This window comes from Colias croceus, chromosome 8 (assembly GCF_905220415.1).
Source record: "Colias croceus chromosome 8, ilColCroc2.1".
In the NCBI taxonomy this organism is placed as follows: domain Eukaryota; kingdom Metazoa; phylum Arthropoda; class Insecta; order Lepidoptera; family Pieridae; genus Colias; species Colias croceus.
In genome coordinates, this window is record NC_059544.1 from 11,177,773 (window position 1) to 11,249,179 (window position 71,407).

Consider the following 71,407-nt stretch of genomic DNA (forward strand, 5'->3'; position numbering starts at 1 on the left):
AAAATATCTATCTGGGCGGAGTCGGGACGAGCTGCTGAGGGCGGTTACTCCGTAAATCTGTTTTAGACTAGTTGAAGGCTTTTTATAAACACACAGTTTTTAAGTTATTTATATCGAGTATTTTACGTTGAAGGTAAGAAAGATGGGATTAATATTTTTATTGCATTAACACTATTTTATCCTAGTTACATAACTTTTGATTACATAAATAAATTAATATATATTACGAATTATAATTGAAAGCTATAATCTGCGTGTTATAGAAGTCTAATAAGTACGATAAATTTATGTTGGTTTACTTTATAACACTTCATACTCGTAATCTTTTTATACAACCATAATTAACAACGCAAAGTTAAACTCTTCTATAAACTATTTCCAACACACAACACCCACAAGACACATATATCGCAAACGCAATAAACGCCGTAAGGTTGCGTTTTCACCAGAGATGTGCGATGATGTGTAGCGAGGGTTGTCTTCATTTACCTCGCCTAGCTCAGCACAGCTCTGGTTGAAACGGCTAGGTTTTTGCGCATAATATAAAGCAATCGAAAGATGCATGCGAGGAATGCGTGCGAGGTATGTTTATCCTACTAATATTATAAATGCAAAAGTTTGTGACGGTGGATGTGTGTGTGTATGTTTGTTACTCTTTCACGCAAATACTACTGAGCCGATTACAATGAAATTTAGCACACATATAGAAGGTAACTTGGATTAACACATAGAATAGACACATAGATTTTATCCCGGAAATCCCACGGGAACGGGAACTATGCGGGTTTTTCTTTGAAAAAGCGGCCCAAGCCGCGGGCGGAAAGCTAGTTCGATTTATAATTTTGATCAATAAAAGACATTTCACAGTTTCCCAACACATCCTCGCACGACACATTTTCCTCGCACATCTTTGGTGGAAAAGCACCCTTACATTTGAACCGTAATTGCATAGTTTGTTAACCGATTCCATCGTTCCAATACCAGACATTCAGCATCAAAGCATAACTCATAGTGCAGTTGTTTGCGAACTTCGATCATCAACTCATACTGCAATATTCAGTGTTTGAGAATGGAAGTCTGCTTCTTATTGTTACAGTCATTATATCCCAATTGATAAATTTATACTACAACTACAAAAAGATAACAAAATAAACACTGCTAAACCTATTTAATAATTTGAACTACAGATTTGGAACTATAAAGTAATATTTTTCATTTTTCTTCGCTTTAGAGCGTAGGTCTTCATATCAATATGCTCCGCACAATTAACAATAATATGACACCAAAATCGTTAATATTTTATGAAATGTTACTTATTTTCTTGAATAAAAAACACGCACGACGCTAAGTTTGAATGATTGCTACTGTTTGCTACTATATTTACATAACTGATAACATCATTTAGGTAAAATTATTGCCAGTAGCAACATAATATCTCATTTATTGTAATCAAATTGTAATCTAATTAGTTTAATGCTTAGCTTTACTTATCTAATGAATCTAAGTTAATTTTGATTAAGCTTATTTTCTTAATCGCCAACATTTATATTATACTAGCTTTCCACCCGCGGCATCGCCCTCGCAGTCAAAGAAAAACCCGCATAGTTCCCGTTCCCGTGGGATTTCCGGGATATAACCTATCCTATGTCCTTTCTCGGGTATCAAATTATCTCTATACCAAATTTCATGCAAATTGGTTCAGTAGTTAAGGCGTGATTGAGTAACAGACAGACAGACAGAGTTACTTTCGCATTTATAATATTAGTATGGATAATAACTACAATGAAAGCAGAAATAAAGTCTTAATAACTTCCTTTATTATTTACAACATTTTGCACAATTTAGAATTTTCAACGAAGCTCCAGTACAAACATTCTTCCCGGATTTCGTCTCAAAAATTCCACAAACAAGCGCTCGGCTCCGAGAAAACCTTATTAAGTCTGAATATATTTGAATACAGCCAATTTGAAATATTGAATATCTTTGAAAGTTTGACCATATTTCCTCATAACAAATAGTTCGGTCATTGCAATAAACGCAGATATGCATCGAAGCTATCCCTACGATATTTTACTCAAGAGCACAGCTCAAGAGTCAGCGGGCAAGCAATTTATAGCTACCAAGAGAACAAAGTTAGCTTCAAAACATATTGTACAGATATTATAGACTCCGGGCACGAGATGTCGCGGGAATTTAATAATATCACACGCTGCCTCTACGACGCCATCTTATTGTTTACATCGAAATATCGTGGAGAGATGCATTTAAAACATGAAACTTAGCTCCAAATTTTGTATTTTATTTTAAGCTATTGCATAGCTTCTATTGCGGGCCTTGAGCGCGGGGACCGAATCCAGAAATTGCGTAACGAAAAAACCTCACGCTCCCCACTCCGACGGGCGGAGGTGTGGCTTGAAGGCATAGCATGCAATAGCTTTACCGCGGCAGTCCCCGAGTGCCACATGTCGTTTTTTTTATTTATAACTAACTTAGACCTAGTACTGTGATATTTTAAGTAAAACTGTAATTTATTATACGGTTCTATTAGTAGAGTATTAATTCATACGTGTGCATTTATGAATCAGTGACATAAATCTTTGCAAAAGAAAAAGTTGCCTAAGTTGCGATTTACATAAATATTTTAAGATGTTCTATAATTAATTGTTAATCTTGTAATTTCTAAAAATCGTTTTAATTAAAACACTTATGCTACGTTCCAACGAAATAGGTTTAACTTATAATTCAAATTAGAAATGTGTTTTGATATCTATCATCAATGTTTAGTAAGTTCATTTCATTTTTAATTGGATTTCAAAAAATAAGTCTGTTTATTTTGAACATTGTTTAGTGTTTACCTTGCACAAAGATCTTCAGTACACAAGCGTAGGCTTCTTAATAATTAATACTTATTACCCCGCTAATTCCCTATCCCTTGGTCTCACCCAGAACGTGAGTAGCCAATAAATGTGGCCGTAGTAAATGGGCAGAGCCTTTGGATAAGACGTTATCAAACTTTAACGTTCGTCTGTGATCTGACAATCGGTCTGCAGTCACTGTAGTGGAACTTTCAGATTTAAATGCATAAATCGTAATATTTTGTATTGTTGTTCTTTGTGGGAATGATAGGATGATGCGTGACTTAAAAAACAGTTTATGACAGAATATGTTAGAGTATAAATTGGTTATATCCGCCAACCCGCACTTGGCCAGCGTGGTGGATTATGGCCTGTACCCTCATAGGAGGCCCGTGTCCCAGCAGTGGGAACGTATATGGGCTGATGATGATGATTTTAGAGTATAGCTGATGACTTTAAAATAGGCTTGATAGAAAATGTGTAGAAATAAAAGACAAGTAGGCAAAAATGACCATTCAAAATACTCGAACAAATAAATACTTAATATTATAAAGCTGAAGCATTTGTTTGTTTGAACGCACTGATCTCAGGAACTCCTGGTCCGATTTTAAAAATTCTTTCGGTGTTAGATATCCCATTTATCGAGAAAGGCTATATTATATCATCACGCTAAGACCAACAGGAACCGCACAAAGTAGAAAAATATATGTAGAGACCCATGGTAGAGACTTATGTAATGTTTCCTAGTTTATATAACAAGGGATGTTTAAGTGTTTTTAAATAGATCACGATATTACGTTTGCAGTAATAACGTAAGAATGGTAAACGTTTCCTACCATTTGCATTGATATCAGAAACAACATAGAGAAGCTAGACAAGTGGCATATACAGATACACACAGAAGCATAGCAGAAGATTATTATTACCGCTATACTAACCTTTTACTGTTAATAAAATTTAAAACGACTAGAATTATCGTTAATTTAAATACATTTGTTCTAGCGGTTGTGTTTATCATAAACTAGCTTACCGCCCGCGGCTTCGCCCGCTTTGTTTAAAACCTAATAAATTATATACTAAAACATTCCTCTTGAATCACTCTTATCTATTCAAAAAATTGGTTGTCTGTAAAGTCGGTTTACTGACGATAGTTGAACGTGACAACGTCTTAAGGCCGATTGTGCTTCTTTGTCGCTCGTTCCGCGCTCTCGCTTGCACTCCAAGCCTTACGTAACGCCTCAGAGCAAGGTAACGCCGCATGAGTCATGTTTTTTCGTGCGTGCAGCCGGCTCTATCGAATTATAAGACGTTGTCACGTCAAAAAACCGCATCAAAATCCGTTGCGTAGTTAAAGATTTAAGCATACAAAGGGACATAGGGACAGAGAAAACTTTAAACGTTTTATACTATGCAGCGATTTACATACAATTGAATATAAACATACAGATAAATAAACAAACAAAAACTGAAATAAACGATCCACCATTTCACATTCAATTTATAGTTAAAAATAAACGAACACATGAAAATTAAAAACACGTAGTGAAAGCCCTCAAATAAAAAGCGCGGAAAATTATAATAAAACAGATAATGATCCAATTTACATAAACAACGTCACACGTCACGTTTAAACATTTATCCGAGTTTATTTTGACACACAAATTGGCGGGAATTTCCCTCATATTTTCGTATGAAATTTAAATATTTCACCAAAGCCGTCAACAACGTAGGTAATTGAACGAACAAGTATTTTGCATTGACACGGGCTGGAAGCGCTCGCAATTATTCGACAGCATAACTCGCACTTGCTAAAGAGTTTATTCCATCGTTATATCGAATTGAATTAAAACTGATATTAGGTTGAGATTTTTTTTTTAATGAAAAAAATCGACTACAGTATACGCTATACCGTGGCAAAGCCTGCTAAAGCGTGCCAAAGCATGATCCCGACTTCGCAATCGATTTGCTTCTACTCTTTCGGTTATATGTGTCTACGGGACACTCCGCCCCACTTATTGAGATAATTAAACAAACATCTCTACCAAAATGACAATATTTGAATGATGACAATATTGTATCTGGAAAAAGTGTGTGTTACTCGTGTTTTATTTACATTTATTCAGCAGAACAAAGACGACCTGCGCAAATTCCAAGAAGGATAAATTTCCCGAGATTCGAGTTCTAACATGAATTTACGAATAACATAATAAATTATCTGTAAAAATTACTTGTCTTTTATTAAATTTTGCTAAAAGAATGTATAGGTATGCTGAGTGCCAATCCTCTCAATCCCTTTTATAAGGAAATTCAAAAGTAAAAGTAAAACTTAATTGAGCTGATTACCTTCTGCCCTTGTTGCCTGGAAGAGATCACTACTAAGTGATAAGGCCGCCCAATACACTAAACTGCTTCTTGCTTGTATTTTTGTATGTTTTAGTATGTAAGTCTATTTAGTTAAAATAAATCTTAATATATATTATATCCATACTATAATATTATAAATGCGAAAGTAACTCTGTCTGTCTGTCTGTCTGTCTGTTACTCAATCACGCCTAAACTACTGAACCAATTTGCATGAAATTTGGTATAGAGATATTTTGATACCCGAGAAAGGACATAGGATAGGTTTTATCCCGGAAATCCCACGGGGACGGGAACTATGCGGGTTTTACTTTGACTGCGCAGGCGATGTCGCGGGTGGAAAGCTAGTATCATATATTATATATTATAAAGGCGAAAGTTTGTAAGTATGGATGTATGGATGTTTGTTACTCTTTCACGTAAAAACTACTGAACCGATTACAATTTAGCACACATATAGAGGGTAACTTGGATTAACACATAGGATAGTTTTTATCCCGGAAATCCCACGGGAACGGGAACTATGCGGGTTTTCCTTTGAAAACGCGGGCGAAGCCGCGGGCGGAAATCTAGTAAATAAATAAAAGTCGATTGCAGACACATCTCACAAACTCTAAAGAATATAACAAACATATTTTATACATTAGACCTGCAGATAATCAATAAAACATGAGTATAAAATACGTTTAAAGTTTATTATGTTCGATATTCTCCAAAAAATGAATACTGTTATACCGATTGAATGTCCTTCAATATCAAGTTCACCACACAATTTTCCCGCCTAAAGATTCAAGGTTCCACCTCAACCATCGTTACTTTTTATTCTGCACCAACGACCCTTGCATATTGATGTGCGTTTGTTTGTCAAAGTCCTACTTTTGCGGAGTCGACGCGATCGGGGACAAAGGGAGTGACGTCACTTGCTTTGATCATGTCTACTGACGTCATGTTTACATTATTTAAGATTCCGATGTCGCTTAATGGAGATCTAAGTACTTGTACAGGAATGTCGGTGTGTGATTGATGATCGTTAATCGATGTTTTGAGTTGAGGTTATATAGATTTAACGCAATACCTAAATTTTGTAAGGATATGTTGTGGGAATGTGCAGATTTTAATATACTCGGCATAGATTCTAGTCATTTTACATATATTAGCGAAGCACATGGCTGTCAGAGATGGTTGGACCATTGTTTGACGACAAAAGCCGCATGGCAAACAATATCGAAGGTAAATATTCACTACGACGTTGGGTGGTCGGATCACTATCCATTAAGTATTACATGTCGAATATCTGACGAGATTATACCAACAATCATCTCTGACAGTAATGTGAATAGACTGAATAGCTTTAATAGAATTAAGTGGGGTGTAAGAACGGAGGAACAGATTAGTAGTTTTCAAAAGTATTGCTGTGATAAATTGGACAATTTCTGTGATATTTTTATTTGTAAATGTAGTAGTATGGCACCAATGTAAACATCTTGATGAGCATCATTTATATATTAATAGATTATACGATCATATTGTGAATATTTTACAAAAAGCTGCTATTTTTACTGGAAGCGTAGTAAACAAAACGAAAAATAGGAAACATGTAGTAGGCTGGAATTTCCATGTTAGAGAGAGCCATCAGGTAGCTCTAGATATTGCTTTAAGGAGTGGGTGGAATCGGGCAAACCTTTATATGATAATATGAGAAAGAGCCGTATAATATTTAAAAATAAAATTCAGTGGTGTCAGAAAAATGAAGATCGTATTAAGATGAATATATTAGCTACATGCAGTAAAAACAAAAACTTCGTAAAATTTTGGCAAACTACAAAAAAGCTTAATGGTAGAGAGAGTAGATCGGTTTCTGTAGATGGTGTGCAAATGTCAGATCAGATTGCAGAGATAATTGCTAATAAATTCAAAACTAAGCCTCTCCCTGTCAAGAGTGTGCCCGGTGTTGAGACCGTCAATCACAACGAGCCAGTAACTATAGATAAGGAATCATGCATAAAATTTACTCATAAAGATGTTAAAAAAGCCATAAAAAGCATACAAAGGGGGAAATCACCCGGCTATGACGGTCTCAGCATTGAGCATATAATTTGGGGAAGTGAGAAGTTGATCGAACATTTGTGCAACCTATACTTACAACAAGTGCATAAAATATTCTTATTTGCCCAAAAATTTGATAAGAACAATAGTTGTGCCTACTGCTAAAAATAAAAGCGGTAATCTAGGCGATTCGTCTAACTATAGGCCTATATCTTTAGGAACTATATTAAGTAAAGTGCTGGAGCGTCTTATTCATCCTGAAATACAGAGATCATTAAATATTAATGAAGCACAGTTTGGTTTTCGTCCTGGACTATCAACGGACGCCGCTATTTTTAGCCTAAAGAGTACCATAAATTATTATAAGCAACACAAAACATCGGTGTATGCTTGCTTTTTAGATCTTAGTAAAGCTTTTGATCTGGTAAATTATGGTATTCTTTGGGATAAACTGGAAGCAACAGGAGTTTCTTACAGTGTAGCGCGTCTGTTGAGATTCTGGTACGGAAATCAAACAAATTATGTCAGATGGGGCGACTCCATGTCTAGCGGGTATAGGTTAGAATGTGGAGTACGTCAAGGAGGGTTAAGTTGTAAATTTAAAAAAGATACTATTAAATTAGTGGTCCACTCCACTTAGGACTTGGACCTAGCCCAGGGGGGGGTCATGACCCCATGACCCCCCCCCCTGGATCCGCGCTTGTTGCTTGGATGGTAATCTTTCATTCACTGATTAACTTTTCTATATTTTAATATATTCTCTACCTAAGAACTCCACTTCTCTACATCTAGGTATTCAAAGAAGCATTTCCCTTAATACTGTTCAACATGATGTTTTTATTGACTTTTAGTATAAAAGTAATATAAAACAATTAGGTAAATCAATTACAAACGGAAGAGAATATAACAAAAATTAGAGGAAAAGTTAATTAGGGTCGACCTGTGGTCGTGATTCAAGGGCAAAAATCAGGTTTATCGATTTTTGAAAAAACCTATAACTGCGGAATAAAGTTATAGTAGGTTATTAATTTTTTTACTACAACTTTTGCTCACTTTCCACACAAAACCTCAAATATCGAAATATCCCAGTTCGTGGATAAGACATAAAATAGCAATTTTTTTTAACAAACAATAGAAAATTACGACAAAAAATCGGCCAGGTGTGAGTCGGACTCGCGCACCGAGGGCTCCGAGCAAACCTATTTTTTTAATAGGTTGTATCTTACAATTTTATTTAAGGATTTTTTTCTTTATCTTGTGCTATACCTAAGTCGTTGCTTTTATCCAAATTTCAAGACTGTGTTCACGGGAAGTACCTTGTAGGTTTTGATTCCCTTGCAAGTAGTTGCGAGTTACAGAATATGAGGCTCTATTTGCTTTTTCTTCAGATTGCGTTGACATAGAATTTGAATTAAATAACAGATTTAAGTTATTATAGACCTGAGTTCTGATGTGAATATCAATTTAATACATGTAGACGTTCATGAGTAAAGGGATTGTAAGTTTAAAATTATTAAAAAAAAATATATTTTTATTTAATTTAATTAAATAATTAGGGTTTTTGCAGTTATTCCTACATCTGTGCTATAAGACGATACTTTTTAACTCAATTTCAAGACTTTGTGTTTACGGGACAGGGTGCTCCCTGCAGGTATTGATTCCTTTGCTAATGTCGAAACCCTACGGTCTACGGTACCTTGATGCTGTGAAAAATTCAAACGTATAAGCCAATGCAATCAAAAGATGCAGCTGTAAATGCTGAAATTTTTCGCAAAATTCGACACTCCCTAGGAAATCAAAGCCTACAGGGTAGTTCCCGAGTACACAGAGTCATGAAATGTAGTACAATGTAACATCTTATAACGCAGACTAGCTAGCCCGCGGCTTCGCCCGCTTTGTCTAAACCCTTATAAATTATATACTATTCCTCTTGAATCACTCTATCTTTAAAAAAACCGCATAAAAATTCGTTGCGTAGTTTTAAAGATTTAATCATACAAAGGGACATATGAACAGAGAAAACGACTTTGTTTACTAATTGCGAAAAAAATGAATTTTTACTTAGATTATATTATAAAAAAAATGTTAAAAAAAATTTAAACTTACAACCCTGTTACTCATGAACGCTTACATGTATTAAATTGATATTCATGCCAAAAACTCAAGTCTATGATAGCTTTAAGCTATAATAAAATCAAACTTCTATGTCAACGAATCAGAAGATACAGCCGTAAATGCCGAAAAATTTCGCAAATTTCGACATTCGCAAGGGTATCAAAACTCAAAACCTTCAGGGTACTCTCCGTAAACTCAGAATCTTGAAATTCGGTACGAAGTAACATCTTATAGTACAGATACAGGAATAATAATTGCAAAAAATATATATTTTTTAATTAAATATATCTTGAACAATTTTCAAGTTTGTCTGCCTGTCAAGACCCTTTTTCTCAGGAACGCGTGGAGGTATCAATCTGAAATTTATACCGAATAATCAAATCTACGGTTCCTTAAAGCTGTGAAAAAATCAAACTTATAAGCCAACGCAATCAAAAGATGCAGCCGTTTATGCTGAAAATTATCGCAAATTTCGACATTATCGGCAAGGGAATCAAAACCTATATTGTACTACTTCCCGTGAACACGAGTCTTGAAATTTGGTTAAAAGCGCTGACATTGCTTTTAACAGATGGTTGAAAAATTGCTAAAACATACATTTCATGCTTATCAACATTCTCAAGTGTCGCCAGGAATCAAAACCTACAGGGTACTTCCCGTGAACACAGAATCTTGATATTTTGTAGAAAGTTACGACTTATAACACAGCTATAGGAAAATTTGCAAAAAGCATAAATTTAAAATTAAAAATGTTTGTACGGAACTCTTGGTTCGCGAATCCGACTCGCACTTGACCGTTTTTTTTTTAATCTACGTATCAATTATTAAATTATCAAAATATAGCTTTTGTAAATTGACCACGACTATGTGACCCCCCCCTGACACTAAAGCTGGATCCGCCCTTGCCAAGCAACATGCGACTAATAAAAATTGCACTAACATTTTTTTACATTCGAAGAAGTACATATTATGTAAATTAGAACATTCCCAGTATAATACATAGGCATATGTTTTCCGGTTACAATATTATTATGTTACATTCTCTTTTGAAGTCACCCAAAAACACCGACCTGTGCCACAACACAAGATAAAAGGCAACCTTCACTAAAACCCCATTTAACTAACAGTTAATAAAAAATAAAGTTAAGTAATCCTCACATTCGTGCACGCGGATGAGTTAATCCACAAATAATTTAATTAATCCCTTGTTAAAACCTTTAATTACTTTGAAAATTCAGACTCCACCCAAAACTTTGTTTATTATTACGTGTGTGAGCTTTATGGTGTTTTAAATACCTGCTTTGTGTGAATAGATGTCTGGATTGTGAAGTGAGTTGAAGTGAGATTTATTAAAGGGAAAAAGAAAAATATTTTTCAATACTACTATTTATTTATTCAACTAGGGTTCGTTTAAAAGCTTATAGTTTAAAAGTGTTTTCGAATCATAAAAATACAGAAAAAAATAATTACTTACCACGAGTTGGGAAATCAGTTTCTATACAGAAGAGCCAGTAAGATACTGATTAGCTGCTTTTCTAAAATCATATCAATGTAACATTTAAAATAATAATCAGACCACTCTCCACGCGAGAACAGTCCTGTAGCGCTTAAGCGACAACATCTGTACCTTATATCATGTAAAAATTGGGTCCTACTCAAAGCTCTACCACCCTTAACGATAAAACGATATTGTATTCTATATTGTATTTTGAACACAACAAAAGAGCCGTATAAAATTAATTGTTTGATCTTAACAAGTCGCGGATATTATTTCGAACGGTTTACTTTATGAGGCGTACAGAAGGGGAAAGAGAAAAAAATAACAGCTATATTATGTATGATTTATGTTTGTATCCGAATCGGTGGTAAATGTTAAAAATATGTATTGACGTGAAACACGTGATTGTGCTTCAAAGTGCTTCTCAAAGAAGTCTTATTGAATAAATAAATGTTTGAGTTTGATTTTGAGTTTGAGTATGCATTCACAAATTGAAAAAGATTTTCACTGATAGATAAATAACTTATTAACTACGTAAGTACAAAATTATTACATCACAGACGAAGTCGGATCTATCAACCAGTTAAACTATAAGGGATGAAATAACACTTATATTAACGGGGGTATTTTATTTCATAAAAATGATTCAAACCTGCAACTTTCACGTGTTCTTTCTTTTTCCTGAATATAGTTTCTGAATTTTTAGTTGCGAGAGAAACGAGCACCTGTCTGAATAAAAATATATTTTCGAAACGTGTGAAATTTGATTTTATTTCAAACTAAAGCAAGCCATTTTTACCGTTTGCTAACTGTACGCAACTAACTTTTATACTACCACTAAAAGAAGTGCTAATAATCAATTCAAACTAATATAATAAATGCGAAAGTCTGTCTGTTTGTTTGTTGAGCTTTCACAAAAAGAAAAGCACCTTATTTTGAAATGGATGAAGTTTGGCATGACTTCAAGGCATATACCTAATTACCTACTTCAAAAACCAAATTTTTAAAAGAAACCTGGTACTTATAAGATAGATGTATTACAATTTTTGACTAAAATACCGACTTTTTATTCTAGTCAGAGAAGCTGCGAGCTCTATTTAGAAATGCATTTAAAGCTTCAAAGAAGCGTAACAATATCATATTCAAACTTATATTTCACCAAGTTTTTATAAAACAACAAAGGTTTTAAAAACTTAACTTACGTTTTTTAAACTTATCAATGTTGTGCTGAATAAACAAGGCATAAATTGCATACTTTAAAAATCTCAAGGCGCTCGGAAGCCTGTGACACAGATAGCGAGGATCCTTCAAGTAACTCCAGGAGTCCTTATTTTTTCTTCCCTCCCATTATACATTATATATGACTATGAGTACAGTCCTCTGACATACATTTTTAAGAGTATTTTCAAACGCTCCGAAATACAATGAGGATTTTTGTGTCGTGTATTTTTAATTTTTAGTATGTTTGTGCAGGATTGTACGAAATATGCCTTAATAGCTTTTGAATAAGTCATTCATTTTTTCTAACATTTAATAAGTAATCCTTGATTGATATATTTCCATGTTAGTTTTACATAGGTTAACAAATTACATTTAATAATTCAAAAAATAAAGAATTGTTCTTAAAAAGGTTCAATAAATGTATTATTTTGTAAATACAACAGCGAGCTTTCGAGATTTTAGTTTACTGATGACCACGCTCGTAAACTTTTCGTCTGTCTGGTTAAGCAATAAAATGAATAAATCGTATTTTAAATTCGTTGTTATCCGTTGCACTCCCTGTTATTTATTTTATATAAGGACAAAAAAATCAACCCAGTAAAGATCTCGTGGTTAAAAACCTGTTGCCTTTAAGACGCATAAATCTGATATTCTAATCAATTCATTAAGAAATAAATGAGAAGTTTTAAAACACCTCCTAATAGACTACAAGCCCGCATAGGAAAAAAATATGGGTCAAATGAACCACCAGGGGACATATCTAGAACGATAGCAGAGCAAAAAATAATAAGATTCATCACTATGCCGTCACTTGTAAGCTGTCCAACTGAGTGCAGATGAGAATTGAAAAGTACAGGTAGACTCGGTAAATTTTGGTCATTTGACCATGTACGGCATTCTTAACCATCGATAGATCCATTAAAAATAATAAGAAACCGCTCAGTGCCGTACAAAAATGGTGGTCCACAAAGTCGGAATTTTTATTTAATTTCCGAGAGTTACCGGGGGTAAATTTGGTCATTTGACCATGTACGGCATCTGTGTCATACTATGCCTATACTGCTTTTAATCCATTATTCCGCAACGCCGTACAAAAATCATGGGGACAAGGGGAAAAAATCGAGAGTTGCAATCCCCTCTCTTTCCCCACTCCAGGGGGTCATTTGACTAAGTACGGCTTCGGTTCCAAAACATTATCTAGCACTCAAAAGTACTATTAAAAGCAATGCCGTCAAAAAATAATTGTTCTTTTAAATGTATACCAATAATCATCTTAATTTCATCGAATTCTTGATATAAAGAGCTGTAAGGTCATTTGACCCTGTACGGGAACTTTTTTTTTAACATGATATTGTAAAATTCAATTGTTGTATAGTATTGCCGTTCAAAAGAAACCGTTCTAAAAAAAGTTATAGAGAAATGCAAAAACAGAAATTTTGTAAAAGTTTAAACATCGTAGATTAATGAAATATAATAGTTTTCTACACTTTATTCGTTGTTTTAAATAGTATTAACATAGATAAATTAGGAAAAAACGATGCCGTACATTTTTGTGCAGACCACATCTTTTAGGCTGATGAAAGCGACGAAAGCTACAATTTTAAGGGTGGTTTATGGCCATTTGATACAGTACGGCATTAACATATTTTTACCCAACTACGGCAAAGCAAAAGGAGGGTTATGATTTTGACAGGTCATGTATGTATGTTCATCTATTCCCTCGTAACTTCTAAACTACTTATCAGAATTCGACAAATGACATATCATTAGAAGCGTCTGAATTGTTCACTGGATAACCAGCGACCAGCTAGCTAAAGGCTATATGGGGTTTCACAAAATCTAATGTGGCGCCCTCTAGCGGACAAAACATACAGAGTAAAAAAATAAAGTTAAGATAAATATGCCGTGTTTGGTATCATTTGAAAGCGCTTTACTTTTACATTTTGAATATGTATATATTACTAGCATTTGCTTGTGACTTTACCTGTATTCATGGGCTGATTGCATATAATTCACATCTTTTCGTTCATAGCTTCTTTATTAGTTCATCAATTTAACGGAGTCCATTCCACCTGACTCCGACTTTCCAAGGTGATAATTAACCACCTCGAGCTTCTTAATATTAATGTATATTTATATTTTATTATCAAAATATAAAGCTTTTTCCCCTTTGAACCAACGAAAATGTACGGCACATGAAAAAATATTATCTATGCATAAAATACTTTAAAAATAAATTTATTTCGTGTTGTGTCAAATGACCCCCTGGAGAGGGGAAAGAGAGGGGATTACAACTCTCGATTTTTTCCCCTTGTCCCCATGATTTTTGTACGGCGTTGCGGAATAATGGATTAAAAGCAGTATAGGCATAGTATGACACAGATGCCGTACATGGTCAAATGACCAAATTTACCCCCGGTAACTCTCGGAAATTAAATAAAAATTCCGACTTTGTGGACCACCATTTTTGTACGGCACTGAGCGGTTTCTTATTATTTTTAATGGATCTATCGATGGTTAAGAATGCCGTACATGGTCAAATGACCAAAATTTACCGAGTCTACCTGTACTTTTCAATTCTCATCTGCACTCAGTTGGACAGCTTACAAGTGACGGCATAGTGATGAATCTTATTATTTTTTGCTCTGCTATCGTTCTAGATATGTCCCCTGGTGGTTCATTTGACCCATATTTTTTTCCTATGCGGGCTTGTAGTCTATAACGAATAAAGAATGAATCAATGAAAGTATGAATGAAAGCTTTCATTGCAAGACAATTTACAGGTAACAATAATAGGTAAACTAAATCCTCCAAACTCTTCTGAAATACGTAACCTTAATAACCGTCAAATTGAAGATTGTGTTTGCGTTTGAACTATGAAAGTTTTTATTTCAATATACATTCAGCATTACGTCACAACAATATTACTAAACACTAGATTTCCGTCTGCGGCTTCGCCCGCGTTTACAAAGGAAAACCCGCATAGTTCCCATTCCCGTGGGATTTCCGGGATAAAACCTATCCTATGTGTTAATCCAAGTTACCCTCTATATGTGTGCTAAATTTCATTGTAATCGGTTCAGTAGTTTATGCGTGAAAACCATACATACATACATAATTACAAACCTTTCCTCTTTATAATATTAGTATAGATATTTTACTTAACTTACTAAACATATTATATTATACATAAAATATATTACGGGCTTTAAAATTGAAGTTAAAATACGTTTCAAATAAATAATTTGTAACATTCACGTGTTTTTTTATACTTTGGGCGTATAGTCAAATATAACCGTTGACCGAGGCACAGTTGCTTACGTTTTTATTTTAATGTCACTACAGTGTAATAAACTAGAGCACTTTCCTTAATTCAAAACTGCACCAACGTTTCACACAATAAACGATGTGTTAAATGAGATGAACTATATCGTATTCAGGAGCTTCTGTATGGTTAAATTATTTTTTCTCATTAAGTTTTCTGAAAAATCATAATTCAACATTTTATCTTTGTGAAATATTTACATTAATTGAAAACGAATGGTCATAAGCGGTTGAATCTACGTAGCTACTCAACTTTCAAGAAAATTATATAAAACACGTGACACATATAGGTACGTTTATCCACGCATGTGTATGTTCTATATTTACCAATCCAGTAGTAAAAAAAACCCTTGCTATTATATTATCAAGAGAGAAAGTTGTCCGTAAGCTACGGGAAATGAATATTTCCTTCAAAACGCAACCCATTACTACAAAGTGTTCTCAATCTGTTATGCTTTAAATACATAGGTACCTAGATTTAAACCAAAACAGCTGTTTACGAATTTATAAAGCGCGTTATTCACCTCAACGCTCGTCAACACAGGGAATAAATTGGGAACTCCATCAACGCATTTCTTTCCCCAAAATTATTATTATAATCCTGCTTTGAAGAAGACAAATTAGGTAAATGCGTCTTAAATTCATTTGCAATTAGACGAGAGAGTAATCCCAGTTTACATAGAAAGCGGGCTTGTTCAATGCATTGCAAATGTTAAATTCATGTTTTCTGAAGAATTATTTGATGTGAATTGTAATGCGGAAACGGGGAATTTGTTGGAACAAATTTTACTTGTATCTGTGCTTGTTTTAGATAAGCAAGAGGTGATATTGTTATGCGTTACTAAATGAAGCCTTGGGATTTTAGCCAAATGCACTAGAAGAAGGGATTTTAAGGTGTAACTTTATATATGTGTTTATAGATTTTTAAATGTCAGAAGAAATAATAATATGTCTGCATTTTTTCAACACCTATAAACTTGTTAAAGTTGATTAAAATAAAGCAGATAGCAATTGTATTTGTGTTTTCACCTTTACGTTACAATATCTTCACAGTTTCCTAATCTACATCAACATTAGCAACAATCAAACATTTATACTCAAAACACAATCACACTCGCGACAATAGCAACAAATCCCGTAGACACAAGCATATTTCGCATGCACAATTTAAAATATGATTTTTACGTGAATACACAATACAAAATGGGACGTCAATTTGAAAGAGCGAAAGCACTTGAAAGCGCTGAGAGGACGTGCAGAGCATCTGGTTGGATTGCTGAAGGATTTTGTGCACCTGTATTACTGTAAAGGAGCCGTGTATGGATAATAATGAGCTGAGAGGGGTAATAGCTAGTTGAAGGAAATTAGCTGTTTTGTTGGTTGTACGTGATATTTATTTGAATAAGTACTACTAAGCATTTTTATTGTAAAGACACTGGTAGGTATAGTATCATAAAATGATCTGTGCAATTCCAGAAAAAGAAAATATGAACGAAAGTAATTATTAACAGCAGCATTTTATTTAGCATTCAACTTAAAAAAAAAATAAAAAAAGACGTGTGGCACTCGGGGACTGCCGCGGTAAACCTATTGCATAGCATGTCTTCAAGCCACACCTCGGTACTCGTCGGAGTGGGGAGCGTGAGGTTTTTCGTTACGCAATTTCTGGATTCAGTCCCCGCGCTCAAGGCCCGCGATAGAAGCTATGCAATAGCTTAAAAATTAAAATGAAACATAAAAACATGATGAGCACGCCAATGAGCAAACGATGTTATACCATCAGTGCGTAGATAGAAATCCAAGGGATTCCACCAACTTTCTCCTTAGAAGCATTAAAGATGCCATCGCTGAGTAACTAAAACCATTAGGTATATTGTTTTACGCTCTACTTCCCTGCAATTTAATATATTTTTAATCATGTTATCCAAAAGGTTGGTTTTGCTCACGTGTTTATGTTCTGTTGATCGCGTGACACTAGATGGGAATTACTCACGCTAGTTGAGAACCAATCTCATCGGGGATTTTTATGATTAAACTTATTTATGTGTTTTTTGTTTAGATTTTATAGCACACAAAATATTCTGTGTTGTAGCATATATTTCAGGTGTTTTTTGTGTGCGTGTGATTATCTGTAAAGTATTCTAAAAGTCTTAGAAACATACGTTGTTCAACGTATCATAAATCATTGCAATGAAAAAGAATACCTAAATATTCTATACAAGAACATTACACATGCAAAAAAGTTGAAATTCTGTTGATTTATAACTTGCGAACGCTAAATCTTTCATCTAAAAATCCCAAATCCAGAACATGCAGATTGAAATCTAATATCAAATATCATTGGACAGCCCGGCTAAAACATAATCGTATTAAGATACAGTGGAACGGCACACAGAATGACGTTTTTGTCTTTTTAATGAATGTTGCTCTAAATTCGAGCTAACAATGCGTCGCAAATGTAAGCGCCGACTCTCTAGGACACGGGCTGGTTTATCTGTACTGATTTTATTTCTACTAAGTAACTGAATCTTTAGGTAAATGTATAAATAAATGTACTGGTAAATATATCTATTTACTACAGTCTAGTCTAGTAACTAGACGTCTATAATAGTAACTAGTAGTACTTCCATGCGTGGTGGAATCACTACATAGTAAAAAACATTTTCGCTTTCGCTGTCCCTATATCCCTATATATGTTTAAATCTTTAAACTACTCAACAGATAGCGGTTTTTTTTAATACATAGAGTGATTCTCGAAGAAGGTTTTAGTATATAATTTATAAGGTTTTACACAAAGCGGGCAGAAAGCTAGTAACGTGCTCTACATTGAGTCTTGAGAACAATACCTGCAAAGAATTGATTACAGTCAATATTTTATCAATTGTAAACTTGAACACAATAACGTACTTTTAATTTTTAAAATAACGATAAAACACAATAGTACATACTAAAAAAATAGGAACACGGAATTAGATAACAATCCTTATCAACAGTCACACATTCGTCAATGGAAAATCCAACATATTTCATGTCAAATTTCATATCTAAAACCAATCAAAATCAAATTGTTACCATACAAAATTCACCGCAAAATTTATGCATTTAGCGCTATCGTTTTATCATAAACCAAATTTAGTATCAACAAAAAATACTATCACGACATCAAAAATGTGAAATTGTACAATCGCTTACCGCTCATGAAAGCCGCGCGTTAAACGAACTAACATAAAAACTGCAAATGAAACCGAACCGTGTGAGCTTACATTCCCCGTTTTTACGTAAACAGCGAACAATCCATCGTTGTATATCTAGCGTGCAAAAAGTTTGCACATATTTCAGTTTTTCCGATCAATAGATAGCCGATGGGTGATTGGCGCGGCGATAGTTACGGCTCTGAAAAACAAGCGATACGTACACTCAATGTTTGCCCATTTAGAGATTGTGATCAGGAGATTCGACCCTGTTCCAATCGAATCATTTATTCGCCAGATGGTTTAGAGGTGATTTTCAATCCTTTTGATGTTGCCAGTTATTGGAGTGCTCCAATCAATGCGATTAACATCAAAGTCTTTCATTGTAATCATTGGCCAATTACTTTTGAGAATTAAAATCAAATAATGAAAACAAAATAATGTTATGCGATGAAAAAAAGTGCAAAAAATAGACACAAACATGTGATTTAGGTACTTGATTTTGTAATTTATAATACGTGTGCATTTATTTCCTTTTAGGAATAATAAATATCTCGCAAACATGTTTATGTATATTATGTACATTGTACACAGTAGTAGTTTACCGCATACATAGTATAAAGACTAGAATGTTCCGTGTAATCAGGAACTAATTATAAAAGCTGGCACCTTTTTTGGGACCAACCACTTCAGCCAATTAACATAGTTGTTCTGTGTAATGCTGCCAATTTCAAGATAGCTAAAAGGAGAAATTATCTAAACTCTAGTAAAATTCTAAATAAAAAAACAATCTGAATTAGTAGGTATATAGTATAAAACAATATCGCTTCCAGTTGTGTTTGTCTGTCTCTAGTAATGCTAAGATCTAAAAACACAACGAATTTCAATGCGTTTTTTTATTATAGATGGAAACGTTCACGAGAAAAGTTTTATGTGGTTTTATAAAGGTTTGTATATAGTTTGTTAAGTTTTACGCAACGCAAGTGTAGCCCCGGGCGGCAAAGCTAGTGTTGTATCTACTCTATACATCTCTCTATATCTAGTAAATTATTCAAATAAAATTAACAAAGCAAGTCTTCAGTACTTATTGCGCAGCGCTACATCCGTAAACAGTCCGACCAAACATGAAAAGTGAGCTATAATAACTGGACTGGAGAAGGATAATCGATAGGCAATAAAAGGCACATCTATTATAATGTTTCTGCCCCTCGTAAATCACCGAAAACGTTCAACGACAGGATCCGAGTGAAATATAAGCCGTGAAAATAGCGGCTTGGTCAGACGTGGTCTCTGCGAGTCAATCGAGCGACTCGACGGATGAAATAAATAGAAATCTAGCCATTAATAAATCTTGAACGCAACGCATTCGGTTTGTACCTTAACCGACTGCTAAAACGGTTCGATTGGTAAAATAGCTCCAAAGTCAGTATGGTAGTGTTGTGCTAGTTGTGTGAATAAATTAACCATTCATAAATAGTTGTTGAAGTTTGCAGAATCAAAAGCAATTTAAGGTTTTGCAATTCTTGGCACTCTCTATATAAGTAATCAATTTCAGGCGCCTACAATTCCTATTTAAAATATAATTGAAACACAATCTGCTCCTGATATGTGCGTAGGCGTTTTCAATTTCTTAATTAGCTCACACATGCATACAAACACGCACACTCATTCAAACACGCACGCACAACATATGAGTATATCTACTAAACTTGAGTTAAAATGTATAATTTAAATTTTATTTTGTATAATTTTGTATAAAAAATAGCTAAATTACCTAAATCATTATTTAAGTTAATATTATGCTATAGTTTTGTTATTATTGTGTCATTAAGGAAGGTGGACCCCAAAATACAGGCTGTCCTAGTTTGGGGTCCAAATGTTACATGTTTGTACCTAACCCACAAATTGATCAATAAATGATTTTTATTTATTTTTTTTATTTTTTTTAATATAATGTATCATTATCATATTCATCATATTTTATTAATTAGGTATTTAACTTATTGTGAGCTTAATAAATTGTCATTAAGTAGATACGACTTTATTCCTAAAACATTTTTATCCATTTGATAATTTTTAAAATGTAATTCACGCTTTCATAGACATTGTCGTATGAATAACAAAATACAAACAAACTATTAAACATGCCCTATTTGTATAAAAGTTTATCCCCGAAAAATCAACGCAAAAGTCCCTAATACCACAGATTCAAAATCCCGTTCGAAACAGTCCTGTTACGGTTCGTCAACGTCACCGCGAGATTTGGAGCGAAAATCCGGAAAAAAACGCGTACTTTTTTAGTTATTTACCTACATAGTTTTCTGCAGTTGTTGATGTACCTACTATCCTGACAGTTCTTTTTATTTAGGAAAATATTCAGACCGTGGATGTAACTGCGCATTTTGTTGAAAAGTACTTTTGCATTCCGCAAATGGCTGCCTTATATTCGTGGTCCACCAAAATGAGCGATGCGTGCTGTGTAATATGAGAAATGCACTTTTTCCATAATATTGATAAAAATTTCCATGTTTTTTGTACGAGCATTGTGTTAATTATAAACACAAACTAAAATTGATATGGTAACTGAAATATTTTTCTGTAATTTTATAAAATTTAATAGAGTATAGCTATGCCGGACGTTACATTCACAGTTGAAACGTTCTTCAAACGTTTTGTGTCCTTCATTCCTTTCCTTATTTTCCTTTTCATCATTCCTTTTTAATTGGATTTGATCGAATTCCAGAATTTGCTCTTTATAGCATGAAATTGCTCTTAACAATGTAATAATGAAAGCCAAAGCGTTCGCAAACCACGCCGAAACACGATATGAGCCACCACTTAGCGAATCGCCCAAATGAAGCTTGACGGGAACAAACAGTAAAACGGTTATGTTACCATGCCTGAAACAGATGTTTTTAATCCAATATCCCGCTAAACAATGATCAAGGCTCCGTTTAACGGAAAACGGGTAAAATAATACATTCCTAACAATTCTGCTGATGTCACCAAAGAAATAAAACTAGCGACATATTCCCGTAATAAACTCGCGCTGATCAAAGCACAAATATTATAATATAACTCTTTGAATTCTTCGGATCAAACAACCAATAACATTTCTTAACCCTTTTGAAGGAAGCAGTAAAAATAGAATGATGTTATAACTGTGTCACAATGCTGTAACAAAATGAAATCTGAAATTGAACTTCTAGAATATTCGGATATTAATTTTGCTGTTATTAAATTGATCGTGAGTAACGTCGCTTTTTATCTTCATGTTTTATTACAATATACCTACTGTTATAAATTAGAAACTTTGGATGGATATTATTTTATATTTATACGTTAAGATCACGACATAGAATGGATAAGTTAGAAAGATAGAGTATTTATGTCAGTGCCACTCTATACAGGCTAATTAAAATGAATACTCAATTAAAAATATAAAATACATAAAAAAAAATCCTTTTACTTTGTTATGAGGAACATTACAATTGTTATTATTTCGTTATCGAATTCAGTAGTAAAAAATATATCAGAAGATAAGCGCTGCGCTGTTAAATCCAGTAGATGATCCAGAGAGATTTAATATCTTCTACATAGTATCTTGATAGGTTACGTTTGTTACAATTGTAAATATAGGTAATGCCCCTTTTTGTTCATATCAGCATGTATAAGATTAGATAAATATTTTTTTTTTTTATCGTGAATGTAATCAAAATTTATTGATAAGTACCTAAATAACTTTCCTACTTCCTTATTGAGTTACTAGGTGCTCATTATTGATTGATAAATTAATATACTTAATCTTATTTCATACTAGCTTCTTTTTTTTCTATGCGTATTTTTTCAGGATAAAAAGTATTCCATTTTATGCCCAGGATAATATGGTATAATTATACCAAGTTTCATCGAAATCGAACCGTTAGATTTCACGTGACGCCTGAACATACAGACAGACAGACAAAAAATTTTTTATTCACATATTTGGGTTTGGTACCTATCGATCCAGTAACAGCCCCGCTATTTATTTTTTCAATATTTTCAATGTACAGAATTGACCCTTCTACAGATTTATTATAATTAGGTATGTGTAGATAAACAAATCCTCAATAAACCAAAAAGCGGTAAATAACATGTTATTTATTCAATTACTTGTGATTTCAATTGTGAGTCTGGTTTTTTATAAAGGTATAACCTTAATTCAAATGTAATAATTACCCTAAGGAAATACCAAATTACGTAACTGGAAAAATCCCGGTCAATTATGTACCTACTGCAATATCAAGGTGCATTAACAAACAAATAGGATATCTTTATTTTAACTTTAAAGAGGTAATTTCAAATTATATCGCTTAATCTATACATATAATAAATCTGTAGAAGGGTCAATTCTGTACATTGAAAATATTGAAAAAATAAATACCAGGGGGTGTTACTAGATCGATACCAAACCCAAATATGTGATTAAAAAAATTTTTGTCTGTCTGTCTGTCTGTCTGTCTGTCTGTATGTGAAGGCATCACGTGAAAACTAACGGTTCGATTTCGATGAAACTTGGTATAATTATACCTTATTATCCTGGGCGTAAAATAGGATACTTTTTATCCTGGAAAAATACGTAGAAAAAAATTAATCTTAATTTTTCAGTTTTATCCATAGACGTTGTTCTGTAGAACCGCGAACACACGTTGCGTATTATTATAGGCCTAGCCGTATTTGGGTCCAATAGATTTATAAGATGTCATTGTCAGAGTTACTCAAAATGGAGAAATAAACCATCCACGCGAAGACCGACATCCGCGCGGACGCAGTCGCGGGCGGAAGCTAGTCTATACTAATATTATTAAGCTGAAGAGTTTGTTTGTTTGAACGCGCTAATCTCGAGAACTACTGGTCCGATTTGAAAAATTATTTCAGTGTTGGATAGCCCGTTTATCGAGGGAGGCTATATATCATCACGCTATGCAACAGAAACGGAGCCCCGCGGGTGAAACCGCGGAGCGCAGCTAGTCACAGATAAATAGGTATAAACTCCATTCTTGTATTATCTGTTTCTCCGACCATACATCATATTATAAAAAAGCTACGAAAAAAATCAATTGGAATTCCAAACTATCCCATATCCAAACCAATATGTTGCACTATAAATTTAAAAGTTCATCTATCTATTAAGCTAAACGATAGAGCCGATTTGGATGAAATTTGATTGTAGATAATTGAAAAACCACATTCAAATAGGTACTTCTTGGTAAAATATTCAGTAAAATTACAGTTTTAACTTGACCCCTATCCGCTGTCCTACAAATGGGAGGTCTATGTTATATACTGGTATAATTTAATAACTATTTGCCTGGTAAAACCAGAGTAGATTGCTGTTCACGGCTATAGTATGATTTACAACGACTTGATGATTAGATGGAATTATATATATATATATATATATATATATATATATATATATAGATATCTCCACGGGCACTATGTTGATCAAACGTGCCATATAGTTAGTAATTATTTGATCCGTTTTCACTTGTTGATCCGGTTGGTATTTGTGGATCCATTGCCACACCACCGTCCGTATGTGGATCCGAACGGAGCCACAAGTGTCACGATCAGTAATAATAATAATTACGTGCTTTTTATACAAATCCACCTTTTTTGCGTTTTAGCTCTTGTTGATCCGATTCAAATGAGCCAATCGGAGCCCACCGAGCTCAGCCATTGGTCGCTTGCGGCCTTGGCCATTTGAAGGTTTAAAGACATTTATTCCCGTTTTAGAAACGTATGTTGCCGTTCGCCTTCCATAATTTGTTCGTATCTTCGGGAGGGCAAGATAGCTAGCTCGTCTATTAGGATAGTGGCGATTTGATGTTGAGAATATAATATTTGTATTTATGTTTTTATGTAGCGCTTTGCGGATGAACATACACGTATTATAAAAGTGTAATTGTTTTAAATTCATTATTTTAGTGTCCTCGTAGATTTTTTTTAGTTAAAAGAGGATAGTAAAAGATAGTTTTAATGATTTTATTTTGTAAAATTTGGAGTGGCGCTAATTTATTTTTGTAAGCACTCCCCCATACTTCTATTAAATACATTAGGTGCGGCTTTACTAACGTGTTGTAGATGGTGTGGCGTAATTTATGAGGAATGCAAGAAGTAATATTACGCAGAGATCTAAGAAGTGCTGATAATTTATTTTTTAGGTGGTCGATGTGATGATTCCATTTTAGAGAGCTGTCGATTCGCAAACCTAGTAGATCGGGAGTCATTGACACAAAATTTCGAGTCATTTGTAACAGGATGGCGGTTCTACAGGGGTGTATTGATATACGCAATGACAGAAAGAAAAATGATGGTGTGAACGCTGGTACCGGCGGCTTAGTCGCGTGGGCGTTAGTCAAACTCGTCGGAAAAATAGCGAAAGTCAAACGATTTGTAACACAAAAATTTTAGAATTTACCGATAGCCCATAAAAAAGATGTAGACGGTAGTGTCATGCCATACTTTTCCGGTGTGACATAAATCCCGCCATACCGACGCGAATGCGTTGATTTAAAAAAAAAAACAATTCAACCATTGTATTGTGCAATTCAAATCGTATACTTTTATTTTCTTAATCATTTACTTTGTATCCTTTATCATTAGTCACTAAAATTTATTTTGTTAACTTGCCAAATATAATGTAACATGGAATTTGCAAGGGAAGGCACTGCCTTCTGAGACATAGGAATTACCTAGTTCAGAAGGCAGAGCAATATTGTAATGTTATATTTGAAGTTACTAATAAATTTTATTTTATTTATTATTTTATTGGTACCAGGCTAACTTTTGCACAGGTAACCATCGTCGTGCAGCCATTTACGAAAATCGCCATGCATCGCCATACTTTTCAGACGATTCTAAATGGTCGCCATACCGCCGAAATGATTTTGTTTAATTGAATGAAATGTTGAAATGAATGTTTAATTGAATGAATTTTGTTTACTATTTGTTCATTTGAGCATACATATTTTTCAAATAATGTACTAATACGGCTCAACTCCGACCGAATATCCTTCATATCATCATTACATCTGCAATCTTGTTCTAACGGTTGTTTCCGTTTTCTGTAAATAATTTAAGTATCAGTTGGCGTAGAACTCGTAGAAAACGAACTTAGCTTCGATAGATCGGGATGCGATCCACCGGCAGTACCCACTGCACCACTGCTAGTTAAACGTGTTGGCGATCTGCGTACACTCATATTTACTCCGCAATGGATAATTTGTGCAAGAATATGAGTCGTCATTTGTTTTTGACCTAAATATAACATTTTAATTATTTTATCAGATTGATATCAGAATCAGGGCAAAGGCGAACGCTACACGTCAATAAATATTATGATAATTATCTTGATATTTACTGATGTATCTTGGGAGGGATCACAGCACACCCTACACCATCAATACGTATCGCGTCAGTACTGAAACGTTCTTTGTATGAGCCAGACGTGATGACGGCAAGATAAATATTGCGATGTAGGTCCTGGGATCAGATCACAAGGAGTTCCAGAAATCCAGCGATATACAGGGTTAGTTCTCAATGACCGGCCAAATTTTCAGAAATGGTTCAGAATCGATAACATTTTAGAACTAATGAAAAAAAAAACTTATTCCTGTCCACCACTAAAAAGCGAACGTGTGGACATTACAAAAGCAACAATTCAGTTCAACAACCTAGATAGGTAGAAGTTAGCACACACATAAATTTGGCAATGCGCGCACGCACACAAGTGCATTGATTCTGGGGGTGTTTACGATTTAGGAAATTTTTAAGACATTTTCAAATGAATGCTATTATTTTTATTTAATTTTATTCGACAATAATGTTTCAAATGCACCTTTGGTTTAATATCTAGATCTTAATTTTAAGTTTTGGCTGGTCATTGAAAACTAACCCTGTATTGTGATCCGTCAATACACTACCCTACAGTCAATAAATATCGTAATCCGATAGTAAATATTGACGGATCACAATATGGATCTTACGTGTAGCTTTCGCCAAAGAGTTGCCCTGATTCAAGTGGTAGGTTGTTATTTGTAGGCTGCATACTACTTGAGAATTATCACCGTCACTGTATGACGAAAGGTTCGTCCAAATTAGTTTCACAACGTTTTCTATAAGTTTCAATTGAATTACGGTCGACTTCTTCAACTTCCATAAAACTCAGGAGATTTTTTGGTAGCCCTAATTTCATATCCCCATGTCAATGTCATGCAAGTGCATATAAATGGAACAGATCAACATACGACTTATGATTTGGTATATAAAACGGAGTCAAGAAGTATTTGAGCATTTCAAAATTTGAACCGTTACGAAGTCGAGTTCGTCTAGTCTAGGCGGATTTAGCAATGTACTATAATATGTTTGTGTAAGGAGCCAACAAATACTGTAGAGTTTACGAAAAATTAATCTATATATATATATATATATATATATATAAATACCAACTTGGGCACTAAGTTGATCCAGCCCGACTGCCGTGCATTCCTGACTCCACCTTTTCCCCCTTATTACTCTACTCCGGTTGCATAGATCTTGCCCGGAGTGGCAACGGCGCAAATATTTGAGCGATGTTGCCAAACGTATTCGTGGAGAAATTGATATACTCAACATTTTTATTGCTAAGATCTCGAACTGAATCGACTCCGTAACGGCCGAAATTCAGAAACCCATAAACACTTGTTGGCTCCGTTTTATATACCAAATCCAAAGTCGTATGTTGATCATTATCATTTATATTATCAAAATTACAGCTTTATTTGATCCGACAAAACGAAACTGTATATTAAGTAACGTAGATTAATTTTTATTTTATTAACATATTATAGTTAGGTAATGTTCCATACATTGCTAAATCCCCCTAGACTAGACGAACTCGACTCCGTAACGGTTCAAATTTTGAAATGCTCAAACGCTTCTTGACTCCGTTTTATATACCAAATCATAAGTCGTATGTTGATCTGTTCCATTTATATGCACTTGCATGACATTGACATGGGGATATGAAATTAGGGCTAGCAAAAAATCTCCTGAGTTTTATGGAAGTTGAAGAAGTCGACCGTAATTCAATTGAAACTTATAGAAAACGTTGTGAAACTAAAAATTCGGAACCCTAAAAAGATAGATATTTGGACGAACCTTTCGTCATACAGTGACGGTGATAATTCTCAAGTAGTATGCATCCTACAAATAACAATCTACCTCTTGAATCATCAGTAAATATCAAGATAATTATCATAATATTTATTGACGTGTAGCGTTCGCCTTTGCCCTGATTCTGATATCAATCTGATAAAATAATTAAAATGTTACATTTAGGTCAAACCAATGACGACTCATATTCCTGCACAAATTATCCATTACGGAGTAAATATGAGTGTAGGCAGATCGCCAACACGTTTAACCAGCAGTGGTGCAGTGGGTACTGCCGGTGGATCGCATCCCGATCTATCGAAGCTAAGTTCGTTTTCTACGAGTTCTACGCCAACTGATACTCAAATTACTTACGGAAAACGGAAACAACCGCTAGAACAAGATTGCAGATTTAGTGATGATATGAAGGATATTCGGTCGGAGTTAAGCCGTATTAGTACATTACTTGAAAAATATATATGCTCAAATGAACAAATAGTAAACAAAATTCATGAAAACATTTCTGAGGTAAAAACACAAATTACCGAAATTAAATCGTCCAACGAACAATCCTTGAATTTAATTCGCCAAAATACGAATCAAATCAATGAAATTAAGTCATCAGCATGTATGATAATTACTGAACAAAACATATTGAAGAGTACTATTCCCAATTAGAATCCCAGATAAACCAGGGTGAGAGTAAAATAAAATCACTGGAATTAAATCTTTAATCATAATAAACTTCATATAATTTAAAACTTAATCAAGGAACTACGGGACAGAAAGAGCCGCGAAAAAAATGTAATTTTTACTGGTTTCGTAAGAATCGACATCTTATAACTCAAAGGAGAGGAAATCTAAAGACAACTACGAAATTTTAAAAAAATTACCTCACTAATAAGTTCAGACCTACCGAAGCCAGTAAAAAAATATATAATTATAAATAACCTTAATTCAAACTGTAGTACAGGTCTTGATGGTATTACTACAAAAGCAATTAAATGCATCAAAGAACAAGTAGATAACTGCGTTAAAAACAACCGACTTCAAACTTGCACTTGCAACATTTACAAATACAGACAAAAATGCCCATAAAATAAAAACTACTGGGCCTATCCGAATAAAATTTTTATGGGACCAATTCGACACCATCCCGCATCGAACAAAAAAGAATCACGTAAATCGGTTCAGAACCGTCGGAGCAATCGGTGTACATACATAAAAAAAAAACATACCGGCCGAATTGATAACCTCCTCCTTTTTTTTGAAGTCGGTTAAAAATTAAATCATACATATTAAGCGACTGTTTTAACCAAGCCATAAGTCAAAGACGTTTTCCGGACTCGTTAAAAATAGCGAAGGTAACTCCTATCTATAATTCTATAAGAGTGGCTCAAAATTTGAACCTGGTAACTATAGGCCAATTTCGGTTTTGCCAGTATTGTCAAAAATATTGGAGAAGATTTTACACACGAGATTAGAAAAATATTTAGACTCATTTAATTTTATTTCAGTGCATCAATACGGATTTAAGCCAAAAAATAACACTCTGTCAGCGACTATGGACCTAACTATTAAAATAAAACAGAACATTGACGCAAACAATATAGTTTTGGGAGTGTTTATTGACCTACAAAAGCCCTTTGATACCGTTTCTCACGAACTTTTAATAAAGAAATTAGCATCCATTAACATTAATGGTTAAGCACTAGATATGCTGAAATCATATTTAAAAAATCGATCACGAATAGTTAAAATAGATAACCATGATAGCATTCCCTTACCAAATACATGTGGCATACCACAAAGTTCGATTCTAGGCCCATTGCTTTTTTTAATTTATATTAATAATTTCCAAGATTTAAAGCTAAATGGTCACCTAACACTTTATGCGGATGACACCTGTCTGTTTTATTTTGGTCCCTCTATACATGACATGATAGCGCAAGCACAAAATGATTTAAATAAATTAAATAAATAAATTCAATCTACTAAAAATAAATATATCTAAATTCAAAGCTCATAACAAAATTATTCCACCACACGCTCCACTTAAAATTAACGGTGTTGTATTAGAACATAAAACCCACGACAAATGCCTAGGTTTGCGAAACGACAGCTCTCTGAAATGGAATTATCACATCGACCACTTAAAAAATAAATTATCAGCACTTCCTAGATCTCTGCATAATATTACTTCTTGCATTCCTCATAAATTACGCCACACCATCTAAAACACGTTAGTAACCTAATGCATTTAATAGAAGTATGGGGGAGTGCTTACAAAAATAAATTAGCGCCACCCCAAATTTTACAAAATAAAATCATTAAAACTATCTTTAACTATCCTTTTTTAACTTCTACAAATAAAATCTACGACGACACTAAAATAATGAATTTAAAACAATTATACTTTTATAATACGTGTATGTTCATCCGCAAAGCGCTACATAAAAACATAAATTCAAATATCATAATCTCAACATAAAATCGCCACTTTCCTAATAGACGAGCTAGCTATCTTGCCCTCCCGAAGATCCGAACAAATTATGTAAGGCGAACGGCAACATACGTTTCTATAACGGGAATAAATGTCTTTAAACCTTCAAATGGCTAAGGCCGCAAGCGACCAATGGCTGAGCTCGGTGGGCTCTGATTGGCTCATTTGAATCGGATCAACAAGAGCTAAAACGCAAAAAAGGTGGATTTGTATAAAAAGCACGTAATTATTATTATTACTGATGGTGACACTTGTGGCTCCGTTCGGATCCACATACGGACGGTGGTGTGTCAATGGATCCACAAATACCAACCGGATCAACAAGTGAAAACGGATCAAATAATTACTAACTATATGGCACGTTTGATCAACATAGTGCCCGTGGAGATATCTATATATTTATAAATAGAGATTCCGAACCTCCTCTTCCTTGAGGGTCTCAGGGCGGGAGTTAGGAATAAAAATAATAAACCGAGCTACAGCTCGAGTAGAAAAGTTTTTTCAAAACCATGATATATATATATATATATATATATATATAATTAATCATACATAACCATTAATGTAAAATGAACACAGCGTTAAGCGCATGTTACACTTCTAATCACTACATAGTATAAAACAAAGTCGCTTTCTCTGTTCCTATGTCCTTATGTATACTTAAAATTTAAGTAGTTTTAAATATTTAATATTTAAAACTACTTAAATTTAAGTAGTTTTAAATATTTAATATTTAAAACTACTTAAATTTTGATGCGGATTTTGATGCGGTTTTTTTCTAATAGATAGTGATTCAAGAGGAAGGTTTTAGTGTATAATTTATTAGGTTGTAGACAAAGAGGGCGAAGCCGCGGGCAGTAAACTAGTAGTATTATAAATGCGGAAGTGTTTAACATCATAACTTCAAGACTACAATTCAGAAAACTGGAAAGCTGACAAAACCCCTTCCGAACTCAGTGTTTCCGCAAATAAAACAAATCTCCAAAACGCTTCCGCATAAAAAAAGTAACCAATAAAAGTCCCATGTAATCAAAATTCGCTTGAAATCCGCACTATTTATTTAGAAAGCCGGCAAAGCGCTGCGTCAAACAAGACTGTTTCCCGCTGGAAGCAGGCCAATGTAAACGCGCCAATACTTTTACAGTTATAAGGAAAATGATAATGGAAACTGTTATCTTGCTTTAGGCAGTGGAAAGTACGCTGCAGCCGTGACGCACGACCCGGGGTAACTAGTAAAAAATAATCTATCTAACCTTGCTGAAACCAGAAATCGGGAATTTTGTTTGCTGACGACCGACATGGTAAATGTTAGATTCAATTCTGCGTTTCAATAATGTAATCGATGCCATTTTTTATATAATTACTGTTCTTTATTATTTAATTTTTGTTCCAACTACAGGTTGTGTGGCCTTCAATGAGGGTTAAAACCAAAGCACAACAAGCTGAATTAAGGGCGGGCGGGCTACATAAGGACTTGAAGCAGGCTACCAACAGACGACACATGTAATCAACTTTTACTAGGTTGGGCATATAGTTCAATCCTCGGTAAAATTGTATTCCTTTTATAACATACTAGCGGTCCGCCCCGGCTTCGCCCGTGGTACATTTTTACGTTTTCTCTCCATAAGAACCATCCTCGTACTTCAAGAAATGTAATAAAAAAAGAAATAACGAAATCGGTTCAGTTGTTCTCGAGTTATGCGCTTACCAACACATTTTGCGATTCATTTTTATGTTATAGATTAAACAACTATTTCAAAAATGTGTTCTAATTGCTGCTATTTTGCCGTGTTACAGGTGAATTTTTTCTGTATCATTGTGTAATAGATACTTATTGAAAAAGCTAAAGATGTTTAATGCATATGCTCGAATCCTTTGAACTGTAAACTATTGCTATAAGGTTTTACTTCAGGTTTAACTTTAATTCGTCCCATAAGTTTAAATAAAACAAAATTCATAATATGTAGTTACTTACTATGATAATTTTTCATCAAAATATCCGGGACTAAAAAGTCCATTGGGTTTTTGTACCAAAAACCACAAAATTCTCGTTCGATAAGTGGGTTCGGAAAGAATCGAACTCAAAATTTTACAGGATAATTATTATAATTATATTTCCTTATATTATGATTCAATATTATTTTTCCAATATATTCTTCGTGATTATTATCGCAAAATATTTTTAACCGACTTCAAAAAAAAGGAGGAGGTTATCAATTCGGCCGGTATATTTTTTTTTTTTTTTTTTTTTATGTATGTACACCGATTACTCCGAGGTTTCTGAACCGATTTACGTGATTCTTTTTTTGTTCGATGCGGGATGGTGTCGAATTGGTCCCATAAAAATTTTATTCCGCTAGGCCTAGTAGTTTTTATTTTATGAGCATTTTTGTCTGTACTCGATGACTTAATTTCAATGTAGCAAGTAACTTTGATTCACTTCCCGGTAACCGATTGAGCTGAAATTTTGTATACGAATGTAAATTGGATAGCGATGAAACATTATCATGACATGGAGCTGATCTGATGATGGAATCGGAAGGTGGCCATAGGAACTCAGTAATATATTGACTCAACTTTATCGAGTTTGGGCTCGTTTGATTCGTGTTGAAAAATACACTAAAAAGTATTAAATAAAAATAACTGCGTTAAAAACAACCGACTTCAAAAACGGAAAAGTAAGAAATAAAAAAGATTTGATATTATTAATTACTTAGTATTAAGCCCATGCACCGACATCAAACCTTTTTAGTAAATAGCACATAAAAATAATATGTAGTAATTAATAATATCAAATCTTTTCCGTTTTTGAAGTCGGTTGTTTTTAACGCAGTTATTTTTATTTAATACTTTTTAGTGTATTTTTCAACACGAATCAAACGAGCCCAAACTCGATAAAGTTGAGTCAATATATTACTGAGTTCCTATGGCCACCTTCCGATTCCATCATCAGATCAGCTCCATGTCATGATAATGTTTCATCGCTATCCAATTTACATTCGTATACAAAATTTCAGCTCAATCGGTTACCGGGAAGTGAATCAAAGTTACTTGCTACATTGAAATTAAGTCATCGAGTACAGACAAAAATGCTCATAAAATAAAAACTACTAGGCCTAGCGGAATAAAATTTTTATGGGACCAATTCGACACCATCCCGCATCGAACAAAAAAAGAATCACGTAAATCGGTTCAGAAACCTCGGAGTAATCGGTGTACATACATAAAAAAAAAAAAAAAAAAAATATACCGGCCGAATTGATAACCTCCTCCTTTTTTTTGAAGTCGGTTAAAAAGTAAGAAATAAAAAAGATTTGATATTATTAATTACTTAGTATTAAGCCCATGCACCGACATCAAACCTTTTTAGTAAATAGCACATAAAAATAATATGTATCTTACTTTTCCGTTTTTGAAGTCGGTTGTTTTTAACGCAGTTATTTTTATCATTTTGTATGAATTATAACCAGGAAATAAATTTTGTTCAACTAAACTGTAGAAGGGTATTGTGTATCATATAATATTATACACTAAGATTATACATAATATAATTTATAATTTACTAGCTTTCCACCCGCAGCTTCGCCCACGCAGTCAAAGAAAAACCCGCATAGTTCCCGTTCCCGTGGGATTTCCGGGGTAATTCCTATGCTATTTCCCGGGGTAAAAAGAAGCCTATGTCCTTTTTTTGGTATCAAAATATCTCTATACCAAATTTCATGCAAATTGGTTCAATAGTTAAGGCGTGATTGAGTAACAGACAGACAGACAGAGTTTCTTTCGTATTTATAATATTATGGTATGGATTTTGTAAATTCAATCAACGGGAAAATCCGGCTACAAATATCGAAAAATCAGATCATGTGTGTGAGGCATTAAATTTATCAGCTTTGACTCACAAAAGAACTAAAGTATTTTAAAAACTCTATTATTAGCCTGACCTACATGATACATCTGACTCAACAGTTTTCCCTCGTTTCTAAACAAAACATTGCAAATGTAACACACATTTAATTAAAACTACAACTAGGTACGTGTACGTTTTGAACGCTCATGGTTCAGCTGTAAAGGTCACTAACTTCAGTGAAATATAATTGAGAGTGTAAAACCTGACGAGCACACGAAAAAGTTTAATAATATAACCAAAAATTGTAGCAATTGTTAAAAGTATAAATAAAAACATTTCCATTTTCCACCTCTCAACATGTCTTCTTTCTGCGACTGGAGTAGTCTATATCAGTCTTCTAGATCCAAATTTTTGTATGCTTAAGTGCAGCCTTTTGAAAAAGGTATTTATTATGCCCATGTAATAACCTTGACAGTCTTCCGGAGTTAGGAAGTTGGTGGTATTAGAACACCCCTGTCTCTGTCAGTCAGTAGGAAGTAGGAATATTATTACAGGATCTACAAATCTAAGCATAAAAGAACTGCTTTCTTTTCACCCAAAATTTATTTGAAGTTTTTTTCGGTGTGGCATGCCATTAAAATTAATGTATTTTCTTTCTTTATTTCCGACTATACCTGTTAAATATATGTATTTAGTTGTTTCTCTTGTAAATCCCCAGCAAGCTTTTATTACCAAGCACCAATAGGTACTCTATAAAGCAATGAATGTGTTGTTATCTTTGCCATGCTCTAGGCCAACATAAAATAAGACTTAACCAAACCGCTCTTAGATTTACGATGTTATGTCTGTTTCAGACGAGATGCGTTACTGCTGCGTTATTGTTTACAACAAGATAATATTATTTGAATAAAAGATAAAATTAATGTAAGCTGAAACACTTTTACCAACTCGCTCCAATTTGGATTACCACAAAGACTGCGCCCAAATGGTCCCGAGATAAAAAAAAAATGTTGCTTGGTAACGTTGTAGGCATGTTACTTACTAATGCTTTAAGAATTTTCATAATCGATAGATTCTTTAGTTCAATTGTTACATACAAAAATGAAAATCCTTCCTCTTTATAGCATGAGTGAAAAATAGTGTAGATTAGCGTTAATTATAACATTAATCTGACATAAATGGTCAATTAATAATAATGAAGATTAAACGCAGTGTGTGTAAAACCGCCCTTATTCATAACTCGTAAAATTTTATAGATGATTGTTAATGTTGTCATAAAGTCATAAACGCATCGCTGTCAGGGCTTATGTTTAAAAGCATCAGAAGTGCATTGAACCCGACAGCAGATGCAATTAATATTTAATATCCCTTGCATGATCCTTCTGAATCATTAAAAACGTCTTAATACGTGTTATTTGTCCATTTTATAGCTCTAACAGTACCTAAATGGAGAATTGCAATGTTATAGTGTTAAGGCTATGTAATAATAAAATATAAATAGAAAAAAAATACAGGAAGATAAGTAGGTAACTTAAGGCCTGTACCTCTAGCATAATCATGTCGCTTAGTTAAATCATTGATAAATCTTTTACAAACTTTTCTGTTAACACCACAGAATGTGACAAAAATCTTTCAATAATTTTAGACCATTGAAATTTGAAATGTTACCTACATTTTTTAGGCCTATCCTGGCGTTTTTTAGAGGACGCAATTTTATTTTTTTGATTTGTAGGGAGGTGCAACAATTTTTTTTATCAGGTAAATAGTTTAAGAGATATATACAAAAAAACCATTTCAACCGCTATTTTCAAGATGGCGGCCGTGGGACAAAAGTGGCGACCTCACAAACACATCAAAAAATATAATTGCGTCCTCTAAAAACGCAGCCCCAAATGTAACTTTTCAATGGACTATTTGAGCTGCCTATTTAAGTATCTACAGCTACTTATATGTAGTTGCAGCTGACCCGACAAAGGTTGTTCTGCCAGGATAGCGTTATTATATTAGGGATATAAAACATAGTTTACGACCTATCCTCAAAGCTATCGAGTATAAACCAAAAATATCATAAAATCGGTCAATACGCTTCGGAAGTTTGTTTACAAACACATGATAGAGACCTGATAAATAGAGAAACGTCGAATATTTAGGTATTCATAAAAAGAGCATCTGTGAATATATTTTGTTAAAAGTAGATCGGTATCGTCATGAATAATATCTGATGATATGATATGAATCATGGAGTATATAATTACACTTCTCTGGACATAAATGGTTTTGTATGAGAAAAGGTGAATCACAAACTCAAATTGGCGTTTTATGTGGCGCCACAAGCGGTTATTCGTGAGACTAAAATAAACACGTGTACCAATAAATTACGTTATTTTGGCTATTTATATTACACTAGCTTTCCGCCCGCGGCTTCTCCCGCTTTGTATGGAACCTAATTAATTAGTATATACTAAAATATTTTTCTTAAATCACTGTATCTATTAAAAAAACGCATCAGAATCGGTTAAGGAGTTTTAAATATTTAAGCATAGGTACATAGGGGCATAGGGACTGAAAAAGCGACATTGTTTTATTACTTATGAAAAATTAGCCATTATGAGAGCGAATCCCGAGCAATAAATAATAAAAATAATAAATAATATCTATCTATATAGATACTAATTACGAACACGCCGTTTATCCTCAGAAAAATACATCGTCAATCATACAATATTTTCCTCTAATGGAAATCGTACCCTATACGCAAATTCTTCAATCTGTGACGCAGTATAACAATCACAACAACAAACAATATATCATATTAATCAATAAAAACAATTGCATCATTTAACAATCGATGCGTAGAATGTAAGTGCATGAACAACTAAATAAGTAAATAATGATAATATGTTACTTGTAAGGAATTCATTACGTGACTAATGCTGTGGTCACAACAAACCATAGATTTCAATAAGTTCACACTATTTCATGGTTCTATTAATTTGGTGGATGTAACAAGAAAAACAATCTCTCTCATTTTTTTATTCTTTGGTCAGTGATATAACATTTAAATTTGTTTTTTATTAGGTATATCGTACCGGTGCGTACCTAGTTAAGTAGCATGTAATCTATACTAATATTATAAAGCTGAAGAGTTTGTTTGTTTGTTTGAACGCGCTAATCTTGGGAACTACTGGTCTGATTTGAAAAATTCTTTCGGTGTTAGATAGCCCATATATCGAGGAAGGCTATAATATATCATCCGCGGGGAACAGCTAGTTATTAATAAGGATGATGAAGTAAATATTTATTGATTTACACCGAATAAAAATGAATATTTATGTTAAAATATATTATTCATCAGATGTTTACACTAAAAATATTACTCAATGGGAAAGCCAAGCGCTGGAATGCAACTATTCTTTATCTATCCCATTTTGTTGCTATTATTCATTTCAAAATTCCGTAACCGTCAGTCATAGGTGAACATGTGGAGGGATCATGGAGGGATACGAAAATTCAACTCTAAATTCTTTTTATTTAAATCAACTAGATTTGATTGCTGATTGATAGATTTGTTTTAAGCACTTTTGAATCGTAAAAATACAGAAAAACAATAAATTGCCACAGCTTCGAAGTAGTCAGGCAGAGAAAAGATGCGGAAATTCTTTGTTTACTTCTTTGAAATCTTGAAATTTTAATGATATGATTGATATTTGAAATGCAGTAGGTAATTCAGTTACATTGTTATCTACAAAAATAAATATTTTCTCTCTGGCGCTTTGTAATATTAATTAAAATTAAATTAATATCACTATTGTCAGATAGGTACATCGACCATAATATTTACCCTGTAACGTACCTAGTATTTAGTAATCTGTGATATTACTAACTTCTCTAACCTTCATTGGTTGGTGTGCACTCAGCATTACTCATCTGTTCAAATCGGTTGTCCAGGGAAAACCGCATAACTCACAGTGAATATAATACATTTAGGTATAGATATAGTGATGAACTGAGTTCTTAGAATATTATCTTTTTTTGTATATATTTGACCCGTGTTCGTAGAAATGAATCAAGATAACCCTCTGTGTTTCGGACATAACCTTACTGGTGTTATAAAAATGTTGGACAAATTATTATTTATTGCTAAGATTTATTGTAGCATGGCGATAGAACCGATGGCCGTTGGGGCAGAAAGGTTCTGGAATGGAGGCCACGAACTGGACGACGAGGCGTGGGACGACCTCCCACAAGATGGACGGACGACCTGGTCCGAGTGGCAGGGAGCCGCTGGATGCAGGCCGCCGGTGACCGGTCGTACTGGAAATCCTTGAGGGAGGCCTTTGTCCAGCAGTGGACGTCCCACGGCTGAAAACGACGACGACGACGATAGAATAGATAATGATGATTAAAATTAAATTAAAATTTGAAATATTAACGTGATGACGTAGCATGGGACTGATGTGCTAGGAAGAATTTATTAAAATTACATTATTTTATATTTATATAATAAAAATATTTCGAGGTGTTATTACTATTATAGTGGGTACACTAATTTAAATGGATGCTGCCATTTCTATTTACCTACAACTTAAGCATGCTGTTCACACATTTGCGGTTGGAAATAAGTACAAGTAGGTACTTAATTTCTTACGTAAATAAATGACGATTTGCATTGGAAGCCCGAAAACTACGCGTCATATTTTTATTTACGTAACTTTCTGAATTCACAAGTTTAATTTCATCAAACTTAACGAGCATTACACAATAGGTATGTACATATTATAATCTATACTATTTTATGTCTTTAATAATCACATATACTAGAAAAACATTACTGCTCTGGTGATATTCTTAGATAATAACGTACATATTATTTTCAATTTGAATTTATTAGGCGCCAACTTGGGCGCCAATTTGTCTGCAACTCGCCATTTTTGGTTTTTTATCTGTAAACGTTATCGATTTATAAAATAGAGTTAGGCGTTTCTAATAAATAACTAGGAGTTTACCTTGGCTTCTTATGTGAAAAATTAAAAAAAATACCTGTTGATTTGGATTGTTGAACGGCGACGGAAGTAGGTAAGGTACCTAAGGCGAAATATGCGAGAACCAAGTTTGAAACTTTTCCTTCTATTCTCGAAAATGTTTCCAATATTCATAAATTATCTCTATTTTTATAAAAATAAAAATTATAGGTAGGTACGTACATTGTTTTGTAGTTAGCAGATACCTACCTAATTTAGAAGGTTTTTAAAAGTCCTCTATAAAAACACGATAATACGTGAAATACCCAGTCAAATCATACGTAAAGGGGACATTCTTATTCCAAAGAGATAACAAAAAAATATATGAATACCAAGAATTCATAAAGATTACAATGTTTTATTGTTATAAATTATAATTAAAATGCAATTATCTAAGTATAATATTATAATAAACAAATGAATTTCCTTATCTATACATATAATAAATCTGTAGAAGGGTCAATTCTGTACATTGAAAATATTGAAAAAATAAATAGCAGGGGGTGTTAGGTACTGGATCGATACCAAACCCAAATATGTGATTAAAAAAAATTTTGTCTGTCTGTCTGTATGTGAAGACATCACGTGAAAACTAACGGTTCGATTTCGATGAAACTTGGTATAATTATACCTTATTATCCTGGGCGTAAAATAGGATAATTTTTATCCTGGAAAAATACGTAGAAAAAAAATAAATCTTAATTTTTCAGTTTTATCCATCGACGTTGTTCTGTAGAACCACGAACACACGTTGCGTATTATTATAGGCCTAGCCGTATTTGGGTCCAATAGATATTTATAAGATGTCATTGTCAGAGTTACTCAAAATGGAAAAATAAACCATCCACGCGAAGACCGACATCCGCGCGGACGGAGTCGCGGGCGGAAGCTAGTATATATAATATAACCTGTGAATATAACTGTTGATCGATTTTAATTTTTACTAATAATCAAATGTGATAACTAATTACAAATCCTTGTTATTTGTCTACTAGGTACCTATATAGGATTTATCTTTGGGAAATAAGTACAAAAACCCATTGTTTAGGTCAAGTTAAGGTATTTTTATTAGCAGCGTATTATTAATTTATATAATATATTAATTTCAATATTCTTAATTTCAACTAAAAAATCAATTTATTTTTGCTTGACTCTCGACTTTGTGTTTACTAATCCAAGTTTTCCAATCGTATCGATACCACACATAGATACCTATACATAGAATTATTTCGTAACTTATTCTTTGCCACTGCTAGGTAAAATTTATTATTATTTTTTTTTTGAGGTATAAAAATGCCTATCCTGTCAATTTGTATACTATTTATGTTCAGGTCTTACGATACGTGGATAATATGGATAAGGTAACATGGGAGCCAACCAGTCGTTTCCCGTAACAATAAAAGAAAATTGTCGCTCGTTACATTCAGAAAAATTAGTGTCGGACCTTTATGCCACCATGAAAGGGATTGCAGAAGAGGAAATATTTCAAGCTTACAAAAATAAAACCTTTTAAATTGGAGAAAATTCCATACTATACAAATGCCTACTATGTTCCCTTGAGTATAATATTATGTCAGTTGAACAATTTGCGCCCACGATCGTTGTTAGGAATTTTCCTTTTTATAATAGGTAGGATGGTATATTCCGTGTAGATAAATGTAATTACTTATAACTTTCTTTGTATTCCTCCTAAAGTTGTAATACGAATAGAAAAAAGAAATATGTAGTACCTAGGTACCTTTCTATATTTTTCGCAAAATTTGCATGACAATAAAATAGTAAGCAGGCAGTTATATAACTTTAATACCTACTCTACATTTCTTAATATAGAGTAGGTGTGCAGTTGTGGTTAGGAATAACTATTTTAGATTTAGTTTCAAATAATTATCATATATCCACGTTTGCGGATTGATATTTGTTTTCCGAGAATTATTAGTTATTAGCACATATCTATTACAAACAACATTTTTGGAAATACCCTGCTATCCGGATTAATCTATTTAAATTAATTTACTACTGATACCTAGAACATTTCCATAAAAATATTAATGATAATTTTAAGTTTTTAGTAAGTATGTATTTAGTTGCTTTGTGAATTTTCATTTCCTTTTTTTGCACCAATTTTTTTTAACATAACAAAGTATGTTATGTACTTTACTATAATACAGTATACATACACACAGCATATCCAGTTATATTTCAAATAATATTGGTCTGTCAGATGACAGGCAACATGGCCGCCGGCCAAGAGTGTGTTGGCGTTGCAATATCTCACCTTTTCCTTTGGGTGCCAAGTCCTGACACGAAACACGCCTTTTACGAATTAAAACCTGGGATAGAATAAAGTAATTTTTAAATAGATAACTGCTATTAGTATTAAAAGCTTTTAATTTAAGTTAAGCTGAAAAGCATAGCGTAAATAAAGCAAATCATATAATAAAGCGGGTCCTCCTGACACGGGTTTATCGAATTTATCTAAGCTTACAAGGAGTTCCCATCAATTACTGTGTTTAAAAAAAAATCCCTTATATGCCTAGTAGGTAATAAATTATCATACCTATGTAGGCTACATGCCTCTCTACTAATAACAACCAAATCGAATCTGTTAATATAAAATATCATGTTTAATAACAAGACTATACACAAACATTACGAAAAGCCCATTTATTCTCCAATGTCACGTCCATTCAAACACCGACAAAACATAATCTTCCATATCCATTTCACATTTGTAACAAGAAAACAAAGGTCCAGATGTTTGTATTGTGTAATTGCGTTGCGAAAATTATTTACATATGCTACATCCGGGTTTCCCTGCCGGGAAAACCATCAGTAGACTAACTGCGCCGCAATGCCCATTAAAGCAGCTTACAAAACAAATAAGTATTAGTAGTAGTAACACATTAATTAAATATGTTTGGGTTTTTTCATATTGTTTTGTATATTTGCAAACGCATTATTAATCTACAAATTACAATTAGCTTGTTAAGTTTTAGTCAATTAGAGTTGAGACTTAAGAGCTATGTTTAATATTCTCAAAATTCCCTATACACAAAGTATATCGACATTAATTGATAAAATTCCTTTTTTTAAACTGCGAGGCACAGCTATAATTATACGCAGGATATCATTATCAAAAGTAACGTCTATACTCTGTACCAAGCACCTGAAACGATTCATTTAATTTCAATAAAATGGTATGCAGTTAGATAGGATTTATTTATTTAGGTATATAAAAAAATAAAAATATCTTTATTGAGTACAAAAATTAATACAGTACAATTATTACAGTGTGGCTTTGTCTTCCTATAGCTACGAAAATCCTGTGTTAGGGAAGACAGTCAATCTATAATGTTGAATTTTGCTGATTGCTTCTGAAAATGTTTTGTTACCTTAATAAAATAATAACGTAATTCTGAGATAGCAAACATTACATTAATAGGTACTATTAACCTACCACCGAATACCTAAATAAACTTGTATTGGACGTCGATTAAAACCACTATAATAAGCACAATCCATCTTCAACCTAAAATTAGACAGACAGGTCATTGACATAAATTTCCCAAAAAATACCCAAGTACCTAACTAAATAAAGTTCGTTGCACTAAAAGAAATGATATTAACACGTTTTTCCCGCTCTCGCGTCATAATATTCGTCGGTTTTTACGCAATATAATATGGAATTCGTTTATTCCAGTCCTGCATTGGATTCTGCAAAGCATTGCTGATGCCTCATGGGTTTTGTAGCAAGATTCCAGCGGATGGATTAATCATAATATTGGCGTTAGTCATTTTTTGTTATGACAAAAATGTTGGGAGATCCTAATAGCACAGAATACATAAAAGTAGCTAAACGCTACTAATATGTAAACTTACCTACTATAATAAAGCTGAAGACTTTGTGTAATACTTTACCTACTATCATAAAGCTGAAGACTTTGTGTTTGCTTGAACGTGCTAATCGCAGGAACCGACTGTCCAATTTGAAAAATTATTTCACTCTTAGATAGGTAGTTCATTTATCGCGCAAGTCTTTAGGTGTATAATGTATATCATCACGCTCCAATAGAAGCGCACTCGGCACTGCGGAACAATTCGGGTAAAACCACTGGGCACAACCAGGATATTATATAGGTACATATTATCACGGTACTATGTAATGTTATGAACATAAATTATTACAATACATAATATTATTATGGGATTATTTCCCCTTCATAACTATTTGTTTGTTGTTATTAATTGTTGTAGGTATCATTCTATTTTAACCAAGTTGTAAACACTTGAAATTAATACTTGAAAAAAATTAGTTGCATATTTTTTAAGCTAATAGATATGCAGATTTATCATTACACTATTTTCTACAATAGAAGCTTTGCTTTACGAAGAAGTAGATGGCGCTGTATACATCATTAATTTATAATAATAATTATTATAGGTATTATTACTTTTTTGGTCTTTCACACCAAAAAAGTTTCACTAAAGATATGGGTAGAAGCAAGGGTAGAAGCTACTTACTACTTATCAAACTGATTGGTATGGCCATAAAATAAAATAAATAAATCCTTTATTTGCATTAAATAAAATAAAAAAATTGCATGATGTTCACCTTATCAAGGCAATCTGTTAATTACTGACTAGTGTATAAAATAGTTTTGTTGAATTAATTGTCAATAAAATAACTTTCATCAAAATCAATCATCATTTATTAATATTGGTATAGTTAGAAAAATATTTACAATCCAAAAAAATCACAACCTATCAAAATTTCTATACAAAATACAACTTGCACTTTCAATATTGTTTAAACTATCATTCAAAGACTTAAAGATAATCATAAAATCTAAGTTATTTGTTTTAAGATACCCTGCCTAATTAGTGTTTGACATTCAGACGTCGGCAAGAAATGCCTGCTGTTCTTTTTCAACAGAATAACATCACCATCTTCCAATTCCAATTTACCATAATCTGCAACACAGAGTACTTCTATATAGAGAGATTTAGGAGGCCGCAAGTTCTCTGTGAGGTCTATACCGCTATAACCTATATCTTGTCCCAAGGATCTCATATAAGTTGCTAAATTTGTTGAATATTTGGAAAACCACTCATATTCACTATCTGACAATAGTTCCCTGATGTCTGGTGGTAGAACTGACCCAAATTCCCACCTCAATGTCTTGATTTTGTTCATTCGGTCATACAAATAGGCTAGCAAGCATCTTTTATTGCGTTCTAGCGCTGAATGCCGAACTTGCACTGTTGTCCATAGTGATTTGTTTTCTGTTGTTGCATTGCTGGAATTAGATTGAAGGATTTAATAATAACGACATTTAAGAATTTGCCTCGATATTCTGACTATGAAAAAATATCAATCTACCTACAAAAAAATAACAATTAAATTCATCTTGTGATGTTACAAACAACAAGGGAATAATGACAATTTTTACTTACTATTATTTTAATAATTTCATTAACAATTAATTAATTATATTAACAGTTAATAATTATGAATTATGAATAATTATGAACACGTCTTCAGATTCAATAAAAATAACATTGTTGGATACTTACGCATCATTCATGTTCAGTTTGAATAAAACATGCATTTCTTCTATGATTTGCCGTATTTTTTCGTCCTGTAAAAGAAAATTTTGAAAAACTCTAAATTTTTAGACCCCCAATTTAATGGTTTTACTAAAAACAAATCAATAATTCTTACATTGTACTGGTCTAGTGTCTCCCGATTTCTATCTGATTCTTTTAACAGTTCTATAACTTTTTCACCAAACATTTTAAATTAATTTACTTTAATAGAAAATGCCTTAATAGTAATTAGGGTATAAATAAAAGTTATAATTGTTTTAATGCATAAAAATCATTTATATCTCTAAAATAAACCATTATTTATCAAGCAAATATTTCAAACAGAAACAACGAAAAATGAAAATAAACTTTAAAATGTCAGACGTCAAAAACCAAGTGTCAATGTGGCATGGCGGTAGTTGCCATAGTGCTTTTCAAGAAAAAAAACTTGAAATCACCTATGCCTTGGAATGAACACCAGATGATCAAAATATTATGCAAATAATAATTATTATTATGATTACCTATCTACGACACTGCTTTTTTCTCATAAAAGATCAAACTCTATAATACATATGATATCTAAAGCTATATATTTAAAATACTCTGGAATACTTAAAATCATGTAATTGTATTCAAATAATATACCTAAAACTACCAATTTATATTCTTAGTTACTATTAAAACCTATAAATTTTATTTATAATCATTATAATAAAGTTTGACTATGTATAATATGTTTAAGTACGTGTATCCGATTCATGGGAAAATTCCTTCTACGCAACATTGTTGATTTGTAAGTTCGATTTATCATGTGAACATAAACGTTATTCTGTAGCAATAAAAGCTAATTTTGTTTGTCGTCTGCCTGGGCGTTAGTATAGTTTTGCAATCATTCATTCATTTCTCCCGTCTACAATACAAGTTACAACAGCTCTGCTTCGAATTCACTAAACTAATTTTCATGCATTGCATTCACGATTGTTTTGTGCGATGGTTGTTTTTGTGTTGACGTAAATAAATTCATTAATTTTAAACATGCTATTGTGTTGGTGCTAATACTAAGTGATATACCTACGGATTTCGATTTCTGTCGTGTTTTATTATAATTAAATTAAGTGTTATTCAATATGAGTGCCAAGAAAGTTTTCGATACAAAAATTCACGAGGATGAAAACACAGATTCTGGTTTTCTATCCGGGCCTCTGAGTGAACAGCTGGTGTCAGAAGAATTCGACCCGGTTGAGGAGCCTAAACACGAAGTACCAAAGGAGAGCAGTGACAAAAATGTGATCAGTGATACAGTGGACTTAGATAGTGGTTTAGATTTATGTTTATCGGAGCGTCTTTCGAGTGTGAATTTAAGCGATTCGACGCCAGTAGCCCAACCGCCTCTAATTATAATTGGAAACGAGAAGCCCCAAGACATCCCACCCCTCGCCATATTATTTCAACAAGACGATGACGGAGACACGTAAGTTCCACACATCTTAATACTAATTATGGTTATTTGTACATGCAAACATCTGGAACATCATAATGACTGGTGCATCTGTTTTTAGATGCTTATTTTTTGTTTCATACTTGTTTGGTGACCTTGTATACTGTACTAGTAAAACAACATTACAATAATTGATAACTTTGAAAGACACATTGAAAATCATGCTGTTGCAAATATATTATAATAGTTATTATTTAGTTCCTTACCTGTACCTTGTAATACCAACCATCTTATCACCATAAACTTCTTATCAATAAGTATAGATTTGTATCTCCATGGTATGGATTTTCCTTATAACCATCTAAATAATAAAATATGACAGAATAATGGAGGGTTATAATATCCATACTTGAATTAAATATTTGGTTTCATAGCAAAAAATGCTTTATAAATGAATTCATACTTACAAAATTACTATTGCCTAATTATAATAAATATGTAGAAAATATTCTGAACCTGTATTCATTGTTCTTTCCGTTTATTATGAACTAGCTGTGCCGCGCGGTTTCACCTGCGTGGCTCTGCTCCTGTTGGTCTTAGCGTGATAATATATAGCCTATATTACTCGTGGATAATGTAGGTTTCGAATGGTGAAAGAATTTTTAAAATCGGTCCAGTAGTTTATGAGCCTTTTCATTACAATCAAAGAAACAAACAAAGTTTTCCTCTTTATAATATTAGTGTAGAAATACACTTATGTACTTCATGTACTTATCGGCATTTTATTATTGAATAATTTGATGGCACTGATAACATTGTATATGGCACTCATAGATAATGATTAGTACAAATATTTACAGCTAGGCCTCTTGAGCCGCTGTTGAAGACAAAAAATATAGTTTACCTAATATAAAACTTAAGTGTGTATCTTTATTGTTTCTAGCTGGTTTGTTTCAATGATTTGATTTAATTACCTAGTATTCAATTTAATGAAGTAACAGCAATTGAAAACCTCAAAATCAAAAAGTACATAATTTTTAAAGGCAAATAATCCTTTAAATTTTATGTTTATACTAGCTGCTCCGCGCGGTTTCACCACCGTGGCTCCACTCCTGTTGCCCGTAGCGTGATGAAATATAGCCTATAACCTTCCTGGATAAATGGGCTATCTAACACCGAAAGAATTTTTCAAATCGGACCAGTAGTTCCCGAGATTAGTGCGTTCAAACAAACAAACAAACTCTTCAGCTTTATAATATTAGTATAGATATTAACTCATTTGTATGCTGTTTGTTCTCTCTATAGAAATAAATTTTGAGACTGAATTTACATTATTATGTGTTATAAATTAAAATATTTGTAAGAATAACTGAAAAGAAATCTGGTGAAGTTTTTAATCATTAGGAGTGAAAATATTTTAAGAATATTTACATAAGAAATTTTGTGGTAACATACTTATGTTATTAAATATGTTATCTCTGTAAAAAAAATTTTAGCATCATTCGTCAAACATTTGCGGTAACATACTTATGTTATTAAATATGTTATCTCTGTAATAAACATTTTAGCATCATTCGTCAAACATACAAAATATTAACAATTATTTTTACTTGTATTGTTACTCTAGTTTCAACTCCGGATTTTTAATTCTTATGCACTAACTCAACTAGATTGTTACTAGTTAGTAACATGAACTACAGCAAATAGTAAACTATAATAAAGTTTATTACAACCATACAGAGGTGGCATGACTGATAACTGATAAAGGCTTATTCAATATAGATAACGGAAATAAAATCCAGTTAATATAATAAATTATATGTCATTGTTTAATTAAGCTTTAGAAGAAAGAATCACTACATAGTATAAAACAAAGTCGCTTTCTCTGTCCCTATGTCGCTTTGTATGCTTAAATCTTCAAAACTACGCTACGGATTTTGATAAGGGTTTTTTTAATAGATAGAGTGATTCAAGTGGAAGGTTTTAATATACAACTTATTAGGTTCCGCGGGCGGAAAGCTAGTATAATAGAAGAAAATAATATTACAGAATTGTGTTTGTTTGCATATTTTCATAATAGTTAATTAAGTAGCCTTCTTAAGATTTAGTTCCTAGTTTTTAGTTAGTTAATATTATGCACAAATAAATTAAATTACAGTAACTAACATTGTTTATTTTAACTATTTATTTTGTTCAATATGTAAACCATTTAAATAAATTACAATTTAATGTGAAACATTATGATCAATTTTATATAACTGTGTAACTTGTTTCAAAATTTCAATCCATTTATTCACAGATGCAAATAAAATAAGTAGTTATTAAATAACAATCTTAACACAAATCATTAATATTTTTTCCCACTTCAAGGCTATTAGGCTAATTACAGTTTAATTTACACAAACATAACTATGTTAATATTACTATTCTCATAACATTGGGTTTTTTTACTCGTTCTTGGTTCCCTCTAGGGTCAATAGTGTGGAAAAACCAACATCATACTAACTACAATGTTTTATGATATTATAAACGTTAGACTCATGTGAGGTATAAAATATTATCTTGAAATTGAAATATTGACAAATACTTCACTTGATGGATTTTGAATCCAGATGCAAATCAACTGCTTCTCTTCTTATCACACACATCTCACTTTATTCAAAACTTTCTTGTACATAAATTCCAACTTAAAACTATTTTACTGCCAATCTTTGCTAAAACCTTAAAATTATAATATAAATATTTCATTTCTACAATAGTATCAAAACAATGAAATAATAGATGCTTTAAATAATTGAAGGAATACTAAAATTTGCGTATAATAAATCGCATATCATCAATTTACGCCAGCGCTCGTAAAATTTAATCTCCTGCTCGTAAGATACCTTAACAAGCCGAAACAAATGTCTAAAATCTATTTTCCTAATTGCAGACAACTCCACATTGCTGCAGTACATGGCTGTGAGAAATCAGTGGGCACACTCATCAGGGTGTGTCCAGATAAAGCGTGGCTCGACATCCCCAACGACTATGGCCATACCGCCTTACATCTAGCAGTGCTCGCTGGCCATGCGGTCGTTACAAGGATGCTTGTACGAGCAGGCGCCTCACTGGCCCTCAGAGACCACACGGGAGGCACGCCGTTCCACTTAGCAGTAGAGAGAAATAACACAGACTGCCTCCAAGCGCTACTTGGCCGCAGTTCAGAAATCCCACCTAGAAAATTATCCACAATACTGGACCAGAAGAATTACAGAGGTGAGAGCTAAATCATTTACCTATCTTCTATTTTCCTGGAAGAACTGATCAGGAAATGCCGTGAACATTTGTCGTTATACCTCACTACCTTGTTTAAGTTCATCTGATTCATTGTAATAACCCATTGCTGAATTCCCGGATGTTTTCCTACAATTTGTGATTGTATTTTGTCTAATTGTGGTTTATTAATATTCGAAGTTAGGTGCGTTTAGTTCAGCTAAACTCGTAGCTGTAAATCAGTACATTTGAGTCATGCTCTAATGTACTGAATCTATTTCAGAAGCTACTGTTTTATTTGCTTCTACATGATCTATCGTAGTGCTTATTTTAACTACCTTTTCTATTTAGGTCGATATAAAAATTGAAGTAACTATTAGATATATATCTTAAAAGTATAATATATTTATAAGATTCTTAAGAATACTACGCAACAATAATAATATGTTAAACATAAATATCATATGTTAATAAAGCATAAAATAATTTTATTTAGCAAAAAATAGTAATGATATCACCCGTATCAAAGCACCATTGACCTCTACTGTGACGACGACAAGGGACGTATCGACCGCCGCATGACTAGATATCGGATTTCTGAACATTAGACTATTATTCGCTAAAATATTATTTGCATGACGTAAATCAAAATCATCACTTTAAGAATGACTTTAGGAAATTTATTTTTCGTATCGATCTTGGGAATTTTGAGCACTTAAACAATATGCAATTTTACGATAATCATCGTCGAAATTATTTACTTTAAAAGTTTTTGTATGATCATCATTTAATGCAGCAACCCGTATAAACTGGCTATGCTTGGCCTTTATTGATCGTAAATCTAAGGATTTAGAGCGGTTACTGATTACGCGCTCGTGACAGCGTAGGGCGATTAAGGAAAAAACGTCTGAGTGATGACATTTGCAATAGAAATTATAACGGATATTAACCTGCCGGATATCAAGCCGTTTACCTTCATAGCTATTGTCAAGAAATTGCCTAGGATACGGGCACGCGAACGCGCACGTCATTAGAGAAAAAACAGTTTCACTAGGATGTGTCGAGTAGCAAACCTGTTTAGATAACACAGACATTGTTTACGTGATCAGACGTGAAGGTGTTAGTCAAGGCCTCCATTACAATCAATGGAATCCGAATCCTCAGCGAGTCACGCGCGGGAGTACCTACAGCTGATGGGTTGATAGCATTCGCTCACTTCTTGGAAATCACCAGAAGCTTTTCAGCTTTACTTTTACTTTAGGCGTAATTGATGCTCAGTACATGTCAGAATAGATTGTACAATTATGACGTAGATGTGAATCGTGAGGCTACGTACCAATATAAATAATAGTACCTACGCATAAATACTTACAACTGTCGATATTATAATACGAACGCTAATATCTTCCTTAAATAAATTATTTTGGGGCAAACGAATTCATCTTAAATACAATAAATTATTTCCTGCAACCTCAAATAAACAAGGTTTTACCTGGTCTTCGGAAAGCATTAAAAGCGTATTAGTTTTTGAAATAAACCAACTGTAGTTACGTGCGGTTTTTCCCGATGTTATACAATGCTTTGTCCTCGCCTTGGAAGTTTCAGTCGCTGTTTACATAAGGTTTTACCCATCGGCCTGGCCTCGTTAGAAGAGCATTCATAAAATTTCAACACTTTTGTTTTAATATCGTTCACGTTAACAATAATGGGACGGACGAATTAAACAAAATTAACGTCGGATTTCCCCAAAGATTCGGCGTTAATAATACTGATGTAAATTACGGTAGATCGGTGGCAGCGCAACATGATGGGTATTCCCAGCACGGTCGCGTAACGAGCGAACCGGCTCGCGGTGAAAGCGTACCACTCTCTGAACTCTTCGGGGTATCCCACGCCGCCGTGCTAATTGCAGCGTTACGTGGGCACTGTGAACACCGTACATGTTGCGGTTTTCCCACCTCATATGATTTCAATGATAAATAAACGAACATTGACACGTGTATCAATTATGTGTGTCACCTTTGTGGCTCGACGCGACGCTACATGCAATAAAATTCAAATTTGCTTTGCTAATCACTATGTACCTACGAAGCGTTTTCCTCTGGTCGACTATAAATTTATTCATGTTACAACGATGCACTGATATGATGAATTACACGATAATATATCTGGGGACTATAACATTATGTAAATTAATATCACATTACAGCTACACAGATATTGTATAATGTGCTGAAGTTAACATTCTGACCCCATTACAAAAGAACTTCGTCCCGTTTATGTTAGTCACGATTCGAAAATTCGCAGCCCAACCCACAAAAATATAATTCAAAGAACCGTTAACGGAAAACACAGAGCTATTGAAAAGACATGAAAGGAAAACCGCAGGTCGGACTAACGAGTATAATGGCAGTTAGAAGTAACAAAGCCTTTGATATACATCTGGGTAATTCCCAGGTGAAAGTAAGCCCGAAGGCATCCGACGCGCGGGATTCCCAACATGTCTTATCTGATGACGATAATTTGAACGCGCAGTTTGTTTTGAATTATCTGTCTTACGGTTTGGAACACAAAACGTAATCGATAACCATTCTGTCATTTGTTCATAGAAATACTATATGATCATAAAGGTATTAGTAATTTATAAATTTACCTACTCCTTGTTTCATCATTGCATATTATAGTATGATCGTGGTCAAAGACATTAGGTAAACCGATGACCGCACCGGTTTTTTGGAAAACCAATTTAAATCCGGTTTCCACTGAATAAAATTCTCTGAGAAATTATGTTTGTTATTCCTTGTTTACATTTATGAGGAATATAATATAAGAGTAGAAACATATGCTGAATATTTTTTTTTCAGTATTTTTTCTCTATTAAGAGCACTTGTCTGATTTATCTAAACAATTTAAAAAACATTTTATGAAGGATTTAGCAAAATTAAGATTACTTTAACACAATGTTGGTATTGTATGTCTTATCAGGCAAATGTTGCTGAACTGAACCGCGGTTTATCGGTATTCATGAACGCTTCAAAACGACATGGTTGATGAATTTTGTATGTAGTTAAATGTTAAATAACTCATTTATAAGAAGGCGCTCGCTAACTTTATCGTTTTCATTATTGGCTTAGCTTTCTAAAGTATAGAAAGCGCTAGCGCCAAGTGAAGCCAAGCTGTCTGTGATGATTAGAAAATAAGATCATAAAACAACAGTTACGTGATGGAAGGTTATTTCGTTCGAGGCTTTTATTTCATTTGCGTATGAAACAATGACAATCACTTGAATTGTTATCAGCTGTTATAATAATACTGGGATTCCCGTCTATCAGTTTTACAATTTGAATTAAGCAGCAGTGTACAGTGTTTCTGATAAATGTAAGCTGAATAGTGATTTGTAAATTTTGAGAACACGATTGAATCTGATGAGACTCTCACTCGTCATAAAAAATTTATAGAATTTTCGAGACTAAACCTTTGCGTATTATTCACTCGTCTCCCAAGACGCGGAAACGGTGAAAACATCGTCAACCATATATGGCGAGGGCAACAGCGCGCGCGCCGATCGCCACATTGTTGGGAAAACCCCACCGCCCCCCGCGCACCGTCGCCCCGCACCCGCCTCGCCGCTTGCGCTCGATCTACGCACCTACATATACTATACCATGTTTTAATCCTCTGTGACACAAGCCAGTCCACTGCAATCCGTGAATATTTAATGACTAATTTTTAAATCGGCGTCAAAACAATTCGTATATGTCTTCTTGATCATTAAAAACTCATATTTTACTTCATGACACATGTATATTGAATCTGCTGGATTCTTACAACGCTGAAAACCTTATTGTGTCATTGACATACAAATATGCAAAGACAATATTGCCTCTGACGCAGCTACTGTGTATAATAGTCTTGTCAAACAAGTTATCATCTGAACTGAGAACTCTTGAATGTAGTAAATCGATATACATAATTATTAATTATATACGATGGCAAATATTCTAATTTCTAAGCAAAAAGTATGAGAGTCGAACATTCGACAGATCATTACTTAAAAAGTGCTATATCATTACTAAGAGACAACTGTCCAAACTTTTAAAAAAAAGTTTGATTCACGAGTAGATGTTGTATACAGTTCGTGACCGTGTAAGGATTAGTCAATTCTCCAAGAAAATGATAAGAATTTCTAGGAAGCGCCAGCATTATTGATGTAGACGCATAAATTGAGGTAAAACAAATAGTATCGGTGTCGTTAGCTAATGATTTGCATCAGCTGATCTAGCAAATATAATTGACGGTGTGATGTTTTTAATATATAATTAATGTCTCGTCCATGGTGACGTCATTTCCTTCAAGGCTATTGAATTATTTCTCAAACTAAACATTCGACTGGACGTAGATATAATAGATCGTAGCTGCGTCTCGATATAAAAAGCACATGACCCGGCGATTTATTTTGGGTAAAGTCGAAAATACTGCTGGAATTAGGCCAACGTCTCTTATAGATGCTGAATATGCGTGCTTAGAATTTCTTACTCTGATTTTATTTTGGCTTTCGACTTACATTGCCATTCGTACATGCATTACATAATTGCTTGATTAATGGTTTCTGTATACGCTTAGATTACTAAGTCGTATCTAGAATAGCAATATATTTTAAATGTATTTTTTTATTACAATAATATCTGGAATTCTTATTTGTTTATTGTGCCATGTAAAGGGGGTTGCACAGGGGTCTTGTCAAGGACCTAAAATCTAATTTAATCATCAATCATTTCTTGTTCATAAATTATTAACAACTATACGTATAGTTGTGGATACAAGGCAAATACTAGCGATTAATGTAATACAATATATTATGAGGTATTATGTCATCGACAAAGCTCCGTTTGTTACGTGGTGTTTCTGAAAGGCGAAAGGTCAGCTTGGCGGTTCAATTTGCTTTTAATGGTCTATTAATTTTTTATTTCCATTCCCTTATCTAAATCATAGAAAAAATATAGGCTTGGTATGAAATAACCATTATTGGACTGAATTTATAAAATTTTGTCATAGATTTATTTGTTTATCTAGATGTAGCCATTTTCTGTGAAATGGAATTGAAAATTTAATCATAAATATATGAAATCACTGCTGCTGATGTGATAATATCGGAGATAATTATATTACATAAACGTCCTCTATATAATTAACTGGTAGGTACATAACTATGATTATATAATTTAAAATTTTCTGTTTCTAGTGAACTTACATAACAAACTACAAAAATAAGTTAATTTATTTAATAAGTTTTTTTCAAATGTTGCGTTCACGTCATCCATAGAGGCGTAACAGACACACCGACATACAAGCACCTTGCCCATTTCCTGTTTATTATACACTTTACATATTCATTATCTAACACAATTAATGTGTATTAAAATGGCGATATGCTTTTTACTAATTTTATTTTAAACACTAATAGTATTTTTTTCTTGTTCCAGGTCAGACTTGCGTGCATTTGGCAGCTTCCGCCGGTCACGTGAAGTTAATACAAATGCTAGTCTACTACGGCGCTGATATTAATGCTATGGTTAGTATTATTTAAATATTTCTTTCCGTAAACAGCTATTTCCATAACATTTGATCTTTTGTTTACTCTTCCGCGTCTCAATGGTTAGAGGCTGGACGGGTTGCTTCAAAGCTCAAAAGGTCGAGAGGTCAAAATTTTATCCTCATTGATTAAATTTCTATCAAAGTAATTTTAATATGGTAATATGATTATTGATTAGAAATCATGTAAACTTGATCTTTAATTAAATAAATCTAACGATATTAATTCACAATCTATAGATTTAGGTTTAACTAATATAAGCCGCCTCTAGTACTTACAACTTAGTCTAAATCTATCGAATGGGCCTATGCATGGTGGACTCTGGTTCGACTCGGGTGGTTATTTCCACATGCCATCCAAATGTAATCAATTCTTATTATTTCTGAATATTTCTGGAAGTTTATCAAGCGATGCATTGTCATTGATTTATGGAATAACCCCAAAGCATTTACGCATTCATCATAGGTGTATATTTTCCTCGAACGTTCGCACGTTATTAATCAAAAGTAAAACGAAATATACACAGGGAAAGAAAGAGTGATTTACCGTTCTGCGGTTTGCAATTTGGGCAGAATACGTAGTTTATTTGTGAAGCGATAAAAATAACCCAGAGCATTGTAAGTTATAAATAGTTAAAAAGTAAAACGAAGAGCAAAATCGAATATGTATATCTAGGTTATTAAGTAACAGAAAAGTTTCCAAAGTATATGGTCAGGTTGCAGTTTCGGCAAACGACTTCTGAATTTATGAACCTAAGTTTAAAGTCAGAACATAAGCCTTCATAGCTATAATTTGTTGCTAGTGTATATTGCTATGGAAAGTATTCACTCTCTTCTCATGACCACGATTCATATAAACTAAAAGCAGATCGTATTTGAAAGCAGCTTTCACATCAGAGCCGAGTATAAAACGGTTAAAATTATCCGTCTCACTGTTAGAATGCTCAAAGTCACGTTGCGTTGGGAAACCCGCAAATAATCAACAGATAAACGATAACGGGGTTTTTCACACACCCTCGATACAATCGCCTTGCAAAGTGCAAGGTCCTACGTTGCTACCTTTGGTTAATGATTGACATTGATAATTTTATAATCGTTTGCTAGGTGCATGACCGCTTCTCTATCTCCATTCCTATCGCCTCTTACACTTATCAAATTATCGGGATATAACTCTGCTATTAGTTAAATGTCGAATTATTTTATTAGCAAGGACTGTAGGAAGTAACGAGTCGTCAAAACGAGTTTTTGCATATTTAAACTAATCGTAAAGTTGGGTTTTGTTTCCTGACTCTTTTGCGTGTACTATCACATATCCATCATAATATTATTATATAATTAATGACTGGCAGATTGCTAGATGATTGACGAAATCTATTGGATTTAGTTGTTAATAAGATAAGTGCTTGTCGATATAGAAGAAATACTGATTTCTCAATAGCGATAACTTTAGAGTATATTCAAAATATTTAATCTCGTGTGGCCCATTTAGATAAGTTTCCCTGTTGTTGGTTTTTGTTACAAATTTGTTTGTGGTAGTTGTTATCAGTTGGGAATAAAATAAAATAGCAGTACCTATCGTGCGAAATATCGTCATCGGAGAACTAAGTAAATACAAATAAAAGATACAGATGCAATTAAACTTGAAGCTTCTAGCAAGAAATTCTTCCGCGATTGCTAAGACATTCTAAGACATTAGTTTAATTGCGATACTATAATATTATGCAAATAATGCAAATAATGGCCACTAAGGTGCCAATTGATTGCCGTGGTCATCGGCAAGCGTTATTTTAAATTAAACTTTCTGCGAGTAATTTCAACTTCTTTCTTTAATGTAACTCAATCTGTATTCGTCTCTTAAACCTATATTATCTACTAGCGGTCCGCCCCGCCTTCGCCCGTGGTACATGTTCACATTTTCTTTCCATAACAACCATTCTCGTACTTCAAGGAATATAATAAAAAAAGAATTAACGAAATCGGTTCAGTCGAAGATTCTCTACCCTCAAAGCTCTTTAAACTATAACTCTGAATCCTCCAACAGGAAGGCCTAGCGGGCTGGACGCCGCTGCACATCGCGGCGCAGCGCGGCGACACACAGCTCGTCAAGCACTTGCTCGAGCGGTGTCCCAAGCTGGCCAGCGACACGCGTGACTACGCGGGCCGCACCGCGCGCCGCGTTGCCTCCCGCGCGGTCGTGGACATGCTGCGACGTGATGATGATGACAGTGACAGCGAGGATGACGTGAGTTGCTTTTTTTTAATTTTGCGGGTGTGTGTGGGTGGCCAGTTAAAGTGTCAAGTTTTAAATAGTAGGTATTTTTTTATTTTAATGGATTTTTTTTTGTGGCTAGTTTTGAAACGTGGTGATTCGTTTTTTTTTCTTTTCTGGCCACGAGTTTTGTACAATATGTGCCTGTGTCAAGTTTAAAAAAATTGGGAAGAGCTTTTTTTTAATTTATAAATCCAGCCAGTTCTATCGTAGATTAATTTTTATTAAATTTTATGAGCTGCCAGCTGTATCGTATAGATAACTTGTGTGGAAATCTCAAAATCTTCTCGATAATGATGAGATTTTCCAACTGCAAACGAAATTTATAGAAAGCATAATACTTTTTATATGAGGCAAAAAATTCTCACAGCATTGAAAAAAGTATTGAACGAACGCCAGTTTTTAGTCATAACAAGCATCAAGCTTTTTATGTTTATTAGTTGTTGATTTTTTTTTTGTCAAGTAAACACGCTTCTCTACAATTTGCCAACGTACTAATAATTTAACCGTTATCTCTGTAATAGCAATATTTATTTTCAATGGCTATGTTATAAATTTTTATCTTTCATATTAAACTTATGACCCATGTAAATGAATACAACCTAATACATAATGTAAATAGGGAAAATGGCATATCGAAATGTTTTATAAGAATAAAAACAGGAGGCATATTTTAAATATTTGCATTGCAACGTCGGTTTTTCAAGGCTTTGAACGTGTTTTATATTTAATTAATTCACAATGAATTTTAATGGGTTGATTTTTTGTATTGAATAAGTTATCCAATAATACATTGCGGTTTAGTTAGCTTTACTGAACATTTTTAGTGATAAACTTTGAATATTGAACTCTAAACGTAATAAAATGTTGATAAATAATGAAATGATTATAATAAAATCCAATTATTTTGATTAACTAGTCTCTCCTAATCTTAATTTATTATTTAGGACGATCGATCGATACGTATCACATTTGATTATTTTAGTCTAGGAACCATCATTTTTAAATAAAACAAAGAAATACAAATTAATGAGATGTATAATAGATTTTATTTGTAATTTAAAAATGAATGGTGTAATTAATTTTGTGTTTAATAAAGTGTATTCTTCTCTTCCAGATGTATGACAGCGACGGTGACGTCGAGAGCTTTTTCTTAACAAACTTCTGCCAGAACCAGATGAACCCCATCAACGTGGCCTGAACACACAAACAGACAAACACACAAACAACAGTATTACGTGGCATTCATAAACGCTTAGTGATTAAACAACCAATCAAATGACATTATATTGACGCGAAAAAATCGACCAATCACAGCGGAGTACGCTTTTCGCGCGCTACAAAGTAAGCGCGGTTTTTTTATTAATAAAATAAAGCGCGGCAAATTCTATTGAAACAAAGTATAAATATACATTTGTGATGTTATTTAGTATGGACTTCATAGATTTATTTCTCAGAATTGTTTTAGCTGACTTCACAGCTGTACGATGAATGCTTTAATTATAATAATATGTAGACTTGTGTGTAACTTCAGTCGGGTTTTAAGGAAAATGTGAATTGCATTTATAAGATACGGGGGTCAATAAATTACAGATAAATAACAATAAATGTAAATATTATATTTTATTGGATAATGCCAGTATTTTATTTAAATTTACACACGATTTTAATAGATAACAGTCAAAATAATTCTGATTCCGTATTCAAAAAGCGCGCCAAAACTATAAAAAACGTTTATGAATGTACCATGTAATCATTGTTGTGTAGTAGTTTACAAAATATACTAAACAAATCACTTGACCAAAAATATTCCTTATTTTTTGTAATATGTATTATGAATTTATATATTTGTGTATTTTGTAAATTACTATAAGGCTATATAAAATTGTAATGAACCTGAGCATTTGTTTTTAAAACATTTCATGTAAAATAAATAAAATAATGCTAGCATTATATTATTTATTGGATGATTTTAAAAATCTATAAACATGTTAATGTTATTTTATTTACTTTAAAATTGTAAAGGATATCGTCATACTCGAAAACAAATTGTATAATTTAAAAATTGTAACAGTCTGTCTGCTCTAAAGGGCTAAATGAGTAAACCGATTCTGATGTAATTGCAGAAAAGAGAAGTTGGAGTATTGTCGGTGAAATCTAAATATGTCTAATGTAGACTTGACCTATGCCATTATAAGGTCAATATAGTGTAGTCTTCCTATATTTATATTGATGTATGTTATGATTGTTATTAAACTATGTTATTTATGTATTTGTTTTTATTTTGTATGTATGTATTGTCTTACCGGTTTTTGTATTTGTCTTTTTCTTTCTCGTCAAATTTTAATGGTATTTATTTGTTTGGAAAAAGATTTGGACAAATAATTTCGTTGTAAATTGTTGAGTTCGATGGATCTAATATAAAAACTGGGTTCCATTATGATTGTATAGACAAATAATAATTTTGACATTTAAAGTTATCTAGTAAAATTCCTTATATTATAGTATCAACATAGACCGTTTAAAAAAAACTGTGATTTCATAAAGTTTGCATTTAAACAAAAGATATTTAACTTCGCACCAACTTTCAAAGGAAAGCAGTGGCAGAGGTTTTATAATCTTTACGAAAAAAAGCAAAGATTTTCAATGAGATTTTTTATCTGTGCAATAATATCTGTCATTTTACAGTGCATGGCACTAGCACTATTACGGGCCCTCTTCACAATGGGCAACGTTGGCCCAACAAATGATGGTCGATGTTTGCCGCCATTACGGCGATTATGAATCTACAATGACGGCCGATCATAGACATTTAGGCCTTCTAATCTACCCTGATTGCCTCTACGCCAACGCTCGCTCGCCCAACGCTGGCCATTGTGAAGAGAGCCCATTATATATAATCTATGTTTAAAAAAAACAGATGTTTTATATAACAAGGATGAAATAAGAGTAATCAGCCGTTTAAAAAACAATTAGCGGTTATATATTATTTAGGTCATAAAAGTTCATTATTTTTTTAATAAAATTTCTAAAAGTATCAATAGTAATTTTTGGAATATAAAGTAGACATAAATCATTTAAGTAACTATTCATATTTTCTTCGTGTATTCAAAAACATAGGTTTCACCTTCGATAAAACGTATAATTTTAATTTGTATAAACTATGACAAATGTATGTATGTATAAGATTCAATAAAAATTTTAATATATTTAACGGTATTTTTTATTTACCTCTCTTTGAAATTTATTTGTGTTAAGTCCTGGCAAAGGTAGAATCTGTATGCTTACATAGAATATCTAGACATATAGAAAACTAGCTGTTCCCCGCGGTTTCACCCTCATTGCTCCGTTCCTGTTGGTCTTAGCGTCTTCCTCAATAAATGGGCTATCTAACACCGAAAGAATTTTTTAAATCGGACCAGTAGTTCCCGAGATTAGCGCGTTCAAAAAAGCAAACAAACTTTTCAGCTTTATAATATTAGTATAGATTAATTATAATAACAATGCAGCTTCATAATTACTTTGATTTTATAAGAAAATTCAGATATTTTTCTATAGCATGATTTAGAAAATATTAACACTATCTAATAAAATAGTTACAATAATATGTATTTGGATGGATTTAAAGATAACTTTATTAATAAAACCGGTACATTAATAATTATATAATTTAGTTGCATCACTGCGGAAGTATGATACGGCCACATCGTAAATTACAGGAACATACCAATGACATGGCAAAATGCTTAGATTACAAAATAAAAGGCAAAATGTTTATTAATAGATCAATCGATTTATATTTAGAAAAAAACAGATTCGATTAAATATTTAACTAGGTTTTATCCACTAACTACATATATTTTTCAATTACTTTTATAAAACCGGGCTTTTCGTGGCTTTACTGTGATAAAACGACAATCGAACCCATCAGAAGAAAGCGTTCAATGTTAGGGTAAACTTGCATAATTCGTACCTGCGCTTAAATCGTACCTCGTCTATATCTCGGCTTGGGTAATAGTTACCAGCGCCTCTGGTGGCATAAAATGTCAATAATAGTCGGCCATATTGCCATGTGACAAATAAATACCTGTTACGTTGCTCCCGACTAAAATATTTATCAAGTAAGTTTTTTCTTACTTTTTGAGTAATTTTTTCGCACACTTCACAAGAACTGTCTTCCAAGTATACCTACCGTTCATAAGTTGTTTAACTGTTTATTTTATATTTATGCGTATATTTGTGAATATATTTCACATAGTAAAGCCGGCTTGTTCGTTGACAGTTTTTTTTGCGGCAAATTTGAAATTCTTTTGATACTTGTGCCTATTTCGTACTCGCAGCAACTTCTTAAAACGTACCTGTACGAACGAACGAAAACACCTCAAAAAGGAAACAAGAAAAAGAAACAAGAACAAGATGAAAATGACAGTTGGTATTGCAAAATATGTCAAGAAGACGTTAAAGAAAACATGATTAAATGCGGTAATTGTGAAGTATGGGTACCTACCCATACTTCACAATTACCTACATGAGCTATGTGCAGGGACAACTAAAAAAACAAAATGTTATTACTGCGATGACTGTCAGGATTTGGCAAAGACCATCCGCTGTATTAATAAGAATTAATCTAGGTACATTAAAATTAAGAAAAAGAGGAGAAGATTATTAAGATTGTGATTTTTAAGACTGTAAACCAATGATAGGATCTCAAAGTACGATTTAAGAATATACTAGTACGATTTAAGATGAATGGTCTTAAATCGTACTTTTTTTAAGTTTTTGAAAATTGTTTATTTCTCAGAAGTTTATAAGATATATGTTATTTTTTGTTGAAATACTAATAGAACATTAGTGAAATTATAATTACTTAATATAAATAACTGTGTATCATTGTTCATTTCCAAAATTTTTGAGGTTCTCCTTAAGTGGTACGAATTAGGCAAGTTTCCCCTATCGCAACCGCACTATGTAGGATGTAGGTGCGTCGCAGGTATGAGGTAAACGATACCGTCGGACATTCGCCTGACCGAATATTCGCACGGAAACAATGAAGAAGCTATGAAAGACTGAAATGTTAAAGATCTAGCCACGTTCGGCGGCGAATGGCGAAGCGACTGTCGAAATTTACTGGGCGATCCGCTTGCGAGCGATTCACACATAGAGGTACACTCCGGCTACTCGATGCCACGCCAGGCCATGGTACATAATAATATTATAGTCTATTAATCTTTTGCAATAGAGAGCAGCGTTTTCTCACCCGTGACCCGTGTTTGCTTACACTCGGTAACATGTTCACCAATACGCTCGATGGTTTCAAATATTTTAAAACAGCTTTTCGCCCGCGTAGTCAAAGAAAAACCAGAATAATTCCATTGCCGTGGTAATTTCGGGATAAAAACTATCCTATGATAATAATTCAAGTTACTTACCCTCTATGTGTAAAAATAATTCATGAAAATCGGTTCAGCAGTTTTTGCGTGAAGGAGTAACAAACAAACTAACATGTATGTTAGTTAGTAACTTTTGCATTTATAATATTTGTAGGATGCATTGTAACAAAATATGGACAGATAAAATTTCATAACGATTAGTGCTCGATGTTCTTTTACCAGTTAACGCCATACCTATTATAGTCTACAAACATAATAATATGTGTATTATTTGGTAGGTTTAAAATAAAAACACCAGTAACAATATAAAACGTTTATTTTTCTAAGATAAACAATATTTATTTCGTACTGGAACCCTAGACAAAATTAAGGCCCCATTTTATGACCAATGTTCACTTATATCATAGCCTTTATACATAAAATAAATAACACTGTATTCCGCGCCAATAAACAAGCGAATTTTAAGCGGCCATTTTGAATTACTATTCGCTTCTATTGGCCCGGTTTATACTATACTTATGAATATAACACAATATAGGTATTAATTAGAAATAAAACATATAAAAATATATTTAAACATCTGTCGACTGAATGTTTTATGATATGATAATAATATATTATATACCATAATTATTATAGTGAAATATGGCTACATGCATATTATGTTTTCAAAATTATTTATCGCATATCCATCTAGGAATGTAAAAATTTTTCATTCATGGGAATGATTTAATTACTGAATATTATTCTTCTTACTATAGAAATTTTAGATTCTAATGACAAAGCATTGGAAAAATGGAATAACTAAATGCCTAATTAGTGAACTCATGATTACTTTAAAGTGTTTAATTTCGCTTGCTCAAAATAAATAAATTCATAAATGAATATTGAAAGGACAAACTATTTTTTAAATGTATCATATAAAAAATCAGTATGAAACTTTTGGCATGTTTTTATTGAGATAATGAGACGGGTAAATTCGTATAAAGCTCAATATTATATACTTAAATTGTCACAACCGTTTAACGTGATAAAACTTATATTTTATTCAAAAAGAGGACAATGGAATTGTATAAAGAAGAAATTAAAAAAAATGCAAAATTTGATTACCTCAATATTTCAAAACATAATTATACTGATACTTATATGAGGGATATTATTTAATTATGTAAGTATTCAATTCTATTCCTCATTTGCTGTTTTTGTATTAAACATAAACATCGAATACGAGAAAATTACTTATAAATATTTTACGTGCGATAGTAGTATATTTAAAAATTTAAATTTGTGCATTTTATACTTGCAAGCATTGACATACAATAAAAAAACTAGATTCACAATCACATTCAAAAATCGTCCGAAGCAAAACTCTGCATTCGGGTGCATTAGGCAGAGTTTTAGTCACCTCATTGGTGTTAATTTGAATGAATATTTTATATAACTGACATTTTAACGATCTGTTAAAGGGCGATTGTTAGTCTAATCGTTTATAGTATGTCAAGTTTATAGTATACTTGCAAGATGTTAATTGTACCTGCTGTCATATAAAAAATAAAAACGTAATTTTGTTTCTTTTGCATATAGCATGTAATATTCTAGATATCTAGATATCCTAGCTACCTTTTTTTACAATACTAATTTATATGTTTTTTTTTTCTTCCTCTTACTAAAACTAAGTACGGTGTCTTTTACATACTTTCCTTTTTCTTAAGATCGGTTTAGTACATTTGCATGATCGAGGAACAAACATACAAACCTCTATTTAAACAACATAATGTTTACAATAAAGAGTAAATAACAATTTGTGAAACAATAAAACAAAATGTCTTTTCTTAAATGTATAGGCAGTAGAATTACTGGGTGATCATTTTGATTTCAGAAAACTACACTATTGTTTCATTTAAATAGGTACTGTGATGTTTTTATCGTGACGCAAATATGCAAATTACCACTCAAACTATTGTTTACTCAACATATTATGTAATATTCTCCATCATACCTTTCATATACTTAAATGTGTTAAATTTTAAATATATGAAATACCACCCAGTACCTTTCATCACTTTCATTTTCACCACTCAACAACTGTAACACTAAAAAACTCCGTCATCTATCAAATTTCCGTATAATACGTTGGCCTGTTGATCATCAACAAATCAAACACATTAGGAAACACATATGTCGTGTTAAACCCAATCATGCCATATGTGAAGTACTTATAACAGCATTCAACAAATATTTTGTTCTTATTATCGAGACTGTCTTCGGAGTTCCTCAATTCATTTTTATCCTTTCCCAGGAGAGCACAAACAAAGGCGTATGAGAAGGATTTGGCGAAGGCCCTGGTGGCTAGGACTCCGCAGAACCCCAGGATGGTCCGGAGGAGCATACAGCCAAACATTTCAACGGAGGGCCAGATGATTTCGTAGGGCGGTGTCTTGTCGCTGGCGGCCATATTGCCAAGTTGGTAATTTGTCCACGATCCGATGAGGATGCCCGCGCATACGCTCACTATCATTGTCGTGTCGCCTCTGGAATTGGAAACGCATATTTGTGGTTTATTTTCTAAGTGAGAATTTTTTATTTTTTTATTTCAAATAATTTCCATAAAAAACTTATGGAATCCATCATATATTATCTATACATATAATAAATCTGTAGAAGGGTCAATTCTGTACATTGAAAATATTGAAAAAATAACTAGCAGGGGGTGTTACTGGATCGATACCAAACCCAAATATGTGATAAAAAAATTTTTTGTCTGTCTGTCTGTCTGTATGTGAAGACATCACGTGAAAACTACCGGTTCGATTTCGATGAAACTTGGTATAATTATACCTTATTATCCTGGGCGTAAAAAAGGATACTTTTTATCCTGGAAAAATACGTAGAAAAAAAAATAATTAGCCTTTTTGAGGACAGCAACACATCCTCTTCCCAGTGGATGCTTATGGGCGGCGCGTTTCGCTTAACATCAGGCGACGCGTCTGCTCGTTTGCTTTCCTATTGCATAAAAAAAAAAAAATCCGCGCGGACGGAGTCGCGGGCGGAAGCTAGTTATAATTATTGGTTTAAAATGTAATAATTTGGAATTCATATGTGTTCTTTGTCCTTAGATTGGTAAGAATTGGTATAATTTATTACGCATTGAAATATAGGTAATATTTAAAATCAATTTGTACGTATAAAATGTAGTTTCATTTTTTACTTAAAGTTACTGATTTTTAGCGTCGTGAATTAGTGCATATTAGTTAATTGCTTGCTCCGGTTCCGCTCGAGTAGTATCATTTATCGTAATTACGCCAATTAGTATTTGTAGGGACTAAAAATTACTTTAACACTGTTTATAACCGTCAAGTTTCATTTCGTTTTTTGCAGTTATACATATGAAATTTCATTTGGATCGGTTCGCTGATGGATGTTTTTTTTTCAAACAGTGACATTTTTTCATACTTTGAGTTTTATACGTCGTAACTTCTAATCGAAATTTCCTATCCGAAAGGGAGATTTATATGGATATGATGGTTAGGAATATTACCTTTTTAATGTTTAAAGAATTCTCGGGTTTATAATGCGAGTTCATATAAGAAAAACACAATGAATCCTTCGTTCATAATACGCGCAATTTAAATCTATAATACTTTCAAAAGTAGTATTAATTCTTCAAATCTGTAATTTTAGAACCAATGGCCAACATATACATAGTAAAACGGATTTTAAACTCGATTTATTCATCAAATCATAATATATTATCCTATTATCAATGGCTAACATATAGAAATTGAACCGGATTTTAAACGGGTTTTATACACCATATTATATCCTACTATCAATGTATGTTGCAATAAAGAGCAACTATGGAGTTTCTTGTCGGTTCTTCTCCATAGATATTGCTTTCCGAATCGGTGGTAACATAAAAATATGTATTGACGTTTCAAAAGTGCTTCTCGAAGAAGTCTAATTGAATAAATAAATGTTTGATTTAGCATACATACCTAGTAGGTGTCCACTTATCAGACTGCGGATGGTACACTATCACCAGGATGGACACCGCCAGCACCATCAGAGGAGACCAGTATTCCGTGAGCAGTAGACCATCCAGTCGGTCTACTAGCGGCACCAGGACTACTAGCAGTGATGATGAGAGCAGTAGACCGGCTGCTATGTCCTGGAATGTAGGCAGAAATCTTAAAATGTGGTGTTTATCAGATATTAAAGAATTTATTTATTTCTTCTAATTTCTGAGATATTTATTTGTTTTGAAAATCTTTATCACTTCAAAAATTTAAATTGTAGAAAAATTTTTAATCAAGAAATTCTGATTGATAATTAAAATTAAGCTCGCTATAATATTATTTATAGAAATTTGCATCTGGAAACTGAATTGTACCATTTCTTTATTGTCCCTTCCTTTCCTTAAAGTAGTTGTTTAATAAATATGTACACACTTCTTATTAAAACACAGCACTCTCTAATAAGCAATTCATAATCATCCATACTAATATTATAAATGCTCTCAATCACGCCTAAACTACTGAACCAATTTGCATGAAATTTGGTATGGAGTTATTTTGATACCCGAGAAAGCACATAGGCTACCTTTTATTGCGAAATATGTACCACGGGCGAAGCCGGGGCGGACCACTAGTAATCAATAAACAAGATTGAAATACTTATGCATACATAATTAGCATGATTCTTCCATTGTATTGGTTTGAATGAGTCATGTCTATGGGTGAAATAATACACACAAATACATTACAAGTCATATTAATAATCTTGAATATTGATAAAGTTTAATGAATTCTCTCTAATAATAATTATACTTATAATTATCCAGATTGTTTCTTGAACATGGCGGAGAAATTTCATTAAGGCTAGCTTGTGTTATATAATAATTAATATTAAAACACACGTGACAATTACACAACAGTTGCTTTGTGGTTGTCTTGTAGAAATTGCTTAATAACGATAAGACCTCCTTCTGTACCATAACATCTTATGCTGTACATATTTCTGTTTAAGAATTGAGTATGTCCTGTCTTTTTGTGTACAATATCTTTTGCTTATAATAATTATGTATTTCTCCACAGCCCACAGGTACCACCAGAAGGATGATACCTGGTCCTTTGGAAGGCTCTAGAGGGGCATAGGTTTAAAAGAGAGAGCTTTAATTACTTGTGGGACTGTTATTATACTTTCTACAAGTAAAGAACTACAAACTCACCAGAACGCTATGCATTCCCAGGTAAATCCTGCTCACACAGATCAACGTGCACCACGAGACAGCGATCACGACGCCCCAGTGCACGGGATACACATATCTATCTATTGTATACAGTAGCACTGAGAACGGTATGGACACACCGACCATAGCGTGCGTGGACGGCATGCCGTACTCTATCGCCCATTTTTGTTGTAGCTTCTTTACTGGGTAACCTGGTCGGGGCCATCGGATTATGTCTTTGAAACCTTGTCCTGGAATCGAAATTAATGTTAAATAGTGCATTCCAATAGTTGTGAAAATAAAAAGTTTTGTATACATTTGTGTGTATTATTTTATTTTACACTAGTTGACACAGTTTTTCACATTTTTAATGTTACTTAACTATAAAACCAATTGTTTTGGTTTCAACATTATACATATCTAGAAAAATATCTTTGTATTTCATTTGAATTTTGAATAGTTGTGCTGAATGGCATTGTTAGGTATTTTCAATGTTATTTATAGTCAGTATATTATTTGCTTGGTTTGTCAAATACAGTACAAAAAGTATCCACGGAAGGCCTAAGGCCTCAACAATTATTTACAATAAACACATGTTTTTAACAATGAAAATAATAACTTAAGTTGCTCCAGCTGGATAGAACAATAAATCATCCTATCCTATCCTACTAATATTATAAAAGCGTAAGTTTGTGAGGATGGATGTATGTGTGTGTGTATGTATGTTACTCTTTCACGCAAATACTACTGAACTAATTACAGTGAAATTTAGCACACATATAGAGGGTAAAGTGGATTAACACATAGGTTTTATCCTGGAAATCCCACGGGAACTCTGCGGGTTTTTTCTTTGAAAACGCAGGCAAAGCTGACATGAATCACATTTCATTAGAATTTTAATTAAAGACATCATCAGCGGTGTGATAAACATTGAAACATCAAACCCTCATTTGAGGATATTAAATTTAAAAATATGTTAAGTAAAAAATACAATAAAAAAAAATTCTGTAACCAAAACACATTTTATATCTCTTATCTATAGTAGTGTAGTAAATACTATGCAAACATTACTGTACAAGACTTCTGAGAAGATAAGACTCATTTCCACTTACAATTAATCCTTTATCTGATGATATAAATATTTTATGAATTTGTCACCATTTCTTAACTAGATTATGAATATGAATTGACATTATTCATTTATTAGAACTAAATGTATATTGATTACAAATTTTAATTAATTATTAAAATAAAAATGTATTTATTCATGAATTTAAATGAATATAAATCAAAAGTTTATCATAAATTATTGTTATACATGAATCAAATTCAATGATCATTAATAGATGTTCTATGTAAGTATTGTAAAATATAAAAGTAATGTTTTTTTATTACAAATTATGTATTACACTCACCTATATACATAACAACAGTCCAAACAAGTACAACTCTTCGCCCCACCGCTCCATCAATGTTCCAAAACCAAAATGGTATAAAAGTTGCGTAAAATATTTCATCTCCCAGTGCTGTTCCCAACACAAACAGATAATACCAGAATTTATTGCCTATCATCAGCTCCAGCTCATCAGGATTGCTGTCTCCAGACGTTTCCGTGTCATATGAAGATTGGGAACTCCCTGATATATCACTGGGTATCCTCTTATGCTGCCTGATGTCAAACTCTTCATCTTTATCAATTCTATCCGAATGTACCACGCTCGCCTCGTCTGTTTGGTTGATTCTTTTATACACAATACCAAAAAAGTTCTGTACCTTCACCACAAGCAGCGGGTCCTTTAAATATTCAATTATATTGTCCCACATTTTTAATCTGTCGAAAGTTCGTTACGACAATGAAGATAAGTAATGTTTCATCGATTAAACAATGATATCTACATCAACTTGTTGTAGTTTCACTGTAAAAATTGAATGTAGGTCTGGCCCTGGATTAGTCTTCTAGAAATTTGTTCATTTAGAGAAATGAAAATAAGCAGCCAATCTATATCACTATTTTGTATAAAACCCAAATGAAACACGGATATAAATAACAATGTGAATTTTTAAATATAATCAGCCGAAAAGGCAAAATTTTCTTAGTTTCAAAACATAAACCTCAGCTGACTTTGGGCAATTGAAAACAAATGACCACAGAGCAAGTAATATACAAATGACAGGACGAGAGAATTTATTCAATGACATAATACTGTCTGTGATACTGTCTTAGTGATTTCTGAAAGTTTGTATTATTCTAATGCTGCTCTGGAATATTTACAAATGCAGAAATAATATTCATAGAGTTAAAGTTATTCAAGTGCCTACTTAGATCCAGAAAAATAGTTTTTGCTACAGAGTTTTTGCCAAGTTGCTGGATGAATTATAAAACTTATTTTTTTAAATGATAACACTATCAGTCAAATATCAAAATTGACGTTGACATTAAAATAACGACAGATAAATAATTGTGTTATTGTTATGTTTGTGCCTGCACACCGTAAAGTTTTACAAAATATAATTTGAAGAATAAACAATATTATTGTATACTTCCATTATTGGTTACTTCAAGAGCTTTCTTTGAAGGTAGCTTTCTGTCAAGTTTAAATTGGATTAGCTCCGTTTTTATGTAAGTGATAGAGTTATTTTCCATTCTATTAATTTCCTAACTTTTCCAAGTTGTACCTACATAAGAATACCTACCGTCGACTTGCATAATAAAATATCTTCTTTCATAACAATTTTACTAATAACCCGCTATTGTAAGAATATAATGATAACCATTCCTTAAAGAAAATCAAATCAATTTTAATAAACATTTTTTATTAAATTTAAACAAATACCTAAGTATGTACTTACAGGTATCCTCTGCATATAAATTCTAATTAAGGATAGAGTCCTTTGAAATTCAGAGAGACATAAAAAAAATGATGTATCTATTACTATTTTTTCATTGACACAGAATTATTGTTTAAGCCACAACTCATTAAAGACAACACAATTTTCATCACAACTGCAAGGATAGAGAAAAGATAATTTTATATTTAATTCTTACCTAACCTAATACAGGACATTATTGTACCGAGTATAAGAGATACAGACATGGTAACATATAAGTCAAACAGCTTATCCTAGGTCCGCTTGGTTTTATCAGGATTTATCAAAAAAACATAGCCTACAGCCTACATTGGTCAGAACTCAGAAGTAATGCTTTCTTCTAGTGAAGCAATTTACAAAAACGGCAAAGTAATTTCTGAAAATATTTGAAACAATTTTTCTTATTAGATAATACATTGTTGTAGAGGTGCTTTCATTGAATATGAATGATGCTGAAGAATAGGGAATGCTCATAATAAGCTGTTTTTTATCGGTAAAATAAAATTTTAACTTTCAAAAGGAAAATTGATCTACAGTAATCTTTATTCTTTGGCATGCGAATGGACTTGATCATGCATTTTTAAACTTTTCTTTGAATTCACAACCATTTACAATTAAAT

The 71,407-nt window shown here is 33.1% G+C and overlaps 3 protein-coding genes across 4 annotated transcripts; 1 reads left to right on the forward strand and 2 right to left on the reverse strand.

Moving 5' to 3' along the window:
* Nucleotides 1–43,875: 43,875 nt before the first annotated feature.
* Nucleotides 43,876–45,095, reverse strand: LOC123693739 (DNA replication complex GINS protein PSF1-like). Its single transcript, XM_045638940.1, has 3 exons — nucleotides 44,882–45,095; nucleotides 44,734–44,798; nucleotides 43,876–44,456 (listed from the first exon to the last, which is right to left on the reverse strand). The coding sequence occupies exons 1-3, from the start codon at nucleotides 44,951–44,953 to the stop codon at nucleotides 44,006–44,008; spliced, it is 588 nt and encodes a 195-aa protein (XP_045494896.1). The 5' UTR covers nucleotides 44,954–45,095; the 3' UTR covers nucleotides 43,876–44,005.
* Nucleotides 45,096–45,641: 546 nt separating this feature from the next.
* LOC123693826 (NF-kappa-B inhibitor cactus) lies at nucleotides 45,642–58,645 on the forward strand. Its single transcript, XM_045639064.1, has 5 exons — nucleotides 45,642–46,219; nucleotides 49,119–49,444; nucleotides 54,925–55,013; nucleotides 57,075–57,275; nucleotides 58,420–58,645. The coding sequence occupies exons 1-5, from the start codon at nucleotides 45,876–45,878 to the stop codon at nucleotides 58,501–58,503; spliced, it is 1,044 nt and encodes a 347-aa protein (XP_045495020.1). The 5' UTR covers nucleotides 45,642–45,875; the 3' UTR covers nucleotides 58,504–58,645.
* A 4,345-nt stretch (nucleotides 58,646–62,990) lies between these two features.
* Nucleotides 62,991–70,073, reverse strand: LOC123694059 (sphingosine-1-phosphate phosphatase 1-like). Of its 2 annotated transcripts, XM_045639359.1 has the most exons (5): nucleotides 70,032–70,045; nucleotides 69,335–69,750; nucleotides 67,920–68,170; nucleotides 66,688–66,860; nucleotides 62,991–65,223 (listed from the first exon to the last, which is right to left on the reverse strand). In XM_045639359.1, exons 2-5 carry the CDS (start codon nucleotides 69,741–69,743, stop codon nucleotides 64,806–64,808), a joined length of 1,251 nt encoding a protein of 416 aa, XP_045495315.1. In that variant the 5' UTR covers nucleotides 69,744–69,750; nucleotides 70,032–70,045; the 3' UTR covers nucleotides 62,991–64,805. The 2 variants fall into 2 exon arrangements, with proteins under 2 accessions (XP_045495315.1, XP_045495314.1); XM_045639358.1 differs by having other exon boundaries at nucleotides 69,335–70,073.
* Between the last annotated feature and the right edge of the window lie 1,334 nt (nucleotides 70,074–71,407).

Bases quoted from the DNA above. Each gene is read 5' to 3' on its own strand.
- LOC123693739 (XM_045638940.1), bottom strand. From the start codon at position 44,953: ATGTTTGGTGAAAAAGTTATAGAACTGTTAAAAGAATCAGATAGAAAT. The intron at 44,799-44,881 runs GTAAGAATTATT...TTTCTTTTACAG, and splicing joins AGACACTAGACCAGTACAAT to GACGAAAAAATACGGCAAAT. The intron at 44,457-44,733 runs GTAAGTATCCAA...ATCTAATTCCAG, and splicing joins AAACTGAACATGAATGATGC to CAATGCAACAACAGAAAACA.
- LOC123693826 (XM_045639064.1), top strand. From the start codon at position 45,876: ATGAGTGCCAAGAAAGTTTTCGATACAAAAATTCACGAGGATGAAAAC. The intron at 46,220-49,118 runs GTAAGTTCCACA...TCCTAATTGCAG, and splicing joins CAAGACGATGACGGAGACAC to ACAACTCCACATTGCTGCAG. The intron at 49,445-54,924 runs GTGAGAGCTAAA...TTCTTGTTCCAG, and splicing joins GGACCAGAAGAATTACAGAG to GTCAGACTTGCGTGCATTTG.
- LOC123694059 (XM_045639358.1), bottom strand. From the start codon at position 69,743: ATGTGGGACAATATAATTGAATATTTAAAGGACCCGCTGCTTGTGGTG. The intron at 66,861-67,919 runs GTGAGTTTGTAG...CCTACATTCCAG, and splicing joins TGGGAATGCATAGCGTTCTG to GACATAGCAGCCGGTCTACT. The intron at 65,224-66,687 runs GTATGTATGCTA...TTCCAATTCCAG, and splicing joins GATAAGTGGACACCTACTAG to AGGCGACACGACAATGATAG.